General features: G+C 51.2%; 2 protein-coding genes, 1 non-coding gene and 1 pseudogene across 3 annotated transcripts; 1 reads left to right on the top strand and 3 right to left on the bottom strand.

Moving 5' to 3' along the window:
- Positions 1-18,214: 18,214 nt before the first annotated feature.
- Positions 18,215-19,098, bottom strand: LOC142440481 (RNA-binding motif protein, X chromosome-like; annotated as a pseudogene).
- Positions 19,099-37,369: 18,271 nt separating this feature from the next.
- Positions 37,370-41,402, bottom strand: ICOSLG (inducible T cell costimulator ligand). The gene is made up of 3 exons (XM_075542902.1): positions 41,048-41,402; positions 39,544-39,885; positions 37,370-37,530 (listed from the first exon to the last, which is right to left on the bottom strand). The coding sequence occupies exons 1-3, from the start codon at positions 41,370-41,372 to the stop codon at positions 37,370-37,372; spliced, it is 828 nt and encodes a 275-aa protein (XP_075399017.1). The 5' UTR covers positions 41,373-41,402.
- Positions 41,403-48,148: 6,746 nt separating this feature from the next.
- Positions 48,149-48,252, top strand: LOC142441973 (U6 spliceosomal RNA). The gene has a single exon (XR_012783246.1). It is a non-coding gene; the product is annotated as a U6 spliceosomal RNA (small nuclear RNA).
- A 2,358-nt stretch (positions 48,253-50,610) lies between these two features.
- DNMT3L (DNA methyltransferase 3 like) lies at positions 50,611-64,771 on the bottom strand (the record flags this gene model as incomplete). Its single annotated transcript, XM_075542901.1, has 11 exons — positions 50,611-50,788; positions 51,311-51,396; positions 54,938-55,074; positions 55,382-55,457; positions 57,869-57,957; positions 59,518-59,605; positions 62,235-62,406; positions 63,214-63,326; positions 63,404-63,483; positions 64,384-64,428; positions 64,684-64,771. Coding segments are annotated over 11 exons (1,152 nt in total), but the record flags the coding sequence as incomplete, so codon positions are not given.
- Between the last annotated feature and the right edge of the window lie 6,204 nt (positions 64,772-70,975).

Below are 70,975 nucleotides of genomic sequence, written 5' to 3'. Positions count from 1 at the left end.
TGCGCATCTCTCCCCAGTGGCCCTGACTCCCTCTCAGGCCCCCCTCTCAGACCCTGGGATCTCCTGGCGTCCCAAGCCTGGGGCCGGCTCCTTTCCCTGTATACTTTACACGTGTATTTTCAGCCGTGAACCCCATGTGCGGTCTCCGCGCAGCCTGTACCCGCTCCTAAAACTGCGGGTGCTTTTGAGGCTGTAAAACCGGAAACCTCTCTTTTCCTAATACAAGGAAAAGGATCACAAACGTGCTTCTGCCGTGTCAATTCTTTCGGCACCTCGAAGCAAGAACTGAGGCACCGAAATCCGGGAACGTCACACTTCTGCCAAGACAGAATTGTTTGGTTTTTTTCCGGCAGTCCGTGCAAGATCCTCGCATCACCTTCAGGTGCCTTCTGAATGAGCGGGGAGGTGCGATGCTTCGGGGGACGGTGGCCTGCTAACTGTAACACCCAGAGAAAACTGGATGCATGTGTCAGACACACCTTAGTCCTCAAAGAGACAGCTTTGCTGTGGTAACGCTTTAGAAAGAGTTTTTGCAGCATAATTGCCCAATGTCATATGTAGTTTGATTTCTCATCCTCAGTTTCCGAGGTATTAATCCAAATAAGGTGAAGTCCTTCACCGCTTCGATCTTTTCTCTCTTTATCGTCATGATGTTTATTGGTCCCGTTGTATTTGGGGTTTTTTTATTTTAATTTTTTTTATGCTGAGATGCTATCCATACTGACATCTGTCGCCTTTAACCTTCACCAGTAAATGCTTCAGGTTCTCTTTGCTTTCAGCAAGCCAGGTGGCGGTGTCTGCATACTGCAAACAGGGTGTTAATGGGTCTACTTCCAAACCCATTCTTCTTCCTATGGCCCAGCTTCTTGGATGAATCGCTCAGGATACAGATGGACTAAGCCTGGTGAAAGGTACAGCCCTGGTGCAGTTTCCTGGTTTTAAACCATGGAGCATCCTCTTGTTCTGCCGAAGGACTGCTTCTTGATCCATGTACATGGGCTTGTTAGCCTGTCACACACTGGCACGCGGAGAAAGGGAGACAACGGAAGGAAGCTGGCAGAATCATAACCCACAAAAAACTGGAGACCGCGTCTGCACAGACCTCTCAACATGAAGGAGGTGAGGCCGAGGAAGGCACTGTTCCTGATCAACAGAGGCGACCAGAGCTATTAGAGATCATGAAGTGCGGGGGAGTGTGGGGGGGCATGGGGGAGAAAGACAGGATGTTCCCACAGCTCCCACAATGACTGAGGCCAGAGCACAGCATGAAGTCTGGGGAGCTGGGATGGCGCGCCCAGAAGGAGGTGGGTACACTACAGACAGAAGCCAGAAGCAGAGCACCCGCCGAAAGTCAGCCTATGGCGGGAGGCCCACCAAGGGCAGAGGAGACGATCCAACTTTATAGTTTGCCAGGCCCTTCGGACGACCTAGGGCCCTTTGGATTTCTTTCCTAAAGTTTCCCCTTTCAATAAACTTTCTCTTTCTGCTCTAACTTTTTCTCTGACAACCTCCCTCCTCATTTCATCATGTTTATTGTATTAAAATTTAATATGTGTTTTTCCTTTGAAGAGTCGCCCAGCATAGTGACTCATGGTGACAAAGGTCCTCTCACCAAGAGGGAACTGCGATGCGCTGGGAGAGACTTGTTTGAACACACTTTGGGAATCTTTTTTTCTCCATGTTGTTCTTTTGTTCTTTCATTTTATTGGGGGCTCGTACAACTCTTTTTACAATCCATACATACATCCATTGTGTCAGGCACATGTGTACATTTATTGCCAACATCAGTCTCAAAACATTTGCTTTCTGCTTGAGCCCTTGGTATTAGCAACTTTTCCCCCTCCCTCCCCGCTTTCCCCCTCCCTCATGGACCCTTGATAATATATAAATGATTATTATTTTGTCCTATCTTACACAGTCCGATGTCTCCCTTCACCCACTTTTCTGCTGTGCATCCCCCAGGGAGGAGGTTATATGTAGATCCTTGTAATCGGTTTCCCTTTCCATCCCACCCTCCCTCTACCCTCCCAGTATTGCCACTCACACCACTGGTCCTGAAGGGATCATATGTCCTGGATTCCCCGTGTTTCCAGTTCCAATCTGTACCAGTGTACATGGCCTGGTCAAGCCAGATTTGTAAGGTAGAATTGGGATCATGATAGTGTGGGGCAGGGGAAGAATTTAGGAATGAGAAGAAAATTGTATGTTTCACTGTTGCTTCACTGCACCCTGACAGGCTTGTCTCCTCCCAGCAACCCTTCTGTAAGGGGATGTCCAGTTGCCTACAGATGGGTCTTGGGTCCCCAATCTGCACTCCCCTTCATTCACAATGATTTGATTTTTTGTTCTTTGATGCCTGATACCTCATCCCTTCGACACCTCATAATCACACAGGCCGGTGTGCTTCTTCCATGTGGGCTTTGTTGCTTCTGAGCTAGATGACCTCTTGTTTGCCTTCAAGCCTTTAAGACCCCAGACGATATATTTTTTGATAGCCGGGCACTATCAGCTTTCTTCACCACATGTGCTTATGCACCCACTTTGTCTTCAGGGATCATGTCAGAAGGTGAGCATCTTAGAATGCCAGTTTAATAGAACAAAGTGTTCTTGCATTGAGGGAGTACTTGAGTGGAGGCCCAGTGTCCATCTGCTACCTTAATACTAAACCTATAAATATATGCACATAGATCTATTTCCCCATCCTCATATATAAATATATTTACATATATACATACCTTTATTTAGACCTGTAAAAATGTCCTTTGCCTCCTAGTTTTTTCCTCTCTTTCCTTTGACTTTCCTCTTGTCCCACTATCATGCTCAGCCTTCATTTGGGTTTCAGTAATTCCTCTCAGTTACATTATCCTTGGTCACACCCTATCAGGCCTCCTACACCCTCCTCACCACCAATTTGGATCACTTGTTTTTCCCTTGTCCCTGGATTTGTTAACACCACTTCCTTTCCCCCAACCTCCCGCTCCCCAATGTGCCCCCACCCCTGGAACCGTTGGTCCTGTTGTTTTCTCCTCCACATTGTTCATCCAGCCTATCTTATTTAGACAGACCTGCAGAGATAATAACATGCACAAAAACAAGACAGTGTTCTCTGACTCTTGTCTGACTTTCATCCCTTGCCTGAAATCTTGAAGCTCTGAGCCTTCTCCCACTAATAGGTTCTCTTGAGCACAATGGAGTGTTCTTCAATTCCCATTCTTCATAACTTTATCCATTAATTTGTTAGGGTCCACATATTTGGGCATAAAAACACACTCTCCACTGGCTTTGGGGAAGAGATTCTAGAAGCCAGTTGCCATCAAGTATCAGTTTATGGTGACTCGAGGCCTGCCAGAATCGAGCACACAGTTTTCCAGGGTGGGGTTTTTGCTAGTCGATGGCCAAGCCCGTCTTCTCGGTGGCTCTGGTGGTCTTGCACGCCTACCCTTCCGGAGAGCTGCAGAGTGCTATCTGGGGAGCTGTTGGATCCTCTTGGGGGAGAAATGCCTCGATCCTTGGCTTCGCACGAGAAAGAATTAACGCCAAAGCCTGGTGTGTGATCCAAGTGAGTTTTATAAAGGTTGGAAGCAGTTTCAGCATTATAGTACATGGAACACAGGCCAGACCCAGTCCGTGGCACAGTTGCATGGGATGTGGCAGAACTGTGCTGGGCTGTGAAGCTGGCCGCACTGAACTGTGTGCCAGCTGCCGGGAGAGAGAGCCAGGGAGAAAAACTTCTGGCTTTTCAGGGCCCCCGTGGGGAGGTATGGTTGATGATACTGTTTGACCCCATTGGCTGAATTAATCCCACCTGGCCTCGATGGGGTCCCACCCAGGTGTACTAGCTTCCTACCTCAAAGACCTGAATGTGTGCCTGCCTTAAGCAGCTTCAACTTCCTGTAATGAGGGAGGGAGGCTTCGGCATGGAGAGGGACAACTCCTAGTTCTGCCTCGAGCTCCCTCACAGAGCCATGGAGTGTGTTGACTGTTTGTACCAGTCGGGGGCTTTAGGTACAAGTCAGGCGCCTAGACGTCATTCCCGAGGAATGCCAACCAGGGCATTGGCCATCAGCAGAACACATGGTTGCTTGTCTGCTGTGGGAGAGCTGCTTTTGCTTCCGGCTCAACCCCTTCTGGCTTTCTGACCCTGACCTTTGTTTACCTGTTAGTGAACTACAACCTGCAATTTCACAGATAACTGACAGAAATGCAAATGAGCCTTGCTTATAGAAATGTAAATAAGCCTGCCCCATGGAGGTTCCAAAGGCCCGTTCCCTCACCATCCAATCTCACTTCTACAACCCTTCCCTCCAAGTCATTTTTCCACTGAACCAGTCAAGACATGTTTCTGGCTCCCTCGTTAATGACTGAAATCAAACTGAAAATATGTGTCTGTTTTCTATTAGTCTGAGTAAGTCATGCGTTTCTCTCTCTCTCTCTCTCAAACATCTTTTATCATAAGCAATGTAAGGGTGGAGTCCCCCGGTGGGGGCCAAGAGCTACGGCTCTGAAGGCTGGGGGGTTGTGTATAGCCTGAGTAGCAGAGGAAGAAAGGCCTGGTGGTCTGAACAACCATGCATTAAAGCTCCCGTAGGGCATTTACTTGGGGTTTCCTTGAGTTGGGACAAAGGTAGGGCTCAGTAAAGTCAAGACATGTCCACACAAAGCCAGTGTCTTGACCGCTGATCCCAGTTATTTTCTGTGCTACTCCCTCACAGGTGAGGGACAGAAAGATGGCCGGAGCTGCAGCAATGGGGGTTGTGCCTTTAGTCCCAAGGGGCACAGTAGCTTTCAAGCCAGAAGGAAATGGTGCTCGTGAACAGGTTTGTTTGGTCTGGCGGAGTCCGAGGGTGTGCAGGGGAGACACACACGGGCAGTCCTCAGGAAGCTGAGGCAATGGGGTGTGACTGGGTGCGGTTTCTGGGTGGCAGACCCCTTGGGTCCACACCCGCCTTGCCAGGGAGATGCCAGGGGCTGGCTGTAGATCCCACTTCGGGAATGTGGCCTCACCATGAGCTCTCTCCACCAGTGACCTCCACCAGGGTCTCCGTGGGGGGCAACATGGAGGAATCACAGCTGGGGGCACTGGGCCAAGACGGATGACACTGCCTGGCTGCACCTGGCCAGCCAAGCAGCTGCAGGCATTTGTAAACATTGTCACCGGTGCTCCCATGACCCCAGTCTGCTTCATGCCAGCTCCCTCCACCACCGCACCCGGCATGGCCAGCCCCACTCCCAGGCTACCGAGAGCAGTTGTTGTTAATTGTCCTCATGTGGGACACAATGCCCCTCACAACTGGACCAATAGATACAGGAGAAAAGACTGAAGTTGTCCAGGATTTCATTTTACACAGATCCACAATCAACATCCAAGGAAACAGCCCCCCAGAGATTAAATGGGGTGTGGAGTTGGGCAGTTCTGCCGCACAAGACCTCTCTTAATGAACTAAATGCCACGTGGAGGATTAAGGTACACTTCACTCACGCCATGTTGCCCTCAGTGGACTCCTGTGCGTGTGAAAGTTGGGCATTGAATAAGGAAGACTGCGGAGAGCTGAAGTCTTGGAATTACGGTGCTGGGAAAGAGGACACCGGGAGTGCCATGAACTACTAGGAGAACAGCCCCGTCTGCCGTGGAAGGACAGCCAGCATGCTCCTTAGAAGCAGGGTGGCAAGACTTGTCTCATGAACTTGGGACATGTTATCAGCAGAGACCAGTCCCTGGAAAAGGGCATCGTGCTTGGTCATCGAAAAAGAGGAAGTGCCTCAGTGAGACGGACTCACGCATTGGCTTCCACAGGGAGCTGGAAGATCACAGCATCTGGGAGGGTGACACAGGACTGGGGATGTCCTGTTCTGTGGTGCACAGAGTTGCCATGAGCCAGAGCCAACGTGACAGCACCTCACGGTAGCAGTTGTTCCGTCAGCCCCCACGCACGCGAACGATGGCCCATCCCGTGTCATTCTTCAGAACCCTAGGTAGGTTCAGTCCCCTTGTTCCAGGCACTGCATATGTGGGATGTCTTCCAACCGTGAGGTTTTCATTCATTCATTTGGGGACATCGATCTCAGGTCTTTCTTCCCAATCTCTCCGAGTTTGGAAGCGCGACTGAAACCTGTCCACTGTAGGTGACTCTACTCTGTGAGTATTAAAATCCTGGGGGCAGAGCTTCCAATATGACAGGTACCCCCAAGCCACAGTATGACAAATGGGCAGGTGAGTGATGATAATAACAGCAATAATCAGAAGGGTGGGTTGGAAAGGGAGAACCGATTTCAAGGATCTACATGTGACCTCCTTCCATGGGAACGGACAACAGAAAAGGGGGTGAAGTGAGATGTCGGACATTGCAAGATATGACAAAATAATAACATATCTTATCAAGGGTTCATGAGGGTGGGGGAGCAGGGAGGGAGGGGGAAAATGAGGAGCTGATGCCAGGGGCTTAAGTGAACAGCAAATGTTTTGAGAATGATGAATGTACAAATGTGCTTTACACAATTGATGTATGTATGGATTGTGATGAGTTGTATGAGCCCCTAATAAAATGATTTAAAAAATAACAGCAATAATCATGATATTAAGGGACTTTCATCTGGGCTGGGGCCTCTTCGATGGGGCTCTGGGGGGTGTAAAGCCAGCCGATGGACCAGCCCTTTCCTTTGTGCTCACCCAGTGGAGGGCCCTCCCCACCTCATTTCACACCCACCCACAACTGCAGCCCACACTGGCTGGACCCGTCTCAGACATCAGACGCCTGGACTCAGGGGGCTGAGATGCTGACGTTGGATGATGCCCCAGAGCCTTTACAATCCCAGAGGCCAGCACGTGGTTCTGGTCAGAGAGGCCCTGGCTGCCCATGATGAGCCAAGCATCTCCAAATCGATGGGGAGAAGGCCCTGCTCATCATTGCTTTCCAGATGGCTGCTCAAGAATGACCGTGCTGCTGTTTCCTTCCCTCCCTAGACCACACAGCTGGTCTCCTGCGCGACGGTTCATGGGGGATTTCCACCATCCGACAGCTGATCCACTTCCAGCGCCCTCACTGGGAAGGTGCCTGGGGACAGGAGAGCAAACATCCAAACTTTGTCTGTTTGGGACTTACGGGTGTGGGAGTTCGTCTCTTCACTTGTCCATTTACTCATTCTCATCAATTCACTTGTTCACTCATTCATTCATTCATTTGTTTGTTCATTTGTTCACTTCCATTCTGTTGTTCACTAGTTCATCATTCGCCCCTTTGTTCAGTCCTCAGTGTGGTCTCAGGCATCAGATCAGACAAGCGCACCTGCTCACTCACAGAGCATCCATCCCCAAGCTGATTCCAGGGGCTTAAGTGGAGAGCAAATGTTTGGAGAATGATGAGGGCAATGAATGTACAAATGTGCTTTACACAATTGATGTGTGTATGGATTGTGATAAGAGTTGTATGAGCCCCTAATAAAATGATTTTTAAAAATTAAAAAACAAAGAAGAGCCATCCCCAATGGTTACAACTGACTCATAGGTGAAGGTGAATGTCTTGGACTCCAAGAGGCAGGGGACTCGGGCACAGCCATTATCTGGGGACTGGCCCAGCCGTCTTCCCCAGGGTCACTGCCCCTCTCAGGGACAGCTCAATGTCTGAAAGCACTTGTGTTTGTGACAAGCAGGGCCTGTATGTCTAGAGTTCAAGGCAGCTGCTAACTACCCTCCCTCAAGGCTCGATCTAGTTCCCGTCAAGTGCACCCACAGGCCTTGCCTGGACTCCCTGTTGAAACCCCCAGTCCCGAGGCCCTGTATGTGGACGAGTTTCCCAACCAGACCAACCCATGGTTGTCTTCATGCTCAACCCTCTGAGTCCTCCCTGCTCTCCAGAAGCTGCCCTGTCAACCGGGCTCACCCTCCTGTGGCTGCCACAGCTCTTCCAGGAGCATCTAATGTAGCCACCGAAGAGCCCAGGGTCCACTCAGTGCCCTGGCCCAGGCTCCATTCCTTAGCACGTCAATGAACCCTCCCGTCTCCAGGAGTCCCTGAAAGACCTGAAGCCTTGTGTGGCTGGTCCAGGGTGACAAGGCAAGGCTGGAACAGCTCCTGTGCAGGTAAGACTTTGGAGGCGGGTGGGGGGGGGATGAGGAGTGGATAGGTATGGAGTATAATGACCAGGTGGGGACAGGGAGGGGAAGAGAGAGTAAGGTAGGCAAGTGACATCTTGGTGGGGAGAACAGGGCCTCTCAGAGACCTGGGGGTAGCCTGATCCTGTGGATAGAAGGGTGTTATCATCAAGGCTCTGTGATAATGTGGCTGAGCCAGGATTCACAGTGGTTTGATGGTTACGACCGAGTAATGCAGCCATGCTACTACCTGTCTGTCAGTGTGTCATACTGAGGGCGTGCATGTTGCTGGGATGTTGGAAGCATGCACCAGGGATCCAAATGCCAGCAGGATCACCTGAGGTGAATAGACTTCAGTGGAACTTCCAGAGTAAGAGCAGACTATGAAGAAGGAATCGACTGTCCATTTCTGAGGGATTAGTCATGGAAAATTGTATGAATAGTCGCAGAACATTGTTGGATATAGTGCCAGAAGATCAACTCCTGAGGTTAACAGATGCCGAGAATAATATGACCAGGAAGAACTTCCTCCGAAAAGTAGAAGCAACCTTACTGATACAGCTGGAGTAAAGCTCTCAGGATCTCCGTGGGTGGGCAGAACCCAGGGATGTCAGTTGGCCTAACTGGACTTCCTTGAGAAGAAACAACTGCAAGCGCCAGTAAGAAAAGAAAGGTGGAATGGATGAAGTATGAATGTGAGAATATTATTGAAAAGATGGCCCTAGCACAAACCCCTATTGTTTGTGTAAGTAGAATCCAGTCATTTGAAGTTTAATTTGTACAAGTCAACAAATCGTGTATTGGGCCCATAGCTGGCCTATACTCATGTAATCTCCTTTTCTCAGCAGTGTTTTACATTCTATACCATTGGCTGAACAAATGACCCCATCAGTATAGAGTTGGTTTGAGGTACTAGGTTGCTATGCACAAGGTCACCAGCCAACTCTGAAGGAGAAAGATGAAACTTTTGCTCCTGTAAAAATGTACAGTCTTGCAAACTCAGGGGCAGGTCAATCCTGTCCTATAAGGTCACTGTGAATCCGCATGGACTCAATGGCAGTGGCAATGATGCTTCTGGAGGATGAATGACAATGTTCTCTAGCTTGAAATGACAATGACGTCTCTCAGGTGCACCAGAGAGGTATGTAAACCATGGCGATATGAATGGATTGGGGGCTCACACTTAATTCTAGCCCCAATCTAAGACAATTAGTTCTTATGACATGGCCCTGCTCGATGCTCGCCTCATGAAGAGATCACTGAAGATATGGGTGCTATACAGCAAGGTGTGATGAAGAAATTAGATGGTGCCTGGCTATGAGAAGGAATAGCATCTGGGGTCTTAAAAGCTTGCCTTTAAACAAGCAGCTCTCTGACTGAGGTGTTCACTAAGTCCACATGGAAGAAGGACACCAGCCTGTGTGATCCAAAGATTGTAAATAATAAAACCCAAACCCAAAAGAGGGTATGGTATCAGAGCTTAACTTGTGGCTACCTGGTTTGCAGAAGGCTAGGGATGACGGTGGAAGCTCAATATCTATCTCCAGGGTCCACTCATGGATTCAATCTGTGGCGAGTTGCCTCTGAGCATACTTGAGGGACGGGAATATCCTTGTCATCAGAGAGCATTGTACAGTTGATTGTAGCAGAAGTGGTTAGGTTAAGATGTAACATCTTATCATTTGATCTCCCCTTTGACACATTTTAAGCTTGTTTCAGCTTTAAAAAAAAAAGGGCAAGGGAAATACATGCAGATGAAGGCTCTAGTGAATCCTCTTTGACCCTAGACCAGGGCTATGACAAGCCTCACTCCCATGCAGAATCCATGGGAAGGCAATTGCAGATGCAGTTAGGTTAAACTTTAACACCTTATCATTGGATCTCCTTTCTGATCCATTGTAAATTTGTTCTCGTTTTTAATATTTTCTGCTTTCTTTTTGATTGAAGCTTTATTGGGGGCACATACGGCTCTTATCACAATCCATATAGACATCCATTGTGTCCAGCACATTTGTACATCTGTTGCCATCATCATCTTCAAAACATTTTCTTTCTACTTGAGCCCTTGGTATCAGCTCCTCATTTTTTCCTGCTCCCTCATGAATCCTTGATAATTTATAAATTATTATTATCTTTTCATGTCTTACACTGACCAATGTCTCCCTTTACCTACTTTTATATTGTCCATCCTCCTGGGAGGGGGTTTTATGTAGATCATTATGCTGGGTTCCCCTTCTCTCTCCACCTTCCTCTTATCCTCCTGATATCGCTACTCTTATTATTGGTCCTGAGGGGTTCATCTGTCCTGAATTCCCTGTGCTTCCAGCTCTCATCTGTACCCATTACATGCTCTGGTCTAGCCAGGTTTGTAAGGTAGAAATGGGATCATGATAGTGGTGGGGAAGGAAGCATTAAAGAACTAAAGGAAAGTTGTGTGTTTCATCGGTGCTATACTGCACCCTGACTGGCTCGTCCCTTCCTTGCAATCCTTCTGTAAGGGGAAGTCCAATTGTCTACAGATGGGCTTTGGGTCTCCGCTCTGCCCTCCCCCTCATTCACATTGATATGATTTTTTTCTGGGTCTTTGATGCTTGTTACCTGATCCCATTGACACCTCATGATGACACAGACTGGTGTGCTTCTTCCATGTGGACTTTATGTTTCTCAGCTAGATGGCCACTTGTTTATCTTCAAGCCTTTAAGACTCCAGATGCTATATCTTTTGATAGCTGGGCACCATCATCTTCCTTCACCACATTTACTTATGCACCCATCTTGTCTTCAGTTATTGTGTCAGGAAGGTGAACATCACAGGATGCCCAGTTATTAGAACAGTGTTCTTGCATTGAGAGCATACTTGAGTAGAGGCCCAGTGTTTGTCTGCTGCCTTAATACTTCACATGTAAACATATGTACATAAATCTATTTCCATATTGTTATATATAAATATTTTTACATATGTACATGCCTGTATTTAGACCTCTATACTGTATTTTGCCTCTTAGTTCTTTCCTCTATTTTCTTTTACTTTCAATTGAGGTTTTTTTTTTATATGTTTTACTTTGTTAATGTTGTTTTGTTTTTGTTTTTAATGTTTTTCTGCATATAAAATCCAGGATAGGTCAATCGATGGAGACAGTAACTGAATTAATGGTTCTTTGGGGGTATGGGAGAGGAGGTGGGGGTAAATGGAAATCTAATAAAGATGAATACAAGAACTAAGACATGTTCTAAACTTGTTTGTGGAGATGATTATATAAGTCATCTTGATGTGATTGAACTATTGAATTATGTGATACGTGAATTCTATGCCACTGAAATGATTAAAAATGAAATGGAATGAATAACAGACTGGTATTGATCATTTTCAGTCAGACAAGTGTGATTGACTGTGTCATGAATACAAAATTTAAGAAGAATACCACATTCATCATCCCCCCAAAAATTCAAACTGCATTTCAAAATACAATGCTGTTTGTGATAGGATAAAATCTATACATCTATAATTCATACACCGGTAGTTCATACAACTATTGTCCAAATATGTGCACCAACCACTAAAGCCAGTGATGAAGAACTTGAGAAATGCTACCAACTTCTTCGATCTGAAATGGATCAAACATGCAGTCAAGAGGCATTGATAGTTAGAATACAAAAGTTCAAAGCAAAGGGGAAAGAACAGCATTTGCCAAATAATGTTGAACATTATTCAACAGCGCTGAATGGGAACAAAGCTGGAGATTGCATGAACTTTGCAAACCCAATGACTTCTTCATTGAAAAGATATTTGCTTTTAACAACATAAATCGTGATGATACACATGGACCTTGCCAGATAGAAGACACAAGAATCAAATGGATGGTATCTATGGGAAGAAACAATAGTGAAGTTCAATATCAGCAGCCAAAAGAAGGCCAGGCACTTACTGTGGTGTAGCACCCATTACTCACATGCAAGTTCAAGGTGAAGTAAAGAAAATTAAATGAATTCCATTAGCGCCAACTACCACCTTGAGGACATCCCACCTGAATTTAGAGAGCACCTGTAAGTAGGTTAGACCCTTTGCATGCTGATGACAGAGACCTGATGAGTTGTGGCATGACGCCAAGAACACCATCCACGAAGAAAGCAAAAGTCATTAAAAAGACCAGAGGGAAAGAAAAGACTGAAGTGGGTGCCAGAAGTGACTCTGAAAGTGGCAGAGTAGGAAAGCAGATGAGAGAAAGATGAAATAAACAAGGAGACCTTTTCAAAGAACAGCTTGAGAAGACAAAATACAGTATTTTAATGAAACGTACAAGAAAGGTAGACAACCAAAAGGGAAGAGCACATTCGGCATTGCTCAAGATGAAAAACTGAATAAGTCAAACCTCCATTTGAAATACTGAAGGCTTCTCTGGGCAAACTATTGAACAATGCAGGAAGCATCCAAAGAAGAGGGAATACACAGAGCTTCCATACCAAGAAGAATTGGTCAACCTTTAACTATTTCGAGAGGTACTAGATCAGTGGGTCTCAACCTTCCTAATGCCATGACCTTTTAATATAGTTCCTCATGTTGTGGTGACCCCAACCATAACATTATTTTTGTTTCTAAATGCTTCCTTCCCCCCACTAACATGATCTGAATTCTCCCTTGCAAGTCTGGCTAGACCAGAGGATGGACACTGGTACAGACAGGAACTGGAATCACAGGAAATCCAGGAAGGATGATCCCTTCAGGACCAGGGGTGTGAGTGGTGATACTGGGAGGGTAGAGGGAGGGTGGGATGGAAAAGGAGAACTGATTACAAGGATCTACATGTGATCTCCTCCCTGGGGGATGGACAACAGAAAAGTGGGTGAAGGGAGATGTCGGGCAGGGCAAGATATGACAAAATAATAATTAATCAATTACCAAGGGTTCATGAGGGAGGGGGAGCGGGGAGGGAGGGGAAAAATGAGGACCTGATGCCAGGGGTTCCTGATGCCAGGAGAGCAAATGTTTTGAGAATGATGAGAGCAATGAATGTACAAATGTGCTTTACACAATTGGTGTATGTATGGATTGTGATAAGAGTTGTATGAGCCCCTAATAAAATGATTGCAAAAAGGAAAAATTATTTTCGTTTCTACTTCTTAACTGTAATTTCACTACTGTTATGACTCGTAATGTAAGTATCTGATGTGCAGGATGTATTTTCATTGTTACAAATTGAACATAATTAAAGTGTAGTGATTAATCGCACAAACAATATGCAATTATATATTGTGAAATTTATTTCTAAATGAAATTGTGTCTTGAAGCATGGTATAGCGTAGTTAACAGTCTTCACACCAGATACTTGTATGTGGGCGTTTCTGCATGTGGGCAGATTCACCTGGAGATGGATAGAGAAGCGGTGTTTCAGTTCCTAAGACCTTCGGAAATATGTGTTTTCCAATGGTCTTAGGTGACTCCTGTGAAAGGGTAATTCGACCCCCAAAGGGGTCACGACTCACAGGTTGTGAACCGCTTTATTAGATGACCCAAAATTAATGATATTGAAGGAAGAGGTCCGAGCTGCACTAAAGGCATTAGTAGAAAAACAAAGCTCAGGAATCGACACATTGTCCATTGAAATGTTTCAAGAAGCTGATGAGACAGCGGAAGTACTCGCTGGTCTATGGCAAGAAAATTGGAAGACAGCTATATGGCCAACCTACTGGAAGAACAGACCCAACAGAGTGTGGAAATTATGTAACAATATCACTAGTGCCACATGTAAGTACAATGCACTAAAGATCATTTTTCAATGTTTGCAGTAGTACATCAACCAGGAACAGCTAGAAATCCAAGACATATTTAAGAGAGGATGTGGCAGGCCTGGATAGGACAGAGGCTGTACACTGGTACATATGAGGGCTGGAGGTACAGGGAATCCAGGGTGGATGATACCTTCAGGACCAAGGGTGTGAGGGATGATGCTGGGAGAGTGGAGGGTGAGTGGGTTGGAAAGGGGGAACTGATTACAAGAATCCACATGTGACCTCTTCCCTGGGAGAGGGACAGCAGAGAAGGGGGGAAGGGAGACTCCGGATAGGGCAAGATATGACAAAATAACAAGGTATAAATTACCAAGGGCACAGGAGGGAGGGGGGAAAGGGGAGGGAGGGGAAAAAAAAAGAGGACCTGATGCAAGGGGCTTAAGTGGAGAGCAAATGCCTTGAGAATGAATGGGGCAGGGAATGTGTGGATGTGCTTTATACAATTGATGTATGTATATGTATGGATGGTGATAAGAGTTGTATGAGTCCCTAATAAAATGTAAAAAAATAAAAGAGGAGAAAAAAATGATTAGGGCAAAGACTGTACAGATGTGCTTTATACAATTGATGTATGTATATGTATGAACTGTGATAAGAATTGTATGAGCCCCTAATAAATTGTTAAAATTTTAAAAAAAAAAGAGAGGATGTGGCACAACATTATTGACATCAGATGGATCTTAGCTGAGAGCAGAGAATTCAAGAAAGACATGTGCCTGGGTTTTATTTAGTATGTAGGTCAAAGCAAACTATGAATAACTTTGACAAGAACTGGAATTCCAGGACACTTCGTTGTGCTCATGGAGATCATGCACACAGACAAAGAGGCAATTGTAGGAACAGAACAAGGTAATACTAAAAAACCCTAAAATATGGACTACTAAAAAACTCACTGCCAATGGGTCAATTCCTAATTATAGTGACCCTATAAGGCAGAGTGGAACTTCCTCTGTGGGTTTCCAAGGCTGTGAACCGTTTGGGGAGCTGAAAGTCCCATCTTTGACCTGAGGAGAAGCTGGTGGTTTTGAAACTGCTGGCCATGTGGTTAGCGGCCCAGTGCATCACCCACTCCATCACCAGGGCTCCTTAAGGGAAGCCTGCATGGTGTGAAATCAGGAGAGGTGTGAGTCCAGCTTGTATCCTTCCACACGTAGGCAACCTGTGTGCCGAGGGGACTGTATGATGAAGAAGGCAGCCTCAGGCTTGGAGGAAGGCTCGTGGACAGTCTGATACGCAGATCACACAACCTTGCTTGCTGAGTGTGCGCACTGGTGAGGCACTTGCTGATGAAGATCAGGAATCACAGCCTTCAGTGTGGATTACAACTCAATGCAAAGAAAACAAAAATTCTCACAACCAGTAGGTAACATTATGATAAATATATAAAAGATTGAAATTGTCCAGAATTCAATCTTGCTTGGATGCATAATCAACGTCCATGGAAGCAGCAGTCGAGAGATAGAACTCTGCATTGCATTGGATAAGTCTGCCTGCATTGGATAAATCTGCCACGCGAGACATCTTTACAGTGTCAAAAGTAAGGCTGTTATTTTATGGACTGAGAGATGCCTGTTCAAAGCCATGGTATTTTCATGCAGTTGGAGGTTGGTCATTGGATAAAGAAGACATAAGAGTCATGGAAGCATTGGAATTCTGGCTCTGGTGAAGAATATCGTAAGTCCTGTGGACTATCAGAAGAAGAAACAAATCTGTCTTGGAAATACAGCCCCAATGCCCCTGCAGCGAGGATGGGGAGACTTCGTCTCATGTACTTTAGGCGTGTTATCAGGAGAGACCCATTCTTGGAGGAGGTCAGGTGAAGACCTGATCTTCAGGAAGCTGAGCCGGAGACCAGGACTGGGGAAAATATCCAAAGGCTGCTTCCAGTGAGGGGGCTGTGTGAATCTCGACTAGGAAGGAGACCTGGGAGCCTGGACTGGGAGGGTCAGAATCGATCTCCTAGTCCCCTCCCGCTCACAGAAAATCCCTGGGAATTCAACCCGGCTGCTCTTTACATGATTCCTGACATGTGCTCTTCACAGGTCACCAAGTCCTGAGATGACGCTCTAGCTTGTTCCAACAGTGCAGAGCAGGGACCCGAGGGGATGCCATTGTCACAGAGAGAGCCCCAGAAAGTCATGTCCACTGAGTGTAGCCCTTTGTATTTGGACATGGACTCCCTCACATGACTGGACGTGTTCTCAAGGCCAAGGACAGCCGGGGTCATTTCATGGTCTCGGCTGCATTTGGTTATGCAGGAAGAACCTGGAGGAGGGTTCTCCAAGCCCCTGTTCACCTCCAATGAGAGCCTCCCCACCCCCACCCTGTCTCTCCCCACCCCACTCCTCACCCCTCCATGGAAACTCCGAGCTGTTGACTCAGAGCTGCCTGAGCCAACAGCGATATAACCACAGCCTTTTTGAAAGGCAGTTATTTTGATCATTGTAAGTCTGGGACCTGGTCTTTCCAAAAGAGCTCTTGGCGGGGCTTTTAGGAGGGGTTGGACAGCTCCTGGCCCACTCATAGACTCCCCAGAGCAGACTGAGGGTCCCCTGCCCCTCTGCTCCAGCACTGCTCCCAAGGCTCTGCCTGGACTCTCACCTTAAAGCTAAGGAATGCCTACCGAGGCGCCTGTCGCTGGTGCCCAAATGACCCAGAATGCTAAGAACGTTCCTTGGTAGAGGGGATGTTCCCAGTCTGTACAAAATGACATGTGACTGAAATTACAGGAAAACCGATCAAAATCCTTTATTAATTTAAGACAGATTGATTTCTATCCCATAAAGATCTATGTCTTCAGAAGCCCACTGAGGCAGTCGTGCCCTTTACAGCTCACTGTGAATCAGAATTGACTCAATGACAGTGAGTCTGGTTTTGGTTAGAGAGCCCTGTCTGTCCATTCTTGGACACTGTCTTGCTCATTTTTCCTCTTCAGGTTCCAATCACAACACGCTGGTGAGTGCATGAATGAGTGAATGAATGCCCCCAACCACACCCACTGCCATTGAGCCAATTCTAACTCAGGGAGCAGGCAGCCTCGTCCTTCTCCTGTAGAGTAGCAATGGATTGAGCCCCACGCCCCACGGTTAGCAGCCTAGCTGCTTAGCCCACAGTGTTACCTTGAATGAATGGCGATACATGTTGAATGTTGACTCCATGAATGAATGTCTAGTGAATGAAAAAAATGTCACATGAATGAATAACCAGAAAGTCACCCATCTGAAGGTCTCCAGCAACCCGTGTGAGGAGAGCTCTCTGATTGCAGAACCTAGCAGGGCTAAACCTGGGGCCTCGGCTGAGAAAGTTAAAAATAGAGGCCGTTAGAAAAAAAATTTTTTTCAACTAACTGATGGAAATTCCCTGTTATCAAAGGGAGCTGCTGTAATTAAAGCCACAGAGGTTCTGAGACCAGGAGCTGAGACCACAAGAAGACTTTTCTTGAGAACCCAGTGCCACGGAGTCCGTTCCAATTCACAGTCAACATCTACGGCATAATCGGACTGCTCCCCAGGATTCCCAAGGTTGTAAATTGTTTCTGATTTGGGGGTTTGGGCCACACTTTCTATGGAGTCTTCTGTCATTGCTTAGCACACACTTTAGATGATCTTAATGGGGGATGAGGCATGGGGAGGGGGAGGCTCTTGCAGCTGGCAGGAAGGCCACACCCTGGCCTGCATGATCCTTTTGTTGGGGACCTAACAGGTGAAGAGCCCCTTCCTCCTGGAAGCACCTTACCTCAGGGTTTCCAGTTGGCAGACCCGTTGGAGCAAACCCAGCCAGCCTTCTAGCATCCCGCTGCTCTGGCCCAAAAGAGCCATCGCCCGTTGGAGCGGGCTGGGTGTTTGAGGGAGCCCCTGGTATTGCTGCCTCAGTGCCTGGGAGAATCCCACGGGAGTGGCCCCCAGGGATGCTTCCGAGAGGACAGCACTAGTTCACGAGCTGAGTCTTACTTCTGCTGATGGACAGCAGCGCCGTCAACTCAGATTAAACCGCTCCCACTCCTGCCTCACAGCATAAAAAGTCTGGAGCCGAGCTTCCAACAGGAAGCAAAGTTGCAGTCATACCGTCTGTCCTTTACAGTCCTTGGGTAGTTCTTCCAGAATAGTTTCCAGTTTTGATTCTTTGAATGGGGCTTTTGGTCCAACGTTCTGTTTGCTTTTAAGTATCTGCATCTGCCTCCCCTCTATCAGATGGGCTTCGCCCGAGACCACCACCTCGTGGTGCTCCACGGCTTGAGCTGCTCTAGGAGGGCGGGGGGTTATCATTTGAAGCCCTCTTTTTTGTCTGCCCACCGATCACGACCACTCGAGGAGAGGTCGCTTTGGGGGCTCTAATCATCTCAGGTGGGGCGGGGCCCTCTTGGAGGTGTAGCACTGGGTGAGTGACCGCGGCTCTCACAGGACTCTGTGCCGGGGCCTCCACTCGGATGGTCTGGCTCGTCCCGACCATGACCACAGCCAACTCTGTCCCTACCGCCTCTGCCCGGAGGGGCATCAGGAGAACGGGATGGCCGTCGCCGCCATAGGTACCATTTCTGGGTGGTAGTGTGTAATCTCTTGTACCACGAGAACTCTGCTCGAATGACTGTCTTTAGTGGAATATCCGTCACCTCTGGGGGACAAATGCAGCATGTCTGTGGGAGGGCAGGGGGCCTTCGTGGTGGCCCCCCAACCATTTCTTCCATGTGATTCAGAGGCTCTTCCTCACCTTCAATCCACTGCCGCTGCGCACTGGGCCTGAAGGAGCGGATCTCTGAGGACGGACAGAGCAGCCCTTGACGTCCTCTTCATCCTGGAAGTGATCCCCTGGGAGGACTCATGGAATAGCCACCATCATCCATATGCCCCCCGCTCCACCCCGCTCCACATGAAGGGAGTCCCCTGGTTCCTCCACTGCCTCCTCTTCCGCCTCGACCTCACAGGGGCCTCTGCTTCCAGGACACGATGAGGGTCCGCGTCTACCACTTTCAAATGCTGACCACAGTGGCTTGTTGGACCTGGGTGGCTTTTCCATCGAATGGCTTTCCATTCCTATCTCAGGCTGCGTCTTTCGCTGGGCTCTCAGATGCAACAAAGCAAACCCTCTGGATTGGCTTCTCTACCTTCCATTAGGAACACTTCCGCAAAATCCATATTTTCCAAATACCATGCCAAGGGTTTTCTCATGGGTTTCTGCATTGAGCTCGCTAAGGAAGAGCTTTCCAGGTCAATCAACTTCAATCATTTCCCTCCAGTGTTGAATTTGAACCAGGTGATCAGCATTCCAAGCCCCTGTGAGCCTGCGGACAGGTACTTTGTAGCTACTCAGTGTGGGACCCGGCTACTGGGCCCGAGAGGGGGAGAGGGAAGGTGGAGCAGTCCTGAGCAAGGAGGAGGTTCTAGATCTTTTTGAGAGCAGAAAGCCTCGCTTGGAACAGCTTGCATGCTTGTACTGCCGACCTTGTGGTAACAAACGATGTCACAATTCCTGAGAAGATAAAGGAAACACTGGCACTTCTCTGGGGAGAGCCTGTGAGAGAGATGACCAGCTGCTAAGGCGTGTGCGCGTGTGCGTGTGTGTGTGTATGGCAGAAATGGTGTGTTTAGGGGAAAAGAAGTCATTCAACAGTCAAAGAAAATTACACAGATTTTATTTACAGACTTCAAAAAATAACTCGAGGGTTTCACGTAGGAGATTGCTACTTTTTTAATGCCCTTTGTCAATACCAGGGGTTGTGGGGGGATAGAGTAGCACATCCCAAGAAAAGACAATTCCATAAGAAATTCAAAGGGCCAGATAAATAATTTGGAGAGGGCCCTAGACTCAGGGGTGGGCCCCAAAGAGCAGGGTCAAAACCAACAGACAAACAAGTCCAGCCTTGATGTGTAGCGGCCTGTTGCTATTGTCACCATTGTCATGGTGCAAATATCCCAACTCTCACTGCAGCATTTGCAGGTCCCCAGCTCTTTCACACTTGGCTGAAACATTCCTGTGTGTTAATCATCAGCCTCTGCGCCCTGGGTTCTTGGGCTGGGTGAAGGTCAAGATATGAAGGTACCCAGGGAGCCACATTGAAGGAGGAAGACCCTCTCAGTTTAGGGCAGGTGCAGGGTCTGAGGGTGAGGGCCACCTTAACCTGTGCTGTTCTTCTGCCTTGCTTGCTGGCCTCGATTCCAGCCCTGGTCTCAGGTTCAGCTCTTTGACTGCCATGGGCTACAGACCCTGGTCCGGCCAGACAGCTCTTGGGCTTCCATCATCATCCAGGTGAGCCCCCTCCTAGTAAGAGGGCCTCCCCTCCTCCCCATCACTTTTCTCCCCTATCAATCATGAGGTTGGTGTTGGCTCTGGTGTGACACACAGCCACCCTCCTTGGGGAACTTTGAAAACAGTGATGTCATCATTGTAACCCAAATTACTTTACTTAATGTAGCTAGAAGTCCCCCTTTGACAAGGCAGTTAGCCTAACGGTACTTTACTTAATGCAGTCTCCCTGGAATTTTCATAACTTACGTTGCTCAAAAGTAGAATGGTTGGGTGTAGATATTGCCTAAAAGGGCCAGATAACGCTGATAATCTTTTCTGATTTACTCGTTAATGATTAAAAGCTAGGCCCTGCTACTTATTAGATCAAAAAAAGCCATCATGAAACTGGTCTAAGACTTTTAAAAATTATATATATATATATAATATATATCATATAACGTAAGAGTATAGAAGACACTATTCTTGCACTGTCCTCTTTTTTTTTCTTTTATTAGGGGCTCATACAACTCTGACCACAATCCATATTTGTACAATTGTTGTCCTCATCATTCCTAAAACATTTGCTCTCCACCCAAGCCCCTGGCATCAGGTCTTCATTTTTCCCCTCCCACCCCTCTCCCCACTCCCTCATGAACTCTTGATAATTTATAAATTATTGTTTTGTCATATCTTGCTCTGTCCCATGACTCCCTTCACCCACTTTCCTGTTGTCTATCCCCCAGGGAGGAGGTCACATGTAGATCCCTGAAATCGGTTCCCCCTTTCCCACTCACCCTCCCAAAACCCTCCCAGTATCTCCATTCACACCCCTGGTCCAGAGGGGATCATCTGCCCTGTATTCCCTGTGTTTCCAGTTCCCATCTATACCAGTGTACATCCTCTGGTCTAGTCAGACTTGCAAGGTAGGATTTGGATCATGACAGTGGGGGGAGGGGAGGGAGGTGGCCTAAGACTTAATGACCCTTATTGTTCTGTTTGCTTGCTCATGGTCAACAGTTACTTCCCATAAACCTGAGTTGATGTCAAACATATATACGTGACTCCCAAAGTGTAAACTCAAAATCCAAAGATAGACGTTTTCTGTGTTTGATTTGAATGGGACACCATAAAGCCCATTCGTTATTCTCTGCTGCAATCTTCTCACGGGTGTACCTACTAAATTAAACTTCTCTCTCTTCCTCTGACTGAGAGTGGATAAATGAGGGTAAGTTGCCTGCATTTCAGGTTCCATTATCGGTCAGGGATGGAGGGTTTTATTTATTTTTATGTTTCAATTTTTTAAAATGTTGTGATACACTAGATGAAACAAAAAACTAGCTTTTCTACCATTATTCAGCATACAATTTGGTGACCCTGATTACATCCCGAGCATCTAAAGAAGATGGAAAGAATATAGAGCCACGATACCATAAGAACTAGTCGACATTCCACTGTTTCAGGAGGCAGCACACAAGCAAGAATCACTGGTGCTGAAGTCCAAACTACACTGAAGACACTAGTCAAGGAATTGCTGGAAGACCCATTGAAATGCTTCAACAGATGAAGCACTGGAGACGCGCACTCGTCTACGCCAGGAAATCTGGAAGACAGTTGGCCAGCTGACGGGAAGAGATCCGTGCCCCTTCCAAAGACAGGAGACACACAGAACACTCAGATTACAGCACAGTCTTGCTGAAGATCATCAGAAAACGATTGTAGCATTGATAGGGAGTTGCCAGAGGTTCGGGTTGGATTCAGAAGAGGACGTGGAACAAGGGCTATCATGGCTGATGCCGGATGGATCTTGGCTGAAAGCAGAGACTACCAGAAAGATGTTCACTTGTGTTTTATTGACTCTGCAAAGGCACTTGACTGTGTGGATCATAACAAACTCTGGATGGCCTTGGGAAGAATGGGAATCCCAGGACACTTCATTGTGCTCACGAGGAACTTGTCCATGGATCAAGAGCAAGCCATGGGAACGGAACAAGGGAATACTGCACGGTTTAAGGTCAGGAAAGGTGTGTGTCAGGGTTGTATCCGCTCACCACACTTGCTCCACCTGTCAGCTGAGCATGTCATCAGAGAAACCCTTTTGGCATAGCATTTACACTTTGGGCTGTTAATCACAAGGCCTGCAGTTCAAACACACCAGTCTCCCCTCAGGAGAAAGATAGGGCTTTCTACTCCCGTAAAGAGTTAGCTGTCTCAGAAACTCACACGGGCAGCTAGCTCTACCGTGTCCCTTATGGTCACGATGAGTCAGCATCAACTCAGTGGCACTGGATCTTGTTTTGTTTTCTTTCTGGACGCTGTAAAGAAGGGTGTGGTATCAGGATTGGAGAAAGGCTCGTTAATGACCTTCAGTACACAGATGCCCCAACGCTGCTCACTGAAAGCGAGGAGGGCCGGCAGGTCACATCGTGATAAATGGAGAAAAGATGGACGTTGTCGAGGATTCTGTCTTGCTTGTGTCCACAATCCATGCTCCTGGAAGCAGCCGTCAAGAGATCAAATGCTGCATTGCACTGCGTAAATCTGCTGCACGCGACTTCTTTAGAGTGCTGAAAATCAAGGCTGTTACTTTGAGGACTAAGGTGCACCTGCTTCAAGCCACGAGCTCTTCAATGGCCTTTTCTGCATGTGAAAAGTGGATGTTGAATAAGGAAGACCAAAGCAGAATGGATGCAGTTGAATTATGCTGCGAGAGAAGAACCTTCTGAGTGTCGTAGAGTGCCAAAGGAACAAGCTTCTGATTTGGTAGAAATATGGCCAGAATGCTCCTTTGAGGCAAGGATGGCGAGAATTCATCTCTATGTCTTTTGGACAGGTGATCCGGAGAGCCCAGTCCCTGGAGAAAGACACCAAGCAGAAGGGCAGTGAAAACGAGGAAGGCCCTATGGCAAGACGGGTTGGCACAGTGACTGCCACCGTGGGCTCAAGCTTAAGGACTACGGTGAGGATGGCACGGGACCAGGCAGCATTTCGTGCTGTTGTGCACACGCTCACGATGGGTCGGCACCCACCGGATGGCACCGAGGAAGGGCAGCAGCCCCATTCACCACGTGGTGAACCCCGCAGGAACTCTAGTCAATGCAATGAGATGGGCGCAGGCCAGCTCAGCAGGCATCCCCTGTGTGTCCTCTGACACCTCTGGGGGGGCCCTTTCTCCTGCTGGTGGCTGGGGGGGATGGTAGGGGGAGCGCAGCTTGAGGCACGCTTGATCCCTCCCCCGTGCCCCCCTCCCCCACACTCCTTACCAACAAGAGACAGACAGTTCAGTGTACGCAATCGAATCAATCTAACATTGAGTCTCAGGTCCCCATTGTCATGGGGCTCATGGTTTCAGCAGCACACCTCACTCAGAATTGTTTACCCCGCCATGACCCTCTCTCCTTCTGTCCAGCCGGTCACCATCGGTTGTCCCCCCAGTACACGAAGCGCCCCCACAATAATTCTTTGCTGTCTGCCAGCCACAGCTGGAAGCGGTCCTGCCCTCCCCAGCCTAAAATCCCCCAAACGATGGCTCCCAGATGGGCTTCTGGTCAGTGTCTAGCCTCTTGACATCAATGTAGAGGGGGTCCGTCTCCTTCCTTTTGGGGGTTGAACCCAAGCAATTGGTGAGCCTGCCGTGAGATCAAAAACCCCCCAGAGGTTCACAGACAGACTGGGCCACGGGGCGCCACGGGGGAAGTCCCAGATGTCCTTTACAGCTGTTAGAAACTTGGGGGTGATGCGTGAAGACAGGGGTGATCCCCCTCCCCCTCCGCAAATGCCACAAGGATCGTTAGGGCTCCTGAATGGAGTAGGGACTGGCAAGGCTGAGAAAGGCACCAAAGCACCAGCTGCTGCGATAGTTGTTTGGTGCCCTCCTTTCCACCATGGGCGCCAAGAAGGCCACGTGGATAAGGTGCAGCAGCCGGAAGAAGAACTGAAATTAGAACTAAGCAAGGGCATCGGCGGGGACTGACTACTAGTAGCCACCTCCAGCATCGGGCTCTGTGGTGCTGGAAACTCGAGCATGCTAACCTGTGACTCTCTTGTCCCTCTTCAACATGCCCAGCAAAGGTGAAAGGGCACGCCTGCCTCAGCGGCGAGTGTGAACCTCATCATGAGGATGGACAGGCCCTCCCACTGCCACGACTCTCGGGGAGGAGGAACCAGCGATTCCTCCCTCAGTGGCTGTCCTGTCCAACAGAGACAGACCTGAGACAGACAGACCCTGACCATCCGCTGTGGCTCCCCTGGACCTGCTGGCTCTGGATGCAGGCAGAAGGGGAGGGAGTTGGCCCCGCCTGGTGACCCTGGCTGGGGGATACTGGGAGAGCATGCACTTGGAGTCGTGTAATATTTCCACATTTCAGGGGCCACTTGGTGCCATTGATAGCTATGAAGGTGGCACAGTAAAAGTAAGACAAGCAGCCTTCACCCGGCCAATTGACTGCCTGCTCACATGCTCTGTCCCGAAAATATAACCTTGTTCCCAGGGGGTGCTCTGGGAGTAGACCCGCCTGGGTCATAACACTCATAATCACTGTACGTGAGTTCTGCCTGAGGTGCGGATGGTGGAACCCATTGTCTGGGAATGGGCCAAGTGGGCCCGTCCGCCTTCCCCCGCCCCCTTGAGTGGTGAATAGCAAGCATTACAACTTGGCTGGGGGCTCTCTTCCCTCTTCAACATGGTGTGTCCTGCAGCCTGTGGCACGTCAGAGCTCAAAAGGGTGGGTCATCAAGGGTGGCAAGGAAGGACTCTCGGTCACTCTCGTGGGTGTTGTGTGCTTGGGTAAGATGCAGGTGGTCCCTGAGGCTGTGGTTGATAAGGCCAGGTCTTACCCTTATCCCTAGAGTAAAAGAACTGCAGGGTATTGGGGACTCTTTGTTCCTCATGATACCGGTGCTTATGACCCTGGTAACAAAAGGAGTGGTGGGAGACTGGGTCCTTGAGGCAGATCAAAGTGGCAGCTCAGCAGCTACAGGTCCTAAGGACCTGAGCTTCAGGGAAAAGAGTGTGAATTGGAGGTTACCAGCCACCTGGGGAGGGATGCTGGCTGTGGCAATGGCAGCAAGGATGGTGCTTCTCGCCCCTCCCCCCAGGGATTGGGGTCCCAACTGGCAGGGTGCAAGGCCAAGTACAGCCTGTGGAATAACTCTGGGTTATGGACGATCATCTGCGACTGGTGGCAGATGTCTCCAAAAGAGTCCCAGGGATGGGACTTTGCATATCTAGTCACGTGCAGAGGAACCCGGCGAATCCAACCAGTATCCAGCTGTACATCCCAACCGCTAGAGCTGTGAGGAAATGACCTGACATGATCAACTTATGTCGTCTGAAATGGATCAGCTATGCCCGCAAGATGCCTTGATAGTCTGGTAGATTGGCATACAACGTTGGACACAAAGAAGAAAGAGTAGTTGGTGATAGAAACAAAGCTGGAGATCCTGTGCTAGATAGGATCTGATCCACTTCAGTCAATAAGTCGATAAAAGTATTTAATATGATCCTATCAGAGATAGCATTATACTTCTCGAGTGATCTTGACATGTTTCTTACATGTTTCAGTAATGAATGTGATATCATTTCTTTTGAGTTTGTCATTCTTGGTATAGTGAACTATATGATTGTCAGATTAAAAATGGCCAATACTCAACAAAGCCCACATGGAAGCACACCAGCCTGTGTGATTAAGAGGTGTTGATAGGATCAGGTACCAGGCACCAAAGACCCAGAACAAAAAATCATATCACTGTGAATGAGAGGCAGTATGGAGGGAGACCCAAAGCCCATCTTTAGGCAATTGGACATTTCCTTAGAGAAAGGTCAGAAGGAAGAAATGAGCCAGTCAGGGTGCAGTATAGCACTGACGAAACATACAACTTTGCTCTAGTTCTTTAATGCTTCTTCCCCCCACTATCATGATTCCAATTCTACCTTACAAGTGCAGCTAGACCAGAAGATGTACCCTGTACAGATAAGAGCTGGAAACACAGGGGACACACAAACCCCTCAGGACCAATAATGAGAGTAGCGATACCAGGAGGGGAAAGGGAAGGTGGGTGGATAATGGGGGAACCAATCACAATGATCTACATATAACTCCCTCCCAGGGGCATGGACAACAGAAAAGTGGGTGAAGAGAGACATCATTCCGTATAAGACATGAAAAAAAATTTATAAATTATCAAGAGTTCATGAGGGAGGGATGGTGGGGAGGGAGGGGGAAATGAGGACCTGATACCAAGGGCTCAAGAGAAAGAAAAACCCTTGAGAATGAGGATGGCAGCAAATGTACACATGTGCTTGACATGATGGGTGTATGCATGGATTGTGATAAGAGCTGTAGGAGCCGCCAATAAAATGATTTATTAATAAATAAAAATGCCCAATCCCAATGCATTTCAGCTCACTGATGTCTCAGGTATTGATCTTGATGCATTCCATTTTATTTTGACAACGTCCCATTTCCTTAGATTCATATTTCGTACATTCCACATTCTGATTGTGAATAGATGTTTGCAGCTGTTTCCTCTCATGTTGAGGCCTGCCCCGTCAGTGAAGGAAGGTCTTGAAGGCCCACGTCAAGAGAATGAGGGCAGCTTTGTGTGGGAGGGCAGCTCTTCCGCAGTGGTAGTTTGAGTGCCTTCTGACCTGAGGAGCTTAGCTCCTGGCACCGTCTCTGACAGTGCTCCGCTGCCAAGCAGATTCCAGTGCCTCCTTCCTCAGAAGTGGGTGGCCTACTCCTGCTTCGTAGTCTTTTCTTGGTCTGGAAGCTCTTCTGAAACCTGTTCACCTGAGGTGACCCGGCTGGTATTTGAAATACAGGTAACCTAACTCCCAACACCACAGCAACATGCCAGGCACCACCGGATGACAAAATGACAGGCAAATGGCAGGCACCGTGGTCATCACGGTGGGAGAAACAGGACTGCCTTCCAGGGAGTGGATGTAAGGGAAGCCATCTGGGCCCAGGTACGAGGCACTGACATTGTTGTGCTTCATGCCCTGGCCGTAGCCCAGAAAATGCCAGGTGGGTGACACTTTGCACTACTGTAGGCATGCAGGACCTGCCCACAGGGGGTGCGGTAGCCCCACGGGAAGACGGGCGCCAAGCACAAAGAGCGGCAGATCCTGTGGGTGACCACCGAAGAAATGAGACGGTCTCGCTGTGAAGTGCACCACAGAGGCTGCCTGCATTGCTCCAGCCGCTGGCGGGAAAACACACACCTGCTCCTTGGCAGCACCCTCTGCAGACCCCCCACCCACCCAGACACACACCTCAGACAGGGGCAAGTGGACTACACAGGGCTCCTCCCGAAGTCTGGTCATCGCCTGGTGCTGCCGTGTGCAGACACCCCACCAACCTGCTGCAGGCCAATCCACACCGGTGAGCGACTCCGCGCCCGGTCCTTGGTAACCCCGCTCAGCTGGCAGTCACCCACGCCCACCCCTCCGGCAGGCACAGAGGCGAGGGGGAGGCGCAGAAGGGAAGAGTGACCTGCCCGCCTCTTTGCTGGCCAGCCGAATTTTGAAAGTCAGTTCAGTTCAAGCAGTAGACATGAAAAGAGAAGAGGAGGAGGAGGAGGGATGATGATAATGATAGTGATAATAATTTGGTCTGCGTCCTTGGCAGAAACCCTTCTCTGTGCCGAGCACTTAGTTCGGTCAAGCCCCTGCCCAGTAATGTCCATTGTGCTTCTGCATCCACCTGCTGATGGAGACTTGCCTGTCCCCACTTTCTCTGTGCTCTAACATTGGGGTCCAGGTGTCTGAGTTCTGGCCCCCAATTCTTTGGGGGGCGGGGAGGTTATAGATCTAGTGGTGGGATTACTGGATCATATGGCAGTTTTATGTTTAACTGGCTGAGGGACTTCCGAACGGTTTCTGTAGTGGCATCAGCATTTGGCAAGCCTTCCAGCAACATGCGAGCGGTTGCTTTTCTTCACACCTGTGCCGGCACGTGTTACTCTCTGTGTTTCTGATAGGCACCTGGGAGGGAACGTTTACTAAACTCCTCGGCCATTCGGATGTGACTGGCAATTTAACTCACCAGCGTGGCGGTGGGAACGGGGAATCATGCCTGCCACCTTGGAAGCAGGCCAAGACTCTGCTTTTGGAATGTGCTATCAGGCAAGCTATTGACCCTGGGGCTCCCATGTCCCCGTCCCTGGGGAGGGGACACTGACTCTTGTCCTGCCTACACACCATGCTGTTGTGAGGGCTGAGTTACGACAGAGGGCCACGCAGACGCTCACCACTCCTGCTGTCAAGGCCATGTGGAAAGGCGGCATACTGCCATAGGCAAGGTCAGAGAGGTTGCCTGCGAAGCGGCGGTGCTGTCATATGGGCCAGCGTGCAACTCCAGTGTCAGCACACCAGGGTGCATGACGAGGGCTCCAAGAGCCTGGGCCACTGCTTGGCCTCCTGGGATGGGAGATGGAGGAGGCTTCCAGTCTCCTGCCATGGACCCAACCTGGGGACAGAGGGCTGGTGGCACAAGGCTGAAGGTGGACCTGTGGGACCAGCAGAGGTTTCAGCCCCTGGGCCGGATTGCAATTTTTTTCGTTCTTTAAATCACTTTATTGGGGGCTCTTACAACATTCCATACATCAATTGTATCAAGTATATTTGTACATCTGTTGCCATCATCATTTCCAAAACATGTTCTACCTGAGCCCTTGGTATCAGCTCCTCTTTTTTTTCCCTCCCTCCCTCCCACCTTCGTGAATTCCTTGATCAATTATGTATTGCTATTGTTATTTCATATCTTCCACTGTCCATTGTCTCCCTTCACCCACATTTCTGTTATTCATCCCCTTCCTGTGATGGGTTCCCCCTTTCTTCCCCTCCCCCTCCCTGACCATTACCCTATCCTCATGGTATCACTACTCCCATTATTGTTTCTGAGGGGTTTATCTGTCCTGGATTCCACGTGTCGAGAGCTCTTACCCATACCAATGTGTGTTCTCTGGTCTGGCCAGATACGTAAGTTAGAGCTGGGTCGTGGTACATATAAGTACCACTTACATGTAAGCCTCTTGTGTTTGGGGGGCGGCATCCCCACCACAACCTGTGTATCGCATGTGCTGGCCATGGGGCGGGGACGTGGGAAAACAGAGGAAAGTTCCTGGATGCCAGGCCTCTGTGTCCATTTAGAGAAGTCTCCCGAAGGAGCGATTGTGTAAAACTTTGGTCTCTTTGAACTTCTACATACTGAGATAAGGCTTACATGGATAGCCCTGGAGGTGCTGCAGGTTAAGTATTGGACTGCCAACTGCAAGGTAGGAGGTTCAAACACACCACTGTGTCAATTGAGTTAAGAAGAAGAATTGGGTTAAGAGAAGATCACCAGTTTTACAGTCAAAGGTTCACCCCAGTTGGCTCATGTCACTCGGGGTAACATTTCGTGTTGCACTTTCTGATTCCTGTTTCATCGAGCCTTCTTCCCTAACTCCTCTGAATATTGCCCTTGGGTTAACTCTGCCCTTTTAATCTCAAATGGTCGATTGCTCTGAGGCGTGTGTACTTCATTTGTTCTATTTTTCACCTTCCCGACCTGTCTGTCCTTTGGCTGAACATTAAACCATGGGGGTGAGTTCATTTCCAGACCTGAAGGGAGACCAAGGGCCATAGGCTTGAGAATCCCACTAGTGTGTTTCTGGCCTCTTGTACGGTTTTTACTTTTGTTCCTCATTTCTCTCCCTCTCTATCCGGAACCTTCTAATGTGACCCATTTCAGAGCATTGGTAGTGGTTGGTGGGCACCATCTCAGGGTCATGGAGACTGATGATCAAGTGGTCCATGATTGCACTGGGCTAATTGTTCCCGTGTCTTTCCAGTTTGGATCACTCTTCTTTCCTCCAGACAGGGAGATTCCAATAGTTGCACCTTAGATGGCTACTCATGAACCTTTAAGACCCAATCATGACTCGCCAACGTAGAATGTAGGACAATGTCTTTATGGGCTGTGTTACCTTAATTGACCTTGGTGTTCTTCAGGAAAAAATTTACTTGCAAGTGATATCGATGATGTTGTTTGATAACTTTTACATTCTGTTGCATTGCCTTTCTTTGGAGTGGGCACAGATATAGATCTTTTCCAGTTGGTTGACCAGGTATCTGTCTTCCAGATTTCTTGGCATCGACACAAGCACTTCCAGGGTTTCATTCTTTTGTTGAAACATCTCAACTGGAATTCCAACAATTCCTGGAGCCTTGTCTCTCACCAACATCTTTGGTGTAGTTTGAACTTCGGTCTCAGTACCACGGTCTTGCGATCATGGGCTATCTCCTCACATGGTTGAAGGTCAACCAGTTCTTTTTGCTATAAAGACTCTGGGTATTCCTTCTATTTTCAGTGGTGCCTTTCAATATGTTGCCCACAAAATCCTTCACTCTTGCAACGTGAGGCTTGGTTTTTTTCTCCACCGCTTGTCTGTCGGTTTGTTGTGCTGTGGTGGGTTCTGTGTTGCTGGGAGCTGTGTTGCCAGCATTATCAACACCGACAGGGTCATTCATGGTGCATGGGTTTTGGTGCAGCGTTCAGTTTAAGGCAAAGAAGGAAGGAGGGCCTCACCAGCTACGTCTACAAAACTGTTCAGTTAAAGCCTTCTGATTAGCAGCAGAATGGGAGGGCTGGAAGGTGAGGCCCCAGGTTGGAAGAAGAAAGAACTGGTAGTTGGGCGCTATGGCCTTGGTGCTAGAAATCATGCAGAGACCCTCTGGTAAAAGTTTGCTAGGTCAATAACTTATGCATTGCAAATGCCTTTTTCAACATCACCAGGTGAAGTACACATGAATCTCACCAGATGGAATTCACAGGGTTCACCTAGACCACGTCTGTGGGAAGAGATGAGCGAGAAGCTCATCTCAACAGTCAGACCAAGGCAGGGGCCGGCTTTGGAACAGATTGGTGATTCCTCACATGCAAGTTCAGGTTGCAGATGAAGAAAATTGAAACAAGCCTATGAGAGGCATTGCATGACCTTGAGAATAGCCCACCTGAATTTGGAAATGTTCTCAAGGATAGATTTGATGCATGGACCACTAATGACCAAAAACTAGACGACACCAAGGGGCATCATAAGGATCAGTAAAAGATAGGAAAGAAAGAAAAGACCGAAATGGATATCAGAAGAGACAGAACATTTCTCTAAAGATAGCGTAGCTAAAATAAGTGCAAGAAATGCTGAAGCCAGAGAGCTGATTTCAAAGGGTGCCCGGAGAGGACACTTAGTGTCAGGAAATATGCAAAGACCTGGAGTCGGAAATCAAAAAGAAAGAACATGCTCGGGGTTTCTCAGGCTGAGAGAACTGGGGAGAAAATCCACGCCTTGAGCTGCAACGTTGACGTGATCAGCACTAAAGAGCAGGAATTCCACAGTGCAAGATGCTAGCCATCCGCGTCCAGGGCGCCTGCTCCACAGGGAGGGACTTCCTGGTCCTTTTTGGCTTCTGGTAGCTGTTGACCATTCTTGTTGACGTTGCGTTTCTCTCTCCCTGGTGTGTCCCTGTGTCCACTCCGCTCTTTTTGTTACTCTGGGTGCTGAGAATGAGAAGGCCTGAGCCAATTAAGGAAAGCTGTCTTTCCAAACATTCATAGGGTCAGGAGCCAAGACTTCAATACATATTTGGGGGGAATGAAATTCCATCCATAACAGACATTGCCACTACAGCTGGGAAGGCAGACTTCTTTGACTGGCTCTACGCTGAGAGTGACAGTCTCGGAAGCCCACAGGGGCAGTTCCACCCTATGCCGTGGGCTCGCCGTGTGTTGGATTTGACTGGGAGGCAGTGTGTTTTAAGAGTTTTATACTATGAGAGCACTGTGGAAGGGAGAGGGGGCCTCTGTCTCCCTCATTAGCCCCCACCCCGGTGCAATGGTTAAGAGCTAGGCTGCTAACTGAAAGGCAAGCAGTTCAAACTCACCGGCCACTCTGCGGAAGAGAGATGTGGCAGTCTGCTCCCAGAAAGACTGGCAGCCTTGGGAATCCTCCGGGGCAGTTCTATGTCCCACAGAGTTGTTATGAGCCTTAATTCAACCGGAGGGCAATGTGTCCTCCCACCCAAGGGGTGAGACTCCCTTATTACGGGCATCATTTTTCTGAAAGGCTAGGTGGGAGGGAAATGAATAAAAGGCGACTGGCCGAAGGAGCTAAGAGGCGGGCTTGCTCTGCAGGGGCCCAGAGGACACTAGAGGTGCCAGTGGGCAGACGGCTATAGAGTGACGGTGTCTTCCCCAGAGGTGCCCCAGCCTGAAGGGCCATCCCAAAGCCACGCTGCCTCTCCAGAATGGAGCAAATTGACTCAGCCATGGAGGGTCCACGCTGCAAGGGCCAGAATCTTTTACAAGAGAAACTGAGGCACAGAGAGAAGTGACGAGCACAGACTGACACTGCTAGCTGTTTCCTGTCTGTACCGACTCCCCTAGGGATGATCCGACCTTCCAGCTGGTGTGGATTGAATTGTGTTCCTCCTCAAAATATGTATGAACTTAAGCATATGTGATGGAGAAAGCTGATGGTGCCTGACTATCAAAAGATAAAGTGTCTGGGGTCTTAATGGCTTAAACAAGTGGCCATCTGGCTGAGAACCAAGCCAACATGGAAGAAACACACCAGCCTGTGTGATCACGAGGTGTCAAAGGGATCAGGTATCAGGCATCAAAGAAATATATATCATTTTGAATGAGGGAGAGTGCAGATTGGGGACCCAACGCCCATCTTTGGGCGACTGGCCAGCCACTTACAGAGGGTCACGGGGAGGAGATGAGCCAGTCAGGGTGCAGTGTAGCAATGATGAAACATACAACTTTCCTCTAGTTCCTAAATTCTTCCTCTCCCTTCACTGTCATGATCCCAATGCTACCTTACAAATCTGACTAGACCAGAGGATGTACACTGGTACAGATAGAAACTGGAAATACAAGGAATCCAGGACAGATAGACCCCTCAGGACCAGTGGCGAAAGTGATGATACTGGGAGGGTGGAGTGAAGGTAGGGTAGAAAGGGGAACCGATTCCAAGGATCTACATATAACCTCCTCCCTCGGGGATGGACAACAGAAAAGTGGGTGAAGGGAGACATTGGGCAGTGAAGATTTAACAAAATAATAATTCATAAATTATCAAGGGTTCATGAGGGAGGAGGGAACGGGGAGGGAGGGGAGAAAATGAGGAGCTGATACCAAGGGCTCAAGTAGAAAGAAAATGTTTTGAGAATGATGATGGCAACAAATGTCCAAATGTGCTGGACACAATGGATGGATGGATTGATGGTGATAAGAGTTGTACGAGCCCCCAATAAAATTATTTTAAAAAAAGAAAAAGTATGTATGAACATCCTAGGAACTACACTATGAATTGTGTGGAAACAGGGTTTTTCTTTGACGTGAATGTGGTCACACCATAGTATGTGGGTCCTAAATCTAATCACCTCTAAGTGACTTTTTTAAAAAACAGAAAGGAAATCAGAAGTAGGTACATACCACAAGGAAAGATGTGGTATGAAAACAAACAATACACACACTACAGATGCATTTTATATGCCCTGGAACCACCAGGAAGATCCTGCAGCTGGTTTCCTCCTGAATTGAACCTTCTGGCCTCCTGAATGAATGGTTCTTGCCCACGTACAGAAAGCAGTCATCAAAAATTGGAATCAACGGTAAAAGAATGATGGCAACATATGCACAAATATGCCTGATACAATTGATGTATCGATTGTTCTAAGAGCTGTAAGAGCCCCTAATCAAGTGATCTTTTAATAAAAAAATTTTAATGGAACCAATGATATTGAGTGATTTTTTTTTGTTTCCTAATAGAACTTGGTTTAAACTTTGTCTACCTTCATCATTCTGTAAGTTAAAGAAATGAAGCTCCTGACTGGGTTCTGATTGGACTGGCCCCTGCAAGGTCAGCCGTCCGAAAGCACCTGCTGTTGCTTGGGAGAAAATGAGGCTCCTGTAAAAAGCCGCAGGCTTAGCAACCCACAAGGGAAGTTCTACCCTTTCCTGTGCGGTCACTCTGGGTAGGAATTGACTCAATGACACAGAGTAAGGAGATTAAGGCATTAAGTCGCCTCAATTAGAACTTTTTGGATGGTGGTTTCTTCCACACCTACTCTGTGCAGGAGCCATGGAGACCCTGAGAATATAAGTGATCCCCAAGAGCACAGAGGTGGGATGGGCACGGTGTCCCTGGTCCAGGGGTGCTCACCTACCTGCCCAGCCCTGAGCACTGGGGACAGGCTGCCAACCCTGGCAAAGTAGAGTACCTGGGCCTGGACTTGTTAGGATGAGTCACCCTCTCTTTGGTACAAACAGCCGTGGACTGGTGCGCATGGGCGTGTTCTTCAGCCTCTGAGTGGAGGCTATAGGACTGGCAGCATTGCCCTGAGCCCTCCTACAGCCCCGTCCTTGACTGGGGAATGACCATGGAGGGCAGGGCTATCAGCGTGGACACTGCTCCACCTTGAACCCAGGTGATCCTCTGTGCTTGGGGTGTCCTGTGCACTGTAGGATATTGAGCAGCACAACTGCCCCCCCCCACTCAACGCCAGTGGTTACTCCCAAATGTCACAGCCCCATGTCTCCTGACAGTGCCCCAGTGCCCCCTTGGGGAGAAGACTCACACCTGGGAGAGAACTGCTGGTCTAAGAGCAGAAGCCCAGGAGCAGCTGCTGCTGTCTGTCAGGACAGGAAGGCACCCCTCACCAGGGGAGCAGGGCTGCCCCGCTCTGGAGCACCGTCTCGGCTGCATCACATCCTGCCTGAGCCCAGAGCAGATCTTCCCCTCACCAAGCCCCACACCCACCTGTCTAGGACAGAGATGGCGTTTGACCACAAGTGTGAGGCTGGCTAACTTCTCTGTCAGTATCCCAGAGAGTAAAGTGCAGTGGGGTCACCAAAGGATTCTTCGGTCAAGAGCATTTAATAAATTTATGTATTTACATTCTCGCACACAGGACATGCACACACACACACATACACACACAAAACAAAACATGTGCACAAAGACATACACCCACGTGGACACACTCACCCACAGACACACAAGTGTAATAGACTGTACATAAGCCAAGTGACACATACACCGACATGTGGGTCCAGTAGCTCCAGTGTAGAGGACATATGGGATCTTGTGCATGAGGGCCTCCCCAATTCCCTGGTGGCACCCCCTTCCAGCATAACCTCTAGATGCCCGGAGCCATTCCAGGGAGAATGGGGTGCCCCACTTAGTTTTGCAAACTCAGCTCCCTTCTTCCAGCGTCATGCCCAGCATGGAGCTCACAGTCCCTGTGCCAGTGGTGGCGAAGCGGCTGTCACGAGGCCCTGTCTCATTCCACGCATGATCACAAAGACAGAATGCCTGCCCACAAGGACACACTCCAACTGATTTCCCCCAAAGGCCTCCTTGCTCGGGGTCCCTGGTGGTTCCTGTATATTTTTCTTAGCCAAGACGTGGTCCAGCCCAGGCAGGCCCGGGAGGCTTCACTGGTGGGGGGTGGCTTCTTATCCCTGTAAGGGATGTAGATGGGGGCAAGTCTGTCCGAGTCGCTGCCCCGAGTTTCACAAAGGGACCCCTTTGCCAGCTGCCGGATGAAGCATCGCCCCAGCCCTGTCCGTTGGGTGGGGTAGGGGTGTTCTGTCAGAGAGGGCCTGGGAAGGAAGAGAGGAGAGGCGGTGAGACGCCAGCCCAAAACCGTGAGAACACAGCGCTGTGCTCAGGAGGGGGTGCTCTCAACACGCCGCCTGCCAACAGCTTGCCTCATTTGGCCAGGATTAAGAACGGGCCGGCCCTGGGTTTTCAGCGAGTTGTGTTCTCAAAATTCCCTAAACCTGGCTTCGCAGATGGGCCTTTGGTAGCAGCTCCTGCTGCCAAGCGGAGCAGCACAGCCTTGTGGACCCTGGCTAGCTCCCCTGGGCCGGCAGGGGACTTAAGGGTGCCCCACCCTCCCAGCAGACCCCTTTCCCAGTGGGAACAACAGGAGGACTCAGGGAGGTTCGGCAGTTTGCCAAAGGCGCCGAAACCCGGACGGTCACCTCCCCCATAAACACAGACTCTTGCAGACAATTGTCCTGTTACAGAGCGGATGACACCAGTCTGCAATTCCAGGACTCCAGAGGGTCAGGGCACCCTCTGAAATGGAGAGGGAGGGGCAGGAGTGAGGAGGTGGGGCACCGGGATAAGGAGTAGAGGGTAAGACTGGGCAAGGTGGCCAGGAGTTGGAGCGAGGACAGTGGGAAGGCGGGCAGGGTGCTTGGGACTTATCACAAGAATCTTCACTGCTTTCATCGAGGTCTGGAAAATTCCATCATAAAATGTCAGAGAAAAATACAAAGAGCACACTCCCACACCACAGGGAAGGAGCTAGACGCACCCTCCCAGACACTCACCGGCGGGCTCAAGCTCAGGCCGGGCGCTCCGGGCACCTGCTGGAGAAAACCACAGATGTCAGGGCAGCCCAGGGGGTCGGGGTGGCCTCTGGGGCCAAGTTCCCTGCCGTGCCACAGTGCTCTGGGGGGTCGGGGTGTTCCCAGCTGCCCTCTGCTTGGACTGTCCCCCATTCCCTGTGCAGGGAAGAAGCAGGCTCCTAGGCAAGGGGCAGCTGGGCTAATCCCACCTTTACATCCTCTGTCCTTCCTGAGCCCCAGCTTCTGACTCCCCTTTCTGATCTGTCACTGTGAGTGCGGCAGTGGGAAATGGAAATGGGGAACCCGTGCCAAAACAAACATTGGGGTGCACGTTCACGGTCCCTCGGCTCAAGGCGCTGTCTCTTTAGAAAGGGGCGTGAGAAAATTCACTTAGTCCAGCGGCTTGGTGTGGCTGTACCCGCCTCCTGGGCCCCGGACCTCAACTGGCCCTTCCAGAACATTTCCTTTATGAGAAAACTACCTTTTAACAGGTTCTCTGCTGTTGTTTTTAATATGTGTGAGCTTCTCGGTCCACTGGATCCGAGACGCCTTCTAGATTGGGCTGTGGGCCGGGAAAATTCCTGGGGCCAACTGGAATTGGGAACACACTAGAGGCTGAAGACTTCAGAGACAAATGTGACCCTGACCTTAAAATAAGATTGGGCTCCGCCTTTTGGCGTGAGAATACTGGGCTTCAGACAGGCAGATTTCCTGGGCTTTCCATTCACTTCCTGGGAGTGTTGAGGGTGCTAATGCTGGTGAGTGGAGAGTGCAAATGCTGACTTCCTAGCAGAGTTCAAGCTCACAGAATGAGGCCAAGCCCTCCACCAGGAAAGTAAGTGTAGACAGTCTACACCAGGGCCTCATCTGGTACCTCTGTACTTTCCACAGGAACATCTCTTCCTGCAGAACAAGCCAGCAGCCATGCCAGTGATCAAAGCCAGGATTCCCAAGGTGATAACAATGACTGACACGCTCTCCTGGGCCTTCAACGGGGGGATGTCTGTGATCCGGTCAGAGGAGACTACAAGAAAAAGGACAATAAACCAAGACTTAGAGGGCGAGGAGAAAAGGGTCTATTTTGCCCCCTTCCTCCTTAAGAAAAGAGCACCGTGGGGAAGAACTTATGCCAAAGGCCCTAGCCGACCCCATTTAGTGATTTGTACACAAGAGCTTCAAAAGGCTCACGGTGGGGGGTGGGGGGGAGACTAAACTGTGATCTTGTCATTGCATTTTTCCACCAATTCTATTGCCATGAAGTGACTGAGAGAAAAGCTCTCTCTGACAGGGGCTGTCCTTTGCTCCTGAGTCCTTGCATCCTCCTGCCTGTGTCTGTCCTCTGTGATTGATTGCTGGGCATGGTCCAATCAGCCCTTTCTATGGGTCTACACCGCAGACACCCTTGGATGGGAAATCGGTTTCTGGGGTGAAACCCACAGAACATAAAGTAAGCCATTCATGGGCACTTAGTCTATTTGCAATGCTGTGCAGCGACCCCCATGCCTACTCCCACCCCCATCTAATTCCACGCCATTCCCAAGAGGCAACCCCACACTTGCAGGGAGTCACTCCCACCTCCTCTCACTCTGCTCTGGCAACTACGTGTCCTACTGGCAGGGCCCCTGGTTTGCCTGGCTCATTGGCCCTGCTGCAGTACGCACCATGACGTCATGCACTCTGCCCATGCTGCTGTTAGGGGCCGTCAAGTCTGTCTGACTCAGAGACCCAACGCACAAGAGAATGAGACACCGCCTGGGCCTGTGACATCCTCACTACTGTTCTTAGGCTTGAGCCCATCGATACAGCCACCTGGTCACCCTGTCTTGTTCAAGGGTCTTCCTGACAGCTATGTACACCATTCATTTGCTTATCCGCACCTCCACTGAGGGACAGTGGATGGGGCAGCAATAAATACGGGTGTCTTTAGACCCTAGGTCTATCCCTAGCAGTGGAAATGCCAAGGTCCCATGATAATTCCATGCTGAACGCATGTCACCCTCCCCCCCCAATATTATCAAACTTTCTGTTGTAAATGGGGTAAAGGTGTGGGGAGCAGACTACTAGTTTTATACCCAACAATTCACACCTGTTTGGTTTCAGCTCCGCTCACTCACTGCACTCCTCCAGGACATCACCGATCCCACTTCCTCCTTGTATGTCCAGCCTCCCTTCTTCCTTCTTCGCTAACCCTCTGAACTTTTGTCCTTGGGCAAACCTTTTCAGGAACTGTCACATGCCTGCCGCAAGCTGAATTACATTGGTTACGATGCCACTGGCAGTGAATGAGGGCTCCTCTCCAGGGGGGTTCTCACGGTCCAACGGGCAGTACCACCACCTCGGAGCCGTTCACTGCACATGCCCGGGGCTTCTGGAAGCACATCTGGACAAACAGTGGCCTAAACTGAGGAGCCACCGTGGAAGCGACTTGGAACCCTCTGGAAACTCTGGAAAGGTATTCGGATGCCAGGGCTGGTGTAGCGATTCTGGTCAGGGAGGTCTGTGGGCAGGACCCAGGCATGGGGACTTTTACAGGCTGCTCAGGTGACCCTACTATGTAGCCAGGCCCTGAACCACTACCCTAGAGGAGCCAGTCACTCAGGTGCCACCTTCCAATGCTATCTTCATGTAATGTTCAGAGGCAGGCTTTAGGGTGGGTGGTGGGCACAAGCCTTTCCTAGTCATTTAAGAGGGATGAGAGACAGTGAGCTCTGGCTGCAGGGTTTAATGCTTTCCCGTTGCCACCTTGAAATCCTTCAGAATCACAGATCCCGCCCCACACTACCTGTGCCTCTACCTTCTACCTGTCATCCTAGCATTGGTGACAGAGGGACACAGAGTGGGAGCAACTGTGAAAAAGGAGTCACCTGTCTATGCCTTCCATGGGGAGGACCAGGGCCAGCAAGTTGGCCTCTGGAGTGAGTGCAGTTCTCCTCGGACAAACACGGGAGCAGCATGAATCCGCACTGTCTGCCATGTGGAGTCCCCATGCAGGGACTGTGCCTCTGCCTGAGAGCACCCCTGCTCCCCTCCCCCGAACCTCGGGTGGGCGTGGCAGGCACACCTGGGGTCTCGCCTGGGGTCTCGCCGATCTGGCTGCTGCTAGTCAGGTTCTGGTGCAGTAGCTTGTTCTCGATGCAGCACTGCACGTTCATGGTGGACGTCCACCGGACTCTCAGGATGCTGACCACATCATACAGGCCACGCTCGTTCAAGAACACAGTGTTGTTCTGCAGTGCCTCGTCCAGCAGGCTGTTGTCCGTGCGGTTGACCCAGTACACTTTGGGCTGCGGGTAGCCATTGGTGGATGTGCATGTGAAGGTGACCTCCTCGTCCTGAGAAGGGCTGATGGGGGTGCTGACGACGGGCATGCTGTAGTTGGCTGCAGAGGAGAGAGGGCAGAATAATGCTGTCAGCATATGAGGGTCACAAACAGAGGGGTGCAGCATGGCTAGGGCCGGGCAGAGGGGGGCAAGCCTGCAGTACCTCTGAACGTGGTAGGGGGAGAGGCCAGGGCCATGTCTCAGAAGCAGGTGCAGGCTCTGTTCTAAGTCACTCCCCTCACCCTCCCGAAACAGCTCCCTGGCACTGAGTCAATTCTGATGCACAGCGACCCTCCAGGACAGAGGGGACCGTGCCTTTGGGTTTCTGAGACTGGAAATCTTGCTGGGACCAGACAGCCTCAGCTTGTTTTCATGGAACGGCTAGTGGCTTCAAACCACCAACCTCACAGTAAACAGCTCAACGTGGAACCTGTTACACAATCAGGGCTCATTCTTACTGCCATCGAGTCGTTGGTGACTCCCGGTGGCCCTAAAGACAGAGTAGAACGACCCCTGTGGGATTCCAAGACTACACCTCTGTACAGGAGTAGACAGCCTCCGGGCTCCTTAGTGGACTTAATTTTCCACTACATTCCAATCCTACTGGTGTCTACCAGCACTCCCTCCCCGTTTCATAAAACAGCAGCAGCAGCAGCAGCAGCAGCCGAGCTTGCAGGTTCAAGAAAAGGACAATGAGATTAGGAACTCTTCTGTAAAACCACTAGCCTCCGCCTCTGGGAAAGTTTCTTCCATGTTGAATGATTATTTTTCCAACAACATGCAACTCCCAGCCACAAGCAGAAGCCTGTCTGCCCCAATTAGGGTTCTCTCTGCAGGAGGCCACCAGGTAAACAGGCCAGGGTGATTCATTTAACTCAGAAAACCATTCATTCGTCCGAGTTTTTCTGTCATAAAGGGATGCACTAATAATTCATCAAGCTACATTAATGATTAATATTTTCTAGAATGAGAGGAAGAGGAAAGTGGCCACCAAGATTCCTGAGTCCCCCAGGTGAGTTGGAGGACGACTGTGCCCCAAGCTGTTTTCTGTGGCTGAGTTTTGAGAAGCAGAGCACCAGGCTTTATTCCCAAGGAGTGTCTGGGCGGACTTGACCCATCCACCTTCCAGTTCACAGCTAAGTGCGTTCACTGTTTGTACCCCAAGGACTCCCCGGGAGGTAAGGCTGGATTGAGACAATATCTCCGGTTCTATGGCCTTACCTGCCACATGTAGTTTCACCAAAACTTCCAAAACCCTTTCAAGTCCCTTGGACTTCCTGATGACCACACAGTGGAACCTCTGCTCGTCCTGCAGGGTGATGTTGCGAAGCTGCAGGGAGAAGTCACCGCGCTCCATGCGGTGCAGCGACAGTTCGGCCCGGTTCTGGTAGTGGTTGTCTTCGTGGCGTGGAGAGCTGTTCCCAGGGAGGTAGTAGGTCACCACAGTCTTGGGCTCATTGATTTGCCAATAAACATAAAAATCATTTAAATCAAAATTGGTTCCTTCAGGGTAAATGCAGCTGAGCTCAACACTGCTGCCCACCATGGCTTGGACCTCCTTCTCTTGAATGCCGGCCTTGGGACTGTCTGCGAGGATGAAAAGAGGGCAGTTAGTTTTCCACGCTGGGCTCTGAGTCTGGGAAGCTGAGCACCGGGCGGGCTTCTTATTTGAAAGCCTCCGACGCCAGGCTTGACTCATGTAAAGTGGAGAAGCAAGGTACCAGGAAGATGTACCTCACCACCACCGGATGCTGTCAGGTAGCTTCTGACTGGGGAAACCACGCACGTTCCACCGCAGAGCTGGGCTCCCGGGGCTGAGTTTGGCAAAGCAGACGCCCAGCTCTTTTTGTCTAAGGCACCTCTGGGTGGACTTGAACTTTCAACTGTTTGGTTAACAGCTAATCGCTTAATCATTTGCTCAGCCCCAGGACTCCAAGATATACTTCCAAAGCCCAATTCCATTGCCATTGAGTCTATTCCAACCCAGAGTTACTCTATATGGGGTTTTCGAGACTGTGAGTCTTTCCGGGATTTTTAACAGATACATCCCACAGCCTCATCTTTCTCCCATCCGCTCACCGCTTAACTCGCAGTGCCACTTAACCCGCATTGCCACTAGTGCTCCTTCCAGCATACAAGCATACTTGAGAAGTTCAGACTTTTACTAGAATGGGCGCGGTTTGATATCAATTTCCTGGTGTTGGTACTGCGTGATATAGAGTGGGCCCAGCTGGGTAATGGGTACACAGGGCCACTCTGTAATTGTTGCAACTTGGCAGGGAAGGTCAAGAATTAATTTAAAAAGAAGAACCTCTTGAAAAAGTCAGAGACTTGCCGCTTTGAGCCCTGTGCGCCTTACGAACTGTCCAGGTGGGGTCAAATGACCAGGGCAACTAGAAAGGCCAGATCAGATGGGAACCTTAGGGGGCAGTGAGCTGACGTAAAAAGGAGGGAGAGGGTAAACTCAGAGACTGTCATCTCTGGCCCTCCACTGACATGACATGTAGGAACGCCACTGGGGTCTGCGGGGTATACTCTCAACAGCAATTAAAATGAAGTAAATGATTATGGAAGACTCAGATATTTAAACGGAAGCATCCATTTCACAACGACAGGATGTTCACACGCTACATTGTAAAAGGTCCCGTAGATGAATGGGGCGGGGGGGGGGGGGGGGGGGGGGGGGGGGGGGAGGGCTTCAAGAGTTGGTGGGAAAATTCAAATTGAATAGGATTTTCCACCGAAACTTCCCATGTAGTTTTTGATGCCCCCTCACGGAGGGTAGCTTTCCTGAGACAACTGCTTGCGTGACTACAGAAAACGCCTGGTGCCCCTGACCCTCCCTTTGGGCTGGGCAAGGCCTGGGGGCACAGGCGTGGCTCTGCCGTGGTAAGGGCCCCGGCTCAGGGAAGCCAGCGGACTTCTGCTCTGTACTCGGTTGACTGGGGAGAAGAGCATGGAGAAGCAGGCAGGCACCCTGGAGGGCCGAAGCCCCAGCTCATCTGGTGGAGAGAGGAACTGAAACCCACCGAGGAAGTGCATCCCAGTTCTGCCAGACACTAAGTGAAACAAGAACTGTGGAGTTTAGAGAAGGTGCTCCCCCGTGGCTTTCAATTTTGCGCCTGATGACCACTTCGAAGGGGAGTGGTTCTGAACTCACCCAACAGCGCTGCGGGTGAAAGGCCTGGCAATCGGCTTCACAACAGATCGCAGCCAGGGCACCTTACGGAGCAGCTCTCTAACACACGGTGCCACTGTGCCCTGGAATTGATTCCATAGCACTGAGCTTGGGAGACCAAACAGGAAGGCTGGGCCCGGGACCCTCACAACCCCACGAGTCAAAAGCCGCCCCTACTTACCTGCTCGCAGGCCACTGAGCAGCACCAAGAGCAGTACAGGGCTGAAAGAAAAATGCAGATGAAAAGGAGGTGAGAGACACAGCCCCCACAGGGTGCGTGACCTGCTTTTTGCGGGCAGGGGGAGAGTTACGCCATCCTCGTCAATGTAAACACATCTACTGTGAGCCAGGGCCAGGGGTCTGGGAATTCAAGGAGAGGAGCCAGGCACCCCCACCTTCTTCCCAGTACAGCAACCCCCAAGGGCCGGGTGCCCTGACAAAGAGCCACTCCTGCACTAACAAATAAGCAAACACACACAACTATCGAATAGATAGCAACTCACAGTGACCTTAGAGGACAGGTAAAACTCCCTGTGAGTTTCAGAGACAACTCCTTATGGGAGTAGAGAGCCTGCACCGTCTTGTTCCCTAGGTGGTGTGGTTACCTGTTGGGCTGCTAACCGTTCAAACACACACACACACACACACACACACACACACACTCACACACGAGCCCCACCCCGTCTTGTTCCCTAGGTGGTGTGGTTACCTGTTGGGCTGCTAACTGTAAGGTCAACAGTTCAAAACCACACACATACATACACACACACACACACACACACACACCAAGCTCACTGGCATTGAATTGATTCCCCACTCCTGGTGACCCTCTAGAACAGAGGAGAACTGCCCCTGTGGGTTTCCGTGAAACTGTAACTGTTTATAGGAGTAGAAAGCCCCATCTTTCTCTCTTGGAGGGCCAGTGGTATCAAATTTTGGGCCTTTCAGATCACAGCCATTATGCCCCCAGCAGGAACAAAATCACCGGCAATTGTGAATCTGAGTACCTAAGGACCATCTTTCAGCCTAGGCAATTTCGGGTCTGTGAGAGCCATCACCAGAGCCAGGGGCTTTGACTCCCAGACACCTGTCCCGGGGAAATAGCTGAACCCAGAAAAAAGCTTCCAGGACATCTACAGAAGCTGAGAGTGAGAAAGCTTCTAACACGCCCAGCAGTCAGGTTGGCTGAATTTAAAGGGCAAGGCAGAGAGCGGGATTGTTCTGAATCGGAATCTGGTGGTTCCCTCTTTCAGGTACTCCAGCATCTCGTCTCCCACAGCCTGAGCCAGCCACACTTGGAGAACCTTCAGCCTGGGGCCCCTCGTCTTCTGTACATGACTCATCCCAGCACCCCTACACCTACAGGCCTCCTGGGGGCTTCAGGGAACATAGGGCTTCTCATCTGCTCTTCAGAAATCAGGACCACCTGGTTCCAGTGCTGACCTCAGACCCTCATGAGAGCAAGCTCCAAGGTGTCTATCATCTCTGATTTCCCAGTGTCCAACATGCAGTGTCCCAAAGTCTTCGTCCCACTGCTGTCCTGAATCCTCCCAAGCTTCATATGGGTGTCCACCCCTGCTCCACCCAGCACAGCTTCCACAGGACCTGCATCTCACATCTGGCACCCCTGTCCCCTCCTAAAGGAGGGTCTCACCCTCTCTTCCCCTCCACACGCTCCTACTTAGAGTGCCATATGGCTTTGGGGGACGGCTGCCATGACTGTCTTGGCCTCACAGTCTGCAGTCATGGTCCCTCTAGGCAGGCCTTTGTTTCTCATCAGCAGAGTGGGGGTGCCATTCTGTGACCCCCATTTCCCTCCCAGCAAACCTAAATCTCTGAAGGGCCATGGACTGCCTGTGCTCGAAAGTCCCACTTGTCGGGTCTCCTCGGGGCATTGGGTGCTTTCTGGAGAGTGGGAAGGGTGCAGGCAATGGGCTCATACCCCCTTTCTGGGTGCAGCTGCCTCCCACCTCTCTGAGTCCCACCCAGTGCCCCCATCAGACCCTGCTCTCGGGCCAGCCTCTGCCCTCTACCAGCACCCACCACCCCAGTCTGACCTGAAAGCTCCATTTTCACCCCCTGCCACCCTGCCTCCCAGCCCTCTCTCTGCCCACGGCGGTGGTAGTCCAGGGTCATTGATTCCTCTCGGGAGAGCAGTGTGACCTAGGTGTGGGAGACCCTGTCTATGGGCAAGGACACCTGGGCTCAGGGTGCTTCCACTGTTCCCCAGGAGGCACAGGCTACTGACCCAAGGACAGGTGCCCTGGGGGGTTATTTTGGCCAAAAGTCAGGGATCAAAGCTGTCACCGCTACCCAAGGCTGGCAGGAGGCGCCTGCCTTAGATGGAAGGCTGCACCTGAGGTGCCCCACAGTCTCCAGATTGGAGTTGCTGATGGGGTCCGGGGTGTGTGTGTGTGTGTATGTGTTTGTGTGTTTGGAGGAGGGGGACCCGCTGGCCTCTGTACTCTCTATAAAACAACCAATCTCAAACCAGCATGGTCACAACTTCCACTAATCTTCCTTCGGGGGAAGTACCCCGCGGGGGGGGGGGGAGGGGGGCTGGAGGGGAGTGGCTGGGGCTGTGTGTGGGTGGCCAGCCAGGAGAGTGCGAAGCAGCGAGCCTTCCCTCCTTCCAGCACCTGCTCTTTCCAGGAACCCCACCGTCAAACACACTCACACGCTCGGGCCCTACATTAGGGTGGTGCCGGGCCCTCCCCCTGCAGCTCCCGCTACAGGTGACTGCGCCCCGCCGGCCGCCCTCCACCCCGCCTCCCGCCTCCCCTGCGCCAACGCCTGACAAGCGGCGCGGGGAAGCCGCCGGCGGAGTCCCGGGAGCTGGGGAAAACGCCGGGACCCCGGGCCACGGGCCCGACAGCTGCAAGCCCGGTTCAGCCCGCCACCGTCCGGGACACCCCGCTCCCGGCCACCGCTCTCACAGTCCTCCGCCGCGCGTCCGAACGCAGGCTCACCTTCTCAGCCGCAGGGCTGGGTGGCCCCGCGGGCGCGGAGGCCGGGGTCCGCGGGACATCTCGGGACTTGGAGGCAGACCCCGGGTCTCCGGAGACTTGGGGCCGAGCTGCCGAGCGCCTTCAGGATCAACCCAAGACTGACTGCGGCCGGGGGAGGAGGGGCCCTCAGGCCCCGCCCCGCCCTCCCCAGGCCACGCCTCGTGCCCGCTGCCTCCGAGGGCCCCCGGGCCACGCCACCAGTCAGTCCTGCTGCTGCCGCGCGCGGCCGTGCGGAAAGTTCTGTCCTTTGCTCTTGATCAGATGAAGGCAGACTTCGGCCCCGGTGGCGGGTAGGACCGGAGGTTCCCTGTTCTTCAGGGAGTGGACTGGTGCTGAGGGAGGCACAGCGTTGCTCCCCCAAACTTGACGCAGCCCAGGCTGACTGCCCACCGAGGGTCCAGTACCGGTCCAAGGCTCCAGGCGGGACCAGGCTCGGGTCACGCCTCCGCAGCTCTCCTCCCTCCCCTAACCCTCCTCCCTAACCCTCCCCTAACCCTCCTGAGGTTCCCCTAACCCTCCCGAGGCGCCTCCAAGCGCAGGGAGTCTCTACTGCTGCACGCAGATGAATGAACGAAAGAACGATCCAAGGAATGAATGAGAAGAGAGGGAAAGCAAGTAGGCAGTCCCCGCCAGTCCAGCCCTGGGGTTTCCCACTTTCCTTTGCTCCCCTGCTGGCGTGGGGCACTGGGTGGCAGGAAACCCATGAGCTCCTCCAGCCCCAGCACGGTGGCGCCCTTGCTTTCTCTTGTTCAGGGTACCCCGCCCAGGAACGGCTGTGTTGAGCAGCCCAGGTGAGTGAAAGGCTGACAGGTAACTCCAACCACGCCCAGAGCAGCGCCCCCGCCCCGCCACCCCTTCCCCAAGTAAGGCAAGACGCAAAGATGGCAAGGAAGTGGACCTCGAGGGGCTGTAATCCCCTTCCCGTGCAGGACCTGGGGTGGGGTTGAAGTAGAGCTGTGACCCAGGCTCCTCCAACTCAACCCGCTTCAGGTTCTAATCGGCAGCTGATGGAGTGACTTGGTCCAGCTGCTGGGAATTTTCTATGGTGACCCATGCCCTCCAGTCCTGACTCACAGCGACCCTGTGCACAACAGAGCAAAGCGTCGCCCTGGTCCTGCGCCTTCCCCACAGCAGTTCCTGTGCTAGACCCCGTTGTTGCAGCCACCATCTGGTGTGGGCCTTCCTCTTGTCGCTGTCCCTCCACTTCACCAAACATGATGTCCTTCTCCAGGGACTGGTCTCCCCTGACGTGTCCAGTCTCATCCTTGCCTAGGGGGCCCTCTGGCTGTAGTTCTCCCGAGACAGATGTTTGTTCTTGCGGCAGTCCACGGTACTTTCACTATTCGCGGGCACCATCATTCCAATGCTTCAACTTCTTCTTCGGTCTTCCTTTTTATTCATTATGCAACTTTCACATGCATATCAGGTGACTGAAAATACCGTGGCTCGGTATTTGTGTTACTTCTCAACACTTTAAGGCGGTCTTGTGCAGGAGATTTACCCAATGCAATACATCATTGTGAACTGTGGTTAAGCCCTCCTCCCAAGACCTCTCCTTAAAGGCGAAAGCCTGAAGCCTTAATTGTCATTGCTCATTTTGATTCTCTGGTACTAAGTGACTGTTGTGAGGACTTGCTTGCAAGCCATGTCATAACCACTAAACTGGTTCCGTGTATGTATGACAAACCTGAATATCTCTCTTAATTTTCAAGATTCCTAAACTCCTACACAGCAGGTACAGCCAGCCGGACATGGTGGTTGTGTGCCCAGAAGGGGATCCTATGAAATCCAGTTACTATCTCTGTAGATTTACTAAATCCAGATTTCAGATGGTGGAAAAACATTTTTAAAAAAGCAAAACAAAAGGACTCAAGATCATCATAAAATAAAACATAGAGGGAACCAATTACAAGGATCTACATGTGACCTCCTCCCTGAGGGATGGACAACAGAAAAGTGGCTGAAGGGACACGTCGGACAGTGTAAGATAGGACAAAATAATAATTTATAAATTATTAAGGGTCCATGAGGGAAGGGGGAGCGGGGAGGGAGGGGAAAAATGAGGAGCTGATACTAAGGGCTCAAGCAGAAAGCAAATGTTTTGAGAATGGTGATGGGAACAAATGGACAAGTGTGGTGCTCACTTCAGCAACACAGATACTAAAATTGGACAGATACAGAGATTAGCATGGCCCCTGCGCAAGGATGACACCCAAAATCGTGAAACGTTCCATATTTTTAAAAAATGTACAAATGTGCTTGACACAATAGATGTATGCATGGATTGTGAAAAGAGTTGTACGAGCCCCCAATAAAATGACTAAATAAATAAATAAAACCTAGGAAAAACCTCAGTGGAAAAGGTAACAGAAAATGATAAAAACTGGAACAAATGTAAGATGGGTCAGAGGGAGATGAACGAAATGGTCAGGTGTTCAATTGAAACTGAACTAAATCTGCATTGGTCCACTGTCCAAGGCACACTGCCTGATAGCAAGCTAGTCCCATCTTCCAGCAACCTCGTGGCAGAGGGACCCCACCGGCCAGCTGTTGCTAACGCCTGTGAGTTCATACTCAAGGTGGCCTTGTGTATGACAGCCTGCCTCACCACACTGTCAATCCCTCTCATTGAGGCTTTGTTTCCTTCACCGCCATGGACACCGTGCCAATCGCGATGTCCTTTTCTAGGGACTGGCCTTTCCTGAGGACACATCCAAAGAAGTGAACCAGCGTTTCACCAGACTCACTTCTAAGGAGCATCTAGTTGTGATTCTCCTAGGACACACTCTCCTGGCAGTCGGTGAGAACGGCCGGTATGCCTCACCAACACCCTAACAGGCCAGCTGTGCATCAGAGGCTTTGGGCAAAGCCTGGAATGTTTCCTTCCTGTGTGGATGCTTTTCTCTGTTTCCTCCTCTTTGCTTTCTGCCCTTTCCCTGTGCGTGGCTTCACTGCGGACCTCGCAAAATTAAGTGAGCGCCTGGACACAGACCCGTAATAGGAGAGTCCAACTGCCGCAGGGAGAGGAGGCATTGGGTTATGTTAGTTCAAGGGAAGACTTCTCTGCTTCTTCGGGACCTTGAAAAAGAGGGAGGAAATTATTCAAGCGATCAAACTTTTCTGCCTTTCATCCATGAAACATTTTACAGACCATGCCTGGCCACCCATAAATAAAACTCCAAACTCACTGCCACGTCATCAATGATGAATCCCAGTAATCCTATAGGACAAGGTAGAACTGCCCCTGTGGGTTTCTGAGGCTTTAACACTTGAAGGGAGTAGAAAGCCCATCTTTCTCCCAGGGAGAGAGATGGTTTCCAACTGCTGGCCGTGTGGATTGCAGGCCAACGTGGAACCACCCCAAGCCGTTGCCTTTGAGTTGATCGCAGCCCAAGGCAGCCCCGCGTGTGTCCGAGTAAACTGTATACCACAGGTTCTCGGGCTGATTTTGTCAAGTGGACTGGCAGACCTTTCTCCCGAGGTGACGCTGGGTGACCTGAACCTCCGAACTTTCTGGTGAGCAGCCAAGGAAGTTCGCCATCTAGACCACCCAGGGACTCCGTGGCCTGCCACAAAGGCAGCCCCAGAGCTCAAGACAGTCTGAGTCAGCGGAAAGATTCCTTGAAGGTTCTTTCCGGGTGGCTAAGCCCCACTTGATGTAGTGCTCTCCGGTGTGTGTGCCTTACCCTCAGCGCTCCTCCCACCAGTCTTCCTCAAACTGCTGAGCAGGAAGGGGCCTGCTTCCCAGAAGGACCAAGAGGTGACATGCGCACCACCTAGGGGATCTGGGCCGGATTGAAAGCGCGCATGCGCACACGCACACAGCTGTCTGTGTGACCACCCCATGTGCGTCCTCAGAGTAGGGCAGCGCTCCGTGGGAGGGAGTGTGTGGCCCTTTCTTCTTTTGGGGCTTATTTCCACTCGCCCCCCCCCCCCCACACACCTGTTCAAAAACACCGCTGTCGGGCCCGCGGCTATGCAGTGAAAGCAGTCAGCCATCCACAGAGTTCACATTGCAAAGTCTCTCTAGGCGCCTGTCGTGCTCTGAGATCACCAGGCCTTTCTTCCAGGGCGCCGCAGGATACACTCCAACTTGCAACCTTTGGCGACGCTCAGGAGGCACCTCTGGGTCATCATGCAGCTGCCCTTCCGGTGGGAGGCCTCCTCTGGATATGATCAAGGGGTGCCTTTTCAGAGCACAGCCAACCACAGGCCGGTCGGGTTGGGGAGTGAGCATGTCCGATGGAGCGTGCTCAAGGAGTGCTACGAACGTGTCCTCCATGACCCCCGCGCCCCCCGCCACCTTCCTCAGACACGCCCGGTGTCCCATAGAATAAGCCACACCAACACCCAAACTGACCAGCACAAACGAGAGCTGTACCCTTAGTATGTTTATTAAGCAGAGAGAGTATGGGAAAGAACAATGTGCTTTAGAGCGAGCACATGCACACACGCACCAGGGTGAGGGGAGTGGGGAAAGCAGAGCTGCAGCCCCCTTAAGAAAGCAAACCTCCAGCAGATAAGATAATCCTCCAAAGAGGGCTCGGGGACCCTAGAAAGAAGGCCCCCGTCTTTGCTCTTGTGTCTTCTCAGAGCATTTATGGAGAGGAAGCGAGCTCAGTTGAAGAATACTTAAAATATTCTCTCAGAGGGAAGAAGCAGCTCTTCACCAGGGTGGCGGGCGCCTGGGCAGGGGCCCTGGCCTTGGCCCTGGCCCTGGACTTGTCCTGAACCAGCAGGGACAGCTCCTCCTCAGCAGTCAGTGCCGAGTGCTTGCTGCAAGGAGGAGAAAGAAGGCCGCTTGTCACAGAGCTGGTGTGTGTGTGTGTGTCTGTGTAGAGAGAGAATGGCTGGGCTTAGTGGTGGGAGGGGGGCCAGGCTGTTGAGAATGATCTGGAACTTCCAAAGACCCCGCTGTGCTTTTAGACCTGTCTATGAAATTATATGGAATACCCATCTATCTTGAGCCTCACAGGGTAAGGGAGCAGCCAGGCTACCTGTGTGGAGAAAGAGAGAGAGAGAGAGGGCCCCCAGGCAGCTCTGTGATGTGTATTTAGTCTGGCCTTTGGTACATGACGCTGGGAAGTATGACTGAGCCCTGAAGGTGTCGGAAACATGGGGAGAAGGTCCAAGTGGAAAGGGTCCTCATGACCTTGAGTGTATAGCCCTGAGTCTGCTCAGGGACCACCTTGTCCCAAAAGAGCCCCGTCTCCTGACTTCTGCTCCTGTGGTGGAACTCCATGCTGCCTCCACAGCACCCTACGCATTCCAGAAAGGGCATCGTGGGTGCAGCCATACCTCTTCACAGCTGGGATGTTGCTCCACACACGTACAGCGTTCTGGATGACTCGGCCGCAGACCTCCTGGATGGTCACGGGCTCCATCTGAGAAACATGGTGTGGATGAGGCTGGCTGGACATCACGCGGCCCCTCCCCACGGCCCCACTGGACCCCTGGAATCCAGTTAACAGACCCTCTCGGCTGACGCTATCCCATCCCTAACTGACACTTCTTACATCTCCGCTTTCCCTCCCGGAAGTCACCTTCTGAGAAAAGTCCAATGCCTCATTTAAAGCCTATGAGGCTGGGCTTTCCATCCCCACTGCCCAGGGCAGTGCTCCCACAGGGAAAAGTAAGCCTGGGTCTTCCAGACTCAAACCAGGTGCTTTGTTCCAGGGAGGAGAGGCTCAGTGGGCAGAGGGGGTTTTTCTGAAGTGCAAATGCTTGCCAGGCACAAAGAGGCTGCCTGCCTGGAGAACCCCAACTCCAACTTCCTCCCTCTAGGACAAGGGAGAACCGCCTCTGTAAAGGTTTCTTAGACTAACTATGGGAATAGAAAGCCTCTGCTTTCACCCAAAGAGCGGCTGGTGGTTTCAAACTGCTGACCCCGTGGTTACCAGCACGACACATCACCCACTAGGCCATGAGAACTTCCAGAATGCTGGAATCAGTTACTCTCAAAGCCACTAGAAAGAAAGGGGAAGAGGCAGAGGGTAGCTCTCAAGTGGATGCCTGACTCACATGACCCTCGAGGACAGGGTAGAACTGTCCCTGTGGGTTTCCGAGGCTGGAACGGGAGTAGAAAGCCTCACCTTGCTCCTAAGGATAGCTCTATCTTTACTGAGACTGCTACATTGACATCCCTGTGTGTGTTCTGAACCCTGAATAAGACAGTCTGCCACCCCAGACTTGGGGAGCCAGCAGAGAAGGGCCCATGTAGAGTCCCACCACCAGACACACCAGCCCCCTCCTTAACCCAGGCCCCTTGCTAAATCCACCCCAAACCACATGCACGGCCATCAAGTCAGTTCAGACTCAGTGACCCAGGACAGGCTTGCTGGTATGGTGAGCCTCTGTGGGTGCAGAAGCCCCCATCTCTCTCATGGGGTGGCTGGTGGGTTTGCACGGCTGACCTTGTGGAGGCAGGCCAAGGCAGAGGAAACCTGGCATGGGCCATCAAGTCAGTGGAGGCCAAAGAGACATGACATTTCTATCCCCGACCCCCATGCCCCACCCCACCCCCCACCATTGGTGAGTAGAGGATCCACGTGGGGAAAGTAGGGAGTCTCTCTATTTGCCCACTTCTGGTGTGGGATGGGCTGATATTGACCTATCCTACTGCTGGGCAGAGCAGCCCAAGCCCAGCATGGGTGCTGTCCACTCCATTTGCCAGTGACTGCAGCCCGGGCTTGGAGCTGTGCCCTCTGATGGGGCCACCACGCCAGCTCGAGTTTTCTGTTATGCTGCGCAATTTACAAACCGAATCCCAGGTGCTGTTTGTTACCTGGCATTACTAGAGCATTTAATTTTTTTTAAAAGTGCAGCTTGTCTGATGAAAGAAACAACCGTAGATGCAGAGGAAAGGGAAAGGCTCGTGAGGTGGTTTTGCTCAACTTGATGAAAATGATTTTTGGCAACTTGAACTAAGTGGATGGTATTCTAGGGAAATATAGCTTTACCAAAATTGACCCCAGAGAAGAGGCTGCATTCATTTCCACAGGAGGACACCTCCTCTTCTAAACAACCACCTGGCCAGAGAGCTTTGCAGGAGAAGGCTGACATGCGTGCAGGGACCAAGGACCCGACATACCCACCCCTTCCACAATGTCCCTAAATGGAATATTGTTCAAAAGGATTGGGCGATATCTGAAGAGAATGATGTCTGACTAAGCCAGGTTCTTTCCCCAGGGCTACAAGGATGATTGATTACGAGGAAATCTCTTAGTATATGTTATCAGTATATTTTAAAGAGTTTTCTGACTATATCCATAGATGTTGAAAAGGATGCTTGACAAACCCCAACAGCTGCTATTGACAGAAATGCAGAGATAATGAAAATCAGCAGAAACTTCCTCAACACCATGAACTATGTCGAAACCACTCGGGACATTCCCATGTAGCCCGGCGGAACAAGGCAGGCATGTCCCCGGCACCCGTATCAGACAAGGGAAAGTTACGGGAGGGATAGCGTTAGGAGTAAAATCTGCCCTGTTTGCAGATGATAAGAGCAAGTCCCTGGAAAGTCTGACTGAATGAGAGACCTGTACTCGAGGGCACTCTGGGGAACCCTGATACGATGTCGGAATCAAATCCAGGGAGGGAAATCACCGTTTCACAAAGACAAATTGCTCACAGGTGACAAAACAGAAGCCCCATTTGCCATCGCCATGGGAGGGGAAACAGAAAGGTAAGCAGGTTGGGAATAAACTTCATCAGATAAAGGGAATTTACAACCTGCTCCGGGGGCGGGGCAGAGGGAAACCTGCTTCCTTGTTCTCTCCTGGTGGGACTGTGAACGGGGAAACCCTCTTGCCAGAGAGTGCCAGCTTGGCAATCTGACAATTACAAGGACATTTCTCCTTTCCCTTAGGCACTGGACTTCTGTCGTCCATACTACAGTTAATCCGCACACACGTGTCTTCATGGCAGTCTGTTTGTAAGAGCAAAGGCCCAATTTCCCACCAGTTGGGAACAGATTGGATACGTTATTAATATCCGTGCACAAGACAACTGCATAAAATAAAATGAATAATACACTCAGGCGTGCACACACACAAAGCAACGAAGGAGCAAGGTGCTTGTTGCAGCAGTGGGAGGCGTTCCAAGGTCATTGGTAAATGGGAGGTGGGGGTGGGGAAGCAAGGGGCCGAATGCTGCGTACACTGGGATCTGTACGAAGAAACTTGGCAAGGTAGCCAGGACAGACAGAAGCAGGTGCAGGGGAACCAGGTGCATGGGGGCCAGGGAAGGGCAGAGACGCTTACTGTAAACTGCTACACATCTGTTAAACTTGTGGATGTGGCGGGGCACGTGAGGAGGGAACATCAGTCTGAGATAGGACTATCCCATGTCAGGGGCTTGGGGTCAGACAGGGACCGGGGCCCAAGCTGGCCCTGGATGGAATGGTTGACAGAGTCCCTAAGAGGCTGCACTGATTACCGGACTCATACGCTGAGAGCAAACACCAGGCTGGGATGCCCCAGTGTGTGTGCATGCCTGTGTGCACGTGTGTACACATAAGCATGTGAGCATGTGTGTACAGGAGTGTAAGAATGTGAATGTGCAAGTAAGTATGACTGTGAACTGTGTGGTATGTGTGTGGTGTGAGTGTGTGCATGTGCATGTGTAAGAGCATAAGTACGTGACTGTATTGTGTGCATGGTGCGCACATATGTGTGAATGCACATGTGTCCTGGGTGTGTGTATCAATGTGTGATATGTGTCTAAGAGTGTATATGCATGTGTGCTATGCACACATGCATACGTGGGAAGGACTGAGGAAGGAGGTCATATGCAGAGGGCACAATATGGGGTGGGACCCAGCTGGTCGTGTCTCAGCTCCTGGGCCCAAGTGTCCCATGGTGGAGAGTGGGATCAGAGGGGCCCTGTCTAGCTGTGCCCCCAAGAAGACTCCCCTGCACCCACCTCCAGGAAGCGAACAGCCACCTTCTGGTCATCTGCCTTCAGCACCAGGTTGTCCACGAACATCCAGAAGAAGGGCTGCCCGCGGGCCTGGTCCTGTGCGTACTGCAGCAAACGGTGGAACTGGAATAGGTACCACCCTGTAGATGGAGGCCCATGTCAAGGGTGGCCAGGCCGCCTGGGGCAGGGGGATGCGGGGGACGGGGGCGGGGCGAGGGGGTGATGACCGGCTCACAATGTAGGTTCGTGGAGAATGTGCTGACCAGCCTCATCCAGTTTGGAACTTTTGATACATGCAATTATCACAGGCAAACTATTCCTCAATCCAGTTATTATTCAACCTCTCGACGGGGCCAGAGGTGGTGCGGAAGAGGGCAGGTGGGAGAAGAGGGGGCAGGGCAGGACAAGAGTGCCAGGGTAACAAGCCGAGTGGGATATGTTTCTCACCAGGAGGCCGCTCAGTGGTATGTCCAAGAGGAGGCGTCGAGCCATACACGAGGTTGAAAGGACCCCACTCTTCCACCTGTAAGACACGGGCCACAAGAAGGCTGTGGACGGCTGTGGCCTGCACATGAGGCTCACGAGCAGAGCATACATCCCTCCCAGAGAACAGACCTCACTGGACAAGGGCACAGCTTGCTCTGCTCACAGAACTGTGTCACCGAGAACCCTACAGGGCAGTCCTGCCAGGGGCATTGCCATACTCATTAACTGGGGTTGGGCCATGGCCAGCTGGGAGGCCGGTCCTCTGAGAAATGTCTGAGGACACCCCTGTGCAGGTGAACTCCTGGGACAGCCAGGGCTCTAGAGAATTTGGTGCGTCGTGTCTGCTGTGTGGTTTGTCCTGTGCAATATTGTCTGCCTGCTGTATGTGCTGTGTGTGTTTTCTGAGGAAAAGAAAGAGACCTGCCCAGCAGCTAGGGGCTGGGATCTAACAGCTGGGCCGTTTTCGCCCAGCTGAACAGAAGCAATTCCCCAGCTAGTCGGTGACCACGTCCATGATCATAGAGAAAGAAGACTCCACCACTCCCTCATCACATCTGAAGATCGACTCCACCCCTTCCTGACAGTATTCAATCCAGAACAGACCACTTGGGCCCTCGCCCAGGCCACTCGCACAACCCACAAGAGCCTTCCAGAGACCTGGAGTAGTTCTTGGGCCGGCAAGCTGATAAACTAAGGGGAGGTTTGTGCACCCTGTGACCCCAGGCACTGAGGAAAGAAAGGTACTACAGGTAGGGGGTCTGGAAGGGAGGGAGAAGGGAGAGTGGCTGGTGGGTCCAAGACACACGCAGCCCTGTATGTGCAGCAGCTGCTGCTGTGCACGGACACCCCGCTGGTGCAGGCCAAGTGCATTAGTCCCTGCTGGATGGAAAGGAAGAAGGGATCCAATGTCGCAAAGGGCGCCTCCGGTTCTTCCAGCCAACTCCTACCCGCCCCACCCGCCCTGGCCCACAGTCCCACCAACACAGGAGCTCATCTGTAGACCATAGAGGCAGTGCAGGTGAGAGCCCAGTCTTGAGAGAGAGAGAGTGCTGGGTCCTGGCCCAGGTGGGCCCTCTCTAGCCTCGGAGGTGTGGTGGGATGGTGTCGCCATCAGCAGCATCATGTACCATCCTTTTCCCAGGGTTTGGTGATAAGAGGGTCAGGTTCTTTGGGGCAGTTCTGGAAACTAGCTGGCTTCTCATGGTGGAAACAGCTCATGGCGGTGTGAGCAGGGGTTCTGGGAGGCGCTGCTGTGTCTAAGAAATGGCTTCTGAGACGACTGGTTTTCACAGCTGTGCTTAGATGAGAGTCTGCTGAGGCCTTCAAGTGGCTGCCCGGTCCCCGCCGTGGATGTCCTACCCTTCAAGGGAGCGAGCCCACAAGCGGAGGCCAGAATGGCCTGTGGGGTGGGGTGGGGAGAGGGTGGGGACTAGGGCAAGACACACACACACCCACCACCACAAGGATGAATCTCAAGGCTGTGGGGCCTGGGTACTAGAGTGTGTGGGATTCACTTTCCCATGTAGGTAGGCCTCGTTCTAGGCACAGGGCTCACATGCAGACAGAGCTGACTTGGTCACCTGAGATAGGGGGTGGGGGAGCTCCCTGGTGGTGGGTGGACCCTCTCCCTGGGCCTTCTTCCAGGATGTTGCTCCATTCCCACGGCTATGCGTCCTCTCCCCAACCACCCCAGCCCCCTGTTCCCCAACTTTACTGCTCCTCTAGGCCTCGGGCTCTCCTGATCCTTCTGATTCCACCCTCAAAATCCCTACACTCCTGCTCTCCTGGCCCATGTGTTCCCCCAAGTGCCTTGTACGGCCCTGGTGGTGGTTCCCCAGCCCCTGCCTGTGGTCATTTGGGTCTCACAAGCTCTGCTGCCTCGTCCTCCTTCCCCAGGGCCCAGGGGCTCTCCTATTCTACCAGTCTCCGGGCAGGGACAGGTACAAGACAGGACCTTCCTGGTCCCGGAGCTGCCTTGGGAAGGCCTTCTGCCTTCTGCCTGCTGGCCCTGCGAGACGGCAAGCCCCTCTCCACTCACAGCCGAGGGCTCCCTGTCAGGATGGGTGCTGGTGAGCCCCTCGGGATCTTTCATTGAGATCCCTGATGGGGAGCGGAAAGTGTGAGCCCTCAGTACACGTCTGGGACCGCAGCTGAGCAGACAGATCATTCAGGTTGTAATGGACTCATGGTCATCGTGTGTGTGGTGGGACTCAGAGGTCAAGGTGCTGGATAGGGTGTCTGCCCAGCAATCACCTGCTGTGGGCTTGGACAACATGGGGACCACAAGAGCGTGTGCCCTTGGTGACCACCCAGTTCCAGGCTCTGGCTGTTCCCTGGGGCACCCATTCTCCGGACTCTCTGTCCCTTCCCCTTCTTTCCCCATGTCACCCAGTGAATCTCGCCCACCCTGCTTCCTCCCGATGCCTGACCCAGCGTGGCAACACTCACATCCCTCCTCACAACGTTGGAGACATCATCCAGGTACTTCAGGTAACTGTGGTCCGAGCCTCCTTCCAAAAAGCCCAGGCTCACAAGCTCTGGATGGGGGGTGGGGGTGGGGAGGGGGAGACAAGGACAGAGAGGCTAATGTTAGTGGTGGAAGCTTGTCAACAGACTGGGAACGCCCAAGGGATTCCGGTGCCTGGTCTGTACACATGGGGTCCTCCTTGCACAGGAATCGGCTCTGTGATGACCAACAGCAACAACAAACACAACAACCTACTACCAAACAAACGGGCAGACCCAGCACAGAGCGGTCAGCTGGGCCTCACCGTGGGAGCGCTCCCTGACTCATTTCCTAGACACTCAGTTGTATGCTCACGGATTCCTACTATTCTGCTGGGCCCAGAGGAACAGGTGAGTGTGGTGGGTTGATTTTGGTGCCCTCAGGAGATGTCTGGAAAACACAGGGTGAAGAGAGATGCTGAGATGAAAGTGAGGCTCTACAAGCCAAGGAGCTGGCAGCAGCAGGCAGCAGCGGGCAGGCGAGGCCTGCAGGCGGCCCTCCCTCAGAGCCTCGGACGGATCAACCTCTCCGACCCAGGAGCTGCAGCTGCTTTCCGTCACCTCCTTTGTGGGAATCTGCTGTAGCCACTCCGAGACACTTATACCATAGGACCCTCGAGGTCCCGGTAACTGGAGGTTCATGCAGGGTGTCCAGGAAGGGCTGTGGGGCCCAGCCTGGCAGTTGGCTTATTGGCACCAGGAGCTCCAGGTGGAGAAAGAGGGCCTGGAGAGGGAGGGGTATGATCTCTGGCTGCCAGTTGGGTTGGGATCAGGCCTGTGTTCCCAGCCCACTTGCCTCACTCCCAGTACCCACTGCCATTGGGTCTATTCTCATTCATAGTGACGGTGTATAGGGTCTCCAAGATGGTAAACCATTCCTGGAGCAGACAGCCTCATCTTTCCCCCTCAGCAGTGCTGGTGGCTTTGAACTGCTGAAAGCCCAATGCCTACCCGGCATTGCCACTGGGGTCCCTGTGCATGACCCTCCTGCATGCACTCTCTGTAAACACTTCACTCCTGGGGAAGCGGTGGCTGCTAGCAGAAAGACTGGCGGTGGTTGAAAACCACGCAGCTACTCAGCAGGAAAAAGGCTTGGTGCTCCGCTCCCATAAGGATGACAGCCTAGAAAATGCTAAGGAGCAGTTCTGCTCTGTCCCAAGGGCCCCTCCCGATGGCCTTACCTAACAATAATGACTCCCGAGGGCTGTGCACTGGGAGCAGTTGGTCACAACACGAGGACCATTCCCGCGATGTCACCTCTCTGTGTGATGGCTGGATGGCAGGACCAGGTGTGCCTCAGACCTCTCTAGTCTTGCTCCTACCATTCATTCTCTTGCCCCCCCCTACTCCAAAGTCGGATGGTGACATCCCCTCTGCTCCTCACAGCCCAGCCTCCCCAGAACACTCCAGCCTGCCAACCTCGGCAGCCACATAAATTTCTGATTTCGAATTTCACTGTTACAAAGGTACTTGTGGCCACTCTGTTTCCGCAGGGGCAGCCTCACCCTGCCAGCTCAGGAAACAGGGACACCATGTCTCCTTCCTCTGAGCCCTCGGGCCCAGACCCACCTCCAGGACACCCCCGAGCTCACCTTTCTGGATGTTCCCGAAAAGGGACAGCACCCGGACTGGCTCTCTCTTCCAAGCAGGCACTGTCTTATACATTTCCAAAGGACTCTCCTGTTTTTTAAAGGAAAACAACAACAACAACAAAGAGGACATTTTGCCAACTCCTTGGTTACAATGAAAAATTTAGGAATGAGAAGAAGGTGCCCCTTGGATGAGCTGAGACCCTCCTTAAAAGTACAGCCACCCCCTGAAGGCTGGCTAAGCCCACTCCTAGGCTGGTTCTAATAGAAATGTGGCAGAGGAAGGAAGAGCGGGGGTGAGGGGGCTATTTTCTGATTTTGAGGGAAGATAATATAACTCCCAGAAGAAACTTACATAGTCATCCTTAAGTTCTAAGGCTTAAATCTGCAAAGTTCCTAATACACTCCCATAGGAGGCTCCTTCTTCACCCAATTTGCCTTCCAGACACCAGCTTCCCACCTTCAGGGTGGGCCAGACACCTTTAGGGGATTACAAACAGGGTCCTGAGACTCCTGGCACCTCCCAAAGATGCCTATTCTCCCACCAAGGACTCTAGAGGAACCCACTGCACAGTTCCTGCTACAGTGACCTGTGCACATCATGGGCCAGCACCCTGACCTCAGCCACAAAGAACCGCCCTGACAAGAGCCCCAGCCTCAGGAACTGGCCAGTGGAGTATTACCCGGTTCTCCCAGAACTCCACTCTAGGACCCAGGTGCCTCAGGCAGCACCAGGGTGAGCTCACACCTACAGAGACTTCATCCTGGACTGAGGGCAGTTGGTCACAGACTGGGGACCATCCCCAGTGGATGTCACCCCTGTGTCTAGCCTGGGTGAGAGACCAGGTGTTTATCAAACCCACGTGTGGACGGCTCCTGAAAAAGAAGGTCCTGGTGACTAGAACCGACATGAAGCCTAAGCAGGGGCACTTGCCAAGTGAGGGGCTCACAAGAGACCCCAGGTCACCAGTGACAGGTAGGGGTGGGGTGGAGAGGATGCCTGGATACAGGAAAAGAGGGGAGGCAGCCTGGGTGCTTGGGAAGGGTAGGTAGCCTGGGCTGTAGGGGCGATGGAGGAGGTGGACTTGGGTAGAGCCCCACGCGGCACTGCACTGGGTTAACACAGGGTGTGCAGGTACAGTGTTGGCGACTGGGCGGACCCTTTGGAGAAGGAAAGAGGGGGGAACTCAAAGCCAGGAGCAGCTCCCCTGCTGGAGCAACATGGGCTGTGCTGGGCTGAACAATGTTTCCTGGTAGTTCAAGGTCGTTCAATGGTCTCGGGAAGTCACAATCCCCCTGGGACTCTCAAGCACAGGGTGTCCTGCCGCCTCAGGTGCTTTCGGCCCTCGGTGGACCTGGGTGGGCGACTCTGTGAGGAATATGCTTTGCTTTTGGGAAAGCCCCTGGAAGAGTCGCACCCTTGCCAGGTTTGAACACATTCTGTTAGGGTACTAGAGCTGCCGGGGCAATGCCAGGTGGCTGACTAGGGCAGACGTGTGTTGTCTCACAATCCTGGTGGCTGGGAGTCTGAAGTCAGGGTGTCGGCCGAGTGGACTCCGCTGCAGATCCAGGCCCCTCCTGGAGCCCCTCAGCGTGAACCTTCGTCTCCCCCTCCAAACTCTGCCTCCGTCTTTACATCCCTGTCGCTCGGCATCCCTGTGTCTCAACGCCCCTCTCCTTTCTCTTAGATGCCCATCATTGGACTTGGGGTCCGCTCTACCTCCAGGATGGTTTCACCCAAGGCCCTCGACTGGATCACATCTGCCAAGGCCCTCCTTCTAAGCAAGGACAATCTCACAGACGCTGGTGAGGATGTAGACTGATCATTTGGGGAGACACAATTCACCTCACCCCCTTGCACTTGGTGGGCCCACTGCTCCTGCTTAGCTCCCAGGCTCTTGCGTTTGACCACAGGATGCCCCATATCTGTGCTGCTGCCCTGAGTGAGCCAGGAGGTACTGGCGCTGCCCCGCTGCCTGACTCCCTTCAGACAAGCTTCTATCCGCTGGCTGTGGGGACAAGCAGGACTCTCTACTTGTCTCTGCTGGGCTCGCTCTCCCACCTGCCAGCAGTCACTCATTCCCAAGCCTGTCACAAATGCAAGAGCCACACCAAAGTCATTGTCAGAAACACCACAGGGCGACTTTGGTTACCAGAATTGGGACGCGGAAAAGTGCATCGACTTAAAGGCCTCTGACCCCACCACGTGTCAAAGCAGCGTGCGTCCTGCCCCTAGTAACAGAGACTGTGTCCCTGGTGATGGAGAGGGCTGAGTGCTTAGCCACCCAGCTTAAAGCTTAGCCACCCATCTTTGGACCCATCCAGAGGGGTCGGTCGTGGTGGAAAGACCTGCTGATGCACTGCTGGAAAGCCAGCCACGGAAAACCCCAGGGCCCGTCGTTTTTCTGTGACCCACAAGAGGCCACCACGAGGTGACCGGATGGCCACTGGCTATTAGTTTGGAACCAGAAGGACAAGCCTTCAAGACGTGCTGTGCTTGTAGGGTTCGTCGCTGTGGGGTCAGCCCACACTCACGAGTGGCTGAAGCACATTCAGCCCAGCTACCCCTGCGCCATCCTCCCCGGTCAGTTACCCATCAGGCGACTCTGCTCCACACGTTTCCATTGGCTGGCTCTTGGAAGTAGATCCCAGGCATTTCTGCCTAGTCTCTTCAGCTCTGCTCATGCTGCCATAAGTCCCCGCTCCATCCCAGGCCTTACCGTCTCCTGGTCGTATAAGGCCTTCACGCGATCCCGCCATTTTCTCCTTCGGTTCAGCAGCCCGTTGTTTGGGAAAGGCAGGCACAGGAAACACACCCAGTTACTCATGGTCTGCACTTTCTCCGAGGTCCCGGGGCTGACCAGCGTATCCACACACTCAAAGCAGTAGCAGCTACAGTCAAACAGAAAGCCACAGTCGTTGAAATGGGGTTTCTTTGGTCCCCAGCAAAACGTCAAGGCCCCTCCTTGCTTTTGAGTGAACAACAACAAAATCACACTCGGAGCTCCTTCAGATAGAAAAAGGTGCCCCCGTCCCACTGCCTGCCCCCATGTGTTGAGAAGGGACAGTGAGTGTGGATAAGGAGGGACCTGCTTACAGCTACAGGAGCCAAGAGACGGGGTGGACAGAGATGGAAGCGATGGGCAGTGGCAGGTTTCAAACATGAAGAGCCATGAAATGCTGAGGCCTTCAAAGATAACGTAAGGACTCACAGTAAAACCAAATGCAGGTGCACCAGCTAGGGGACAGGATGCTGGGAGTGGGAGAGTCATAAACACAAGAATGATGTAGAAAATCCAGACAGAGAGAGGGGCAGGTACTAAGTTGCAGGCACCACGGATGGTGATCAAGCTGGTGTGCAGTGACTGCAGGATGCCCACACCTTCTTGCCTGTTTCCTGGCTCTGAGATGTCCCATGCATAGCTCCATACTAACAAAAGAGCAGCTATGTCTTAGCAATAATAAAAAAGGGGGGGGGGAACCCACCAATGCAAACCTTTTGCACCTCCCCTCCCCTATATCCAGGCTGTATGGTCAATAAAGTCTTTGAGGTGGAAGCTGACTACTTGGAAAGAATTTATTCTTTGGGGGGAAATTCCTACACCCCGAGCTCCATCACCAATGATCTCGACTTGTAGGCAGTGGTTTCTTTGCTCTGTCCCAGGGGTGGCCCCTTGGTGTGGGTGCCCCAAGCCTCACCGGGTGCAGTCAGGGCTTTCACAGATGAGCAGCGTCTCGCCCGAGCAGCAGATGGAGCAGTAGGACTGGTACCCATCATTGTCATACAGGAAGAGGGATTCCAGGAACTTGTTCTGGGCAGAGAGCAGAGGGTGGCTGCCCTTTGTGCTCTTTGCTTGAAGGCCAAAGAGAAACCACTGAACCCCCTTACCTTACAGGAAACACACATGCCTCCCTCAAAGAGGGGGTGTTCTGTGCAGACCTGGAAGCTCCCACAGCAGATGCAGATGTCTAGCGTGAATGTGGAAAGCAAGCAGTGTGCATTACAATGCCATGCGGGGAAAACACACACACACACACAAATTGTTAGTTGCTCTCAAATGAATCCCAACGCACGGCGACCCTGTGTGTGCACAGTAGGGTGTATAAGACGGAGGCCATTGGGAAACAGATCTCCAGGCCTGTTTCCTGAGGTCCGTCTGGAGGGGTCCCAACCACCCACCTTTCAGTTCATGCCTCAATGTTTATCATGTGTACCACCCAGGACCTTACTTAGATGGAACCAAAGATGAATGCACCGAAAGCTACAAACATGCCAAAGACCTCAATACATGGAAGATATACCATGTTCATGGATCAGAAAGCTTTAAAATAGTACGACTACCCACACTGATCTACTGGTCCCTATCAACATTGAAACTAGCCTTTCTGCAGCCATGAAGCTGAGCACAAAACCCACATGGAAATGCAAGGCATCCAGAATGGGCAACTCTATGAGAGAACATGTGCACTGGTGGTTGCCTAGACTGCTGAGCAGAGGAGAGGTCCAAGCGCCCCCAGAAGCACGTCAGAAGGACGGCTTGGTGATCTGGTTCTAAAATATCAACCGCTGAAAACCCCGTGGAGCTCAGCTCTTCTCTGACACGCATGCTGTGCCGGAGTCAGAGCGACTTGAAGGAAACTAATGGGGGAGGTAGAGGGGTGACAAGGGGAGCTAGGGGAGGCAGTGAATGTTAATGCATGGGGTTTCTTTTAGGGGTGATAAATGGATTGCATGCTTCAGTGATGCCACAGAGAGACTTATGAGCAGAATACTTTGGGGTCTTCGGCCTTCTTCCAGGGATAATTGTGTGTCAGTGCTAAAGCCAATCTTCCCATGACCTGGGCACAGGCTACCATGTGACCACTCACCTTCTATGCGTCTCTGCTTAACCCTGACTTCATGGGCAATAAGATCTAGAAAAGAAAATTCAAACACCTTCAGTCTTTGTCCTGGTCTCAATCTAGATGTGGCATGACCAGACGGACCCCTGCCCAGCCTGAGGTTCATCTAAAACCACAAGAGTCATAGGTTCCCAGCCTGCCAGGGAGACCCGAATGACAGGACAGTCTTGAGACCTGGAGCTCTAGACCCCGCTCACTCAGGCAGATTCCACATCCTTTGTGTATGTGTTTGGGGGTGCGGGGGTTTCTGAGAAGGGTGAGACCCACCTCTGTCAAGTTGGGGTGAAGGACATGACGACCCATCGGAGGAGTCCACCGAGATGACGTCCATGGTCTGGTCCTCCAGGTCCAGGACTGGTAAGGGTCAGGGCCGACGTACCATGAAAATGGTGGCCACATGGAACAACCACCAAGCACAGGACACACAAGGAGAAAACGGCCTGTCATCTAATGTCTGGCCCCCCCTGACCCAGCCAAGTACGGGAGGGGGCAGAACAGACAGGCCCCAAAGGGCCACCACCACAGCCTGGCTCCTGCCCCTCTCAACACAGTGGGTATGGGCAGGGTGTGTGTCGAGAGGGGCACACAGGTCCCCTTCCAGGCTTGCCGCCGGTCCCATCACTCACAGCCCACCTAGGCAGTGCTCGTGTCCTCAGAGCCGACACGGGAAGAGTACACAGGCGGGGTCACGTCTATGGTAACCCATGTACAACCGTGGCTGAGGACAACTCAGTGGCAGTCTACCCCATCTTCTGGATCACCCCCTCCCCCATCACGCCAAAGACAAGGCGTCTGTCTAGAAGGGGCTCACAGGTGCCGCAGGATGTCCCCCACTGCTCCTTGTCCAGACCAATGGCTAAATCGGGGCCAGGCCCCCCTTGGGGCTCCAAGCTCATCGTCCTGGCGGAGAACAGGGCCATCACACAGGGACCAGCTTCCTGGGAAGCAGCAAGGGTTACAGACCGCAGGCGGCGAGGCCAGAGGAGGCCCGGGACTTCTCAGGCGGTCTGGTCTGGGACCCTAAGTTCCGCCCAGGTGGGAAGTGCGGGGGCGTTCACGCCAGGAGGCAGGGGCCGCGTTCAGAGTGGAGGTGGAAGCGGGGTGCTGAGGGCTGCGGATGAGGCGCTCAGAGTGGGCTGAGAACTTAAGCATTCAATGGTGGAGGGCTCAGGAGGAGGGTGGAAGGTGGGAGCTGGCGTGGCGGGACAGGGGTGTCAGGAGAGGTGCTTAGTGGGTGGGTGGCGGAGTCTCAGGTGAAGAGAAAGGCTCTCCTTGTGGTGTGGGGATTGGGATGAGAGAGTTGGGGGACACTGTGGGCCAGGGGCGCTGAGAGCTGAGATGAGTGGGCTTTGAGCTTCACGAGCAGGCATTTGGGAGATTCAGTGCAGCACAGGACTTTCTTTTGGGGTGGCATGGGGATGTCAGGGAGAAGGGCCGGGGTCCTCAGTGCTGGGACCCTGGGACAGAACAAGGGCATGAGGTCACACCAGAGGGATTCTAAATAAAGTGTGGACCGTGTGAGCCCGTGGACCTCCAGGTGGCTAATCCCTCACTCGCTGGCCTTGGTGTTTCCTTTGGGACATAAACAATTCCTCAGAGACCCACCATCAGACCCTTCACAAGCGAGACCAAAAAAGTACCCAAAAAAGCATGTTGCCCACAAACATAACTGAACACCCCCCTCTCCCGGTCAAAACAAGGCATTGCATCTTCCTGCTGCGTGACCCAAACCAAATCCAACTCAGCAAGGCTGGCATGGATGGAGAAACTTTACTCTGGGAAGCACCGGTTGGATATTCACAACAGTATTCTCTGGCCATCCTGGTCAAACATGTGATTAACTCACCTCTAATGCGATGGTTGGAACTGCTTCTCTTGGGCCTGGTGTCTGTTAGCTGGTATGAATGGTTCCCCACCCTCGCTATACAGGGATTCCAAGACTGGCAATCTCTATGGGAGCACACAGCCTCTTCTCTCTCCCAGAGTGGCCAGTGGCTTTGAATAGTGGACACTGGCTTATAGCCCACCATCCAACCACAGTGTCCCAGGTTAGATGAACATATCGCTCCCACCCAAACCATTCTCATTGCCATGTTCACCCGTGGGCTCCCAGAGGGCAAAGCAGAGCTGCACCCAAGCGTTCCCAGGGCTGTACATCTTTACAGAAGTTGTTGCTGCCCTAGTTTCCTCCGACAGGGGGCTAGTGGGTTTAAACTGCTGACCTTGCCATTGGCAGCTGGGTGCCTTACCCACTGCAGCACCCGAGCTGCTCGATGGGATTCACTAAAATAGCTGTCACAACAGAAGTCCATCGGACTGTTATACACATCAGATAAGACCACAGAAGAAGAGATCAAAAAGGTGGTACCCTTCACAATAGCCGAACACAAATTGAAATATCTAGGGATACACCTGACTGAAAAACAAAAGATCTATATAGGGAAAACTATAGAAAACTATTACAAGAAACCAAGAGCGACCTCAACAAATGGAAGAATATTCCATGCTCTTGGATTGGGAGACTTAATATAGTTAAGATGTCAGTTCTGCCAAAAGCACTATATAAGTTTAATGCCACCCCGATACAATTACCATCATCTTTCTTCAAAGAAATGGAAAAACTGATTACCAACTTCATATGGAGAGGGAAGAAACCCAGAATTAGCAGAGAACTCCTCAAGAAGAAGGACACCGTGGGAGGGCTTGCTTTACCTGACTTTGGCACATACTATGCAGCCACAGTTCTCAAAACTGCATGGTATTGGTACAATGACAGATACTCAGACCAATGGAAAAGAACTGAAAACCCAGAAATAAAAGCATCAGCATACACACAGCTGATCTTTGATAAGGGCCCCAAATATATCAAATGGGAAGCCGATGCCCTCTTTAACAAGTGGTGCTGGGAAAAATGGATATCCACATGCAGAAAAATGAAGCAAGACCCTTATCTCACTCCATGCACAAGAATAAACTCAAGGTGGATCACAGACCTTGAAGTTAAACCCCAAACTATTAGGGCCATCAATGAGGGAATTGGGACCAACTTGAGAACTTTGGCGCAGGGAATACACAGGCTATCAGAAATAGGGAAGGACACAAACACAGAGGAGGCGCAAATTGACAAATGGGATATACTGAAGATAAAACACTTGTGTACATCTAAAGAATTCACCAAGAGAGTAATAAGAGAGTCCACAGACTGGGAAAACATCTTTAGCAATGACACATCAGACAAAGGCCTTATTACTAAAATCTACAATACTCTGCTAGCTTCCAAAAAGAAAAAAACCAATAGCCCACTTGAAAGGTGGGCAAAGGACTTGAACAGAAATTTTACAGGGACAGAAATCCGAATGGCCAACAAACATATGAGAAAATGTTCCTGATCTTTAGCCATAAGAGAAATGCAAATTAAAACAACAATGAGGTACCACCTGACACCCTCAAAGGTAGCCCAATTCAAAAAGTCAGAAAGCAACAAGTGTTAGTGGGGCTGTGGGGAGACAGGAACTCTCATCCACTGCTGGTGGGCCTGTAAGTATGTACAGCCACTATGGAAATCAATCTGGTGATACCTAAAACAGATGGAAATAGAGTTACCATATGACCCAGCAATCCCCCTACTGGGCATATACCCAGAAGAGGCAAGGAACAAACCAAGACCAGACATCTGTGCTCCAATGTTCATTGCGGCACAGTTCACAATTGCAAGGTGTTGGAAGCAACCCAAATTTCCATCAACTGACGATTGGATTAAAAAACTGTGGTACATACATACAATGGAGTACTACGCATCACTAAAAAGCAGTGATGACCGTATGAGGCACATGGCGGCATGGAAAGAACTGGAGGAAATCATGCTAAGCGAAGTAAGTCAGGCACAAAAGGACAAGTACAACATGAGCCCGCTGAGGTAAGTATTAAAAAAATTTTAAAAAAATTTTTTAATGCAAAAGTGGCATAGGGGAAAAAGCTACTGTATACAAACATTTCTGGGGTGAAGACTGTGTAGTATGGCAGAGACCAGACCAAAACCAGGGATGCACATGGTAGACAACAGTGGAGGAGGTGGGGAAAGGAAAATAAAAAGATGAATATAAGGAAGAAAAGGGAAGTGGGGGCATGGGGCACTAATCCACCCAAGGGGAGGGTATTGTTTATATCTCCACAGGGAAAGTGGGACCAGACTTCAACCCAGTGCCGCAAGGTGTGAATGCAGTATCCCGGCGTGGAGTAGGGAACCAGTGGAGAGGTCTGGGAGGCTGGCCCCAGCACCAAAAATTAAGTGGATTCCTGCCCCTCCCCCGAAAAGAATTTGTTTCAAAGAATGACATTGATTCTGCAGCTACGGGAGATGGACATATCTGATCAGAGCACACGGGAGCAGATGAAGGGGCAGGAGGAGACAGTGGAACACAGCCTGGCCCACGAGGCCGTGAGGATGATGTTCCTGAGTAGAGCAGCCAGTCCACAGAGAGAACAACATGGCTGGCCCCACTATGAGACATGATGCCCCTCAGTGACTAAGGGCGATACAGGGGACAGCACCGGAGACACAGTGTGGGAATTGCACCTGACCTGATCCTACCACACTGAGGCAAAGCACTGGGGGAGTGCAGTGGAACAGCAAGGGAATGGAGTGGCAAGGTCCCCAGGGAATGCTGAAAGTGGACTTTGGGGCCAGGGCGTGGTGCCCCAACAGACTGGACTGGAAAACGCTCCTAAGGGCCAGCAAACGATCCTTGAACGAACTACAAGCCTTTCTTTTGTGAAGTGTTTTGTTTTGTTCTTTGTCAGTGGTTTGTTTTTGTTGTTTTATTGTCTGGTTGTATACTGTTGCTTTGTTTTCCTCTGTCTTGTCTTCGTGCATGTTAGTGTCTCCACAGGTCTGTTTGAATAGGACAGGCTGGATAAACTATCTGGAGGAAAAACAATGGGACAGACAGTTCCGGGGGGACAGACAGTTCTGGGTGGGGGAGGGGGAGGAGGGTAAGGAAGTGGTGTTAATAAACACAGGGACAAGGGAACAACATGGGACCCAAAATGGTAGTGAGGGGGGAGTAGCAGGCCTGATGGGGAACAATCAAGGGTAAGGTGGCGTAGAGAAGAGGTATAGCTGTAGCCCAGGTGGGGACGGAGCATGGTAGTGAGGCAGGAGGAAAGTCAAGGGAGATGGAGGAAGGAGCTGGGAGTCAAGGGGCATTTATGGAGGTCTAGACAAAGACATGTCCATGCAAACATATACATGAGGATGGGGAAATAGACCTAAGTGTCTACATTTATAGGTCTAATATTAAGGTAGCTGAAGGACCTTGGGCCTCTACTCAAGCACTCCCTCCATGCATGAATACTTTTGTTTATTAAATTGGCACTCTATGATGCTCACTCTCCCGACACAACTGCTGAAGCCAAAGTGGGTGAACAAGTAAATGTGGTGAAGAAAGCTGATGGTTCCCGCCTATCAAAAGAGATGGTGACTGGGGTCTTAAAGGCTTGAAGATAAACAAGCGGCCATCTAGCTCAGAAGCAACAAAGCCCACATGGAAGAACACATCAGCCTGGGTGATCGAGTGGTCCCAAAGGGATCAGTTATCAGGCATCAAAGAACAAAAAATCATCATATCATTGGCTGCACACCTCCATGATAGGATCACTGAAGACAAATGGGGGCATAAGCAAATGTGGCGAAGAAAGCGGATGGTGCCCGGCTATCAAAAGAGATAGTGTCTAGGGTCTTAAAGGCTTGAAGGTGAACAAGCAGCCATCTAGCTCAGAAGCAACAAAGCCCACATGGAAGAAGCACACCAGCCAGTGCGATCACGAGGTGCCAAGGGACCAGGTATAAGGCATCATGCAAAAAAAAAACCAACAACGATATAAGTGTGTGTATGTATGTGTATATATGTGTATATGTATATATATATATATATATATATACCATATTAAATGAAGGGGGAAGTGCAGAGTGGAGACCCAAGACCCAAGTGTCGGCCAATGGAGATCCCCTCATAGAGGTGTTTAGGAGAGGAGATGGGTTAATTAGGGTGCGAGGTAGTACCGATGAAGAACACAGCTTTCCCCCAGATCCTGGATGCTTCCTCCCCCCAACTACCAATGATCCGAATTCTACCTTGCAGGCCTGGATAGGACAGAGGCTGTACACTGGTACATATGAGGGCTGGAGGTACAGGGAATCCAGGGTGGATGATACCTTCAGGACCAAGGGTGTGAGGGACGATGCTGGGAGAGTGGAGGGTGAGTGGGTTGGAAAGGGGGAACTGATTACAAGGATCCACATGTGACTTCTTCCCTGGGAGAGGGACAGCAGAGAAGGGGGGAAGGGAGACTCCGGATAGGGCAAGATATGACAAAATAATGAGGTATAAATTCCCAAGGGCACAGGAGGGAGGGGGGAAAGGGGAGGGAGGGGAAAAAAAAAGAGGACCTGATGCAAGGGGCTTAAGTGGAGAGCAAATGCCTTGAGAATGATTGGGGCAGGGAATGTATGGATGTGCTTTATACAATTGATGTATGTATATGTATGGATGGTGATAAG

This window comes from Tenrec ecaudatus, chromosome 2 (genome assembly GCF_050624435.1).
Source record: "Tenrec ecaudatus isolate mTenEca1 chromosome 2, mTenEca1.hap1, whole genome shotgun sequence".
Lineage (NCBI taxonomy): Eukaryota > Metazoa > Chordata > Mammalia > Afrosoricida > Tenrecidae > Tenrec > Tenrec ecaudatus.
This window is presented reverse-complemented; position numbering and strand designations above follow the sequence as displayed.

Coding starts and splice junctions, on each gene's coding strand:
- ICOSLG (XM_075542902.1), bottom strand. CDS start 41,372: ATGGTGGGCAGCAGTGTTGAGCTCAGCTGCATTTACCCTGAAGGAACC. Junction 39,886..41,047: donor GGTGAAACTACATGTGGCAG/GTAAGGCCATAG, acceptor TCTCCTCTGCAG/CCAACTACAGCATGCCCGTC. Junction 37,531..39,543: donor GCCTGCCACGCCCACCCGAG/GTTCGGGGGAGG, acceptor TTTTTCTTGTAG/TCTCCTCTGACCGGATCACA.